Source organism: Lampetra planeri, chromosome 72 (assembly GCF_965212315.1).
Source record: "Lampetra planeri chromosome 72, kcLamPlan1.2.h2, whole genome shotgun sequence".
Classification (NCBI taxonomy): Eukaryota; Metazoa; Chordata; class Hyperoartia; order Petromyzontiformes; family Petromyzontidae; genus Lampetra; species Lampetra planeri.
Genome location: NC_136177.1, coordinates 2,338,910 through 2,408,822, shown reverse-complemented (window position 1 = coordinate 2,408,822; position 69,913 = coordinate 2,338,910). Strand labels below are relative to the sequence as shown.

The window sequence follows — 69,913 nt, the reverse complement described above, 5'->3', positions numbered from 1 at the left end:
GGGTAAGTGGGTGGGAGTGGGTGAGTCGGTGAGTGAGTGGGTGAGTGGGTGGGTGAGTGGGTGAGTGGGTGGGTGAGTAAGTGGGTGGTGAGTTTGAGTGGGTGGGTGGGTGAGTTGGTGGGTGAGGTAGTGGGTGAGTTAGTGGGTGAGTGAGTGGGTGAGTGGGTGAGTCGGTGAGTGAGTGGGTGAGTGGGTGGGTGGGTGAGTGGATGGGTGGGTAAGTGGGTGGGTGAGTGGGTGAGTGGGTGAGTGGCTGGGTGAGTGAGTGGCTGGGTGAGTGAGTGGCTGGGTGAGTGAGTGGCTGGGTTAGTGAGTGGCTGGGTGAGTGGCTGGGTGAGTGAGTGGGTGAGTGGGTGGGTGGTGAGTGGGTGGGTGAGTGGGTGAGTGGGTGGATGAGTTAGTGGGTGAGTTAGTGGGTGAGTGAGTGGTGAGTGGTGAGTGGGTGAGTCGGTGAGTGAGTGGGTGAGTGGGTGGGTGAGTGGATGGGTGGGTAAGTGGGTGGGTGAGTGGGTGAGTGAGTGGGTGAGTGAGTGGGCTGGGTGAGTGAGTGGCTGGGTGAGTGAGTGGCTGGGTGAGTGAGTGGCTGGGTGAGTGAGTGGCTGGGTGAGTGGCTGGGTGAGTGAGTGGGTGGGTGAGTGGCTGGGTGAGTGCAGAAGGCCCATTGCCCCGAAACGTCGCCTGCCGTACACTGAACGCGGCGGTGGCGAGTTCTCCTGCACCACCGGCCATGACCTATCCACTGCTGGATGATGGCCACCCCGACCACTCTGAGGAGCGTGAGGAGGTGGTGGGGACGAGGTGGAGACACGAGACGGACGACTAAACGCGGCGTGAAATGGATCACTTGGCCGACTAGACGCGGCGTGAAACGGGTCACTTTGACGACTACACGCGGCGTGAAACGGGTTACTCGGACGACTAAACGCGGCGTAAAACGGGTCACTTGGACGCACCAGACGAGGTCACTCTGCACGTCATAGGCCCCGCCCCCACCATGATTGCCCCTCCCACCTACCCGCTCCAACCCTTGTCGCCCCTCCCACCTACCCCGCCCCCACCGCATCGACCCTCCCCCTGCTGATCACCTCGTCTGCTCCGTCTCCTGCTGGGAGTCCCCGCGAGCGAGCGAGCGGAGGGCGCTGGGGGCAAGTGGCCACCTCGGGTCGACCCTGATCCCCCTCCCCCCTTCTCCCCCCCCTTCTCCCCTCCCCTGCTCCCCCCCTTGCCCCCCCCCTGCCCCCCTCTTCCTTCCCCTGTTCCCCCTCCTCTCCCCCCCTCGTCCTGCTCCCTCTTCCTCCCCCCTCCCCTCCTCCTCCCCCCTGCTCCCCCCCCTCCTCCTGCCCTCCCCCTCTCTCCTCCGCCCCCTCCCTCTCCTCCCCCCCTCCCCCTGCACCTCCTCCTCCCCCTGCTCCCCCTGCTTCCCCCCCTGCTCCCCCTGCTTCCCCCCCTCCTCCCCCTGCTTCCCCCCTCCTCCCCCTGCTTCCCCCCTCCTCCTGAGTCATCGGCGATGTTTGTGGGTTGGTGAATCCTCAGCACGGGACAATCCGTGCGGTTTAGAATCGAGGGGCGTCTGGAGTTTGTGGAGATAATTGTCGCTGTCATTCGTGTTATAAGTCTGGAGTTTGTGGAGATAATTGTTGCGATGATTCGTGTCTTAAGTCTGGAGTTTGGAGATAAGACACGAATCAGCGCAACAATTAAGTCTGGAGTTTGGAGATAATTGTTGCTGTGATTCGTGTTTCAAGTCTGGAGTTTGTAGATAATTGTTGCGATGATTCGTGTGTTAAGTCTGGAGTTTGTAGATAATTGTCGCTGTGATTCGTGTTGTAAGTCTGGAGTTTGTAGATAATTGTTGCTAAGATTCGTGTTGTAAGTCTGGAGTTTGGAGATAATTGTTGCTGTGATTCGTGGCTTAAGTCTGTAGTTTGGAGATAATTCCTGCGATGATTCGTGTTGTAAGTCTGGAGTTTGGAGATAACCTACACTGTGATTCGTGTTTTAAGTCTGGAGTTTAGAGATAATTGTCGCTGTGATTCGTGTTTTAAGTCTGGAGTTTGTAGATAATTGTTGCGATGATTCGTGTGTTAAGTCTGGAGTTTGTAGATAATTGTTGCTGTGATTCGTGTTGTAAGTCTGGAGTTTGTAGATAATTGTTGCTGTGATTCGTGGTTTATGTCTGGAGTTGAGATAATTGTCGCTGTGATTCGTGTTTTAATTCTGGAGTTTTGAGATAATTGTTGCTATGATTCGTGTTTTAAGTCTGGAGTTTGTAGATACTTGTCGCTGTGATTCGTGTGTAAGTGGAGTTTGTAGATAATTGTTGCTAAGATTCGTGTTGTAAGTCTGGAGTTTGGAGATAATTGTTGCTATGATTCGTGTTGTAAGTCTGGAGTTTGGAGATAATTGTCGCTGTGATTCGTGTTTTAATTCTGGAGTTTGGAGATAATTGTCGCTATGATTCGTATTGTAAGTCTGGAGTTTGGAGATAATTGTTGCGATTATTCGTGTTGTAAGTCTGGAGTTTGTAGATAATTGTTGCTATGATTCGTGTTTTAATTCTGAAGTTTGGAGATAATTGTCGCTATGATTCGTATTGTAAGTCTGGAGTTTGGAGATAATGGTTGCTAAGATTCGTGTTGTAAGTCTGGAGTTTGTAGATAATTGTTGCTGTGATTCGTGTTTTAAGTCTGGAGTTTGGAGATAATTGTCGCTAAGATTCGTGGTTTAAGTCTGGAGTTTGGAGATAATTCCTGCGATGATTCGTGTTTTAAGTCTGGAGTTTGGAGATAATTATCACTGTGATTCGTGTTTTAAGTCTGGAGTTTGGAGATAATTGTCGCTGTGATTCGTGTTTAAGTCTGGAGTTTGTAGATAATTGTTGCGATGATTCGTGTGTTAAGTCTGGAATTTGTAGATAATTGTCGCTGTGATTCGTGTTGTAAGTCTGGAGTTTGTAGATAATTGTTGCTGTGATTCGTGGTTTAAGTCTGGAGTTTTGAGATAATTGTCGCTGTGATTCGTATTGTAAGTCTGGAGTTTGGAGATAATTGTTGCGATTATTCGTGTTGTAAGTCTGGAGTTTGTAGATAATTGTTGCTATGATTCGTGTTTTAATTCTGGAGTTTGGAGATAATTGTCGCTATGATTCGTATTGTAAGTCTGGAGTTTGGAGATAATGGTTGCTAAGATTCGTGTTGTAAGTCTGGAGTTTGTAGATAATTGTTGCTGTGATTAGTGTTAAGTCTGGGGTTTGGAGATAATTGTTGCTATGATTCGTGTCTTAAGTCTGGAGTTTGGAGCCAGTTAGTAAGGTTTGTTACGTAAACAGAATGTGCCAATTCGTTACTCGTACATAACTAGTGTGTAGTGTATAGTGTAGTGTTTAATAGTGTAGTGTATAGTGTAGTGTATGGTGTAGTGTATAGTGTAGTTTATAGTAGTGTATAGTAGTGTATAGTGTAGTGAATAGTGTAATGTATAGTGTAGCGTATAGTGTAATATACTAGTACAGCACACTGGTGTTTTGGAGAGCAAAGCCACAACATTTACAATCTGAGTACGACGTTTCGCCAGTAATTACAACCAGCTTCATCAGGCAGACAGCCGCATTTGTGGAGAAATCCTCCTGTTTCGTCCCTTAAATAGAGGCGTAGATGTGATGGTTGTTGTTGTTGGTTACTTCACTCATTATTACCCAGAGTAGGGGGGCGATGCTGGCGATGCTTTTGCTTTGAGATCTTGGTCAAGTGATTTGCAGGATGATTTGTCAGCATTGGGGATTTGGTATTGCCCAGTGTCAGTTGCAGTGTGTGCGTGAGTTTACCTATGGGAGGAAACCGGGGGAACAGGGGGAGATCATACAAACTCCACTCAGTAGAACAGGGGGAGATCATACAAACTCCACTCAGTAGAACAGGGGGAGATCACACAAACTCCACTCATTCACTCTGTCGAAGAGGGGGAGATCATACAAACTCCACTCACTCACTCTGTAGAACAGGGGGAGATCATACAAACTCCACTCACTCTGTAGAACAGGGGGAGATCACACAAACTCCACTCACTCACTCTGTAGAACAGGGGGAGATCATACAAACTCCACTCACTCTGTAGAACAGGGGGAGATCATACAAACTCCACTCACTCACTCACTCTGTAGAACAGGGGGAGATCATACAAACTCTTCTCTCTCACTCTGCAGAACAGGGGGAAATCATACAAACTCCACTCTCTCACTCTGTAGAACACGGGGAGATCATACAAACTCCACTTACTCACTCTGTAGAACAGGGGGAGATCATACAAACTCCACTCTCTCACTCTGTAGAACACGGGGAGATCATACAAACTCCACTCTCTCACTCTGTAGAACACGGGGAGATCATACAAACTCTACTTACTCTGTAGAACAGGGGGAGATCATACAAACTCCACTCTTTCACTCTGTAGAACACGGGGAGATCATACAAACTCCACTCAGTAGAACAGGGGGAGATCATACAAACTCCAATCTCTCACTCTGTAGAACAGGGGGAGATCATACAAACTCCACTCTCTCACTCTGTAAAACAGGGGGAGATCATACAACCTCCACTCTCTCACTCTGCAGAACAGGCGGAGATCATACAAACTCCACTCTCTCACTCTGTAGAACAGGGGGAGATCATACAAACTCCACTCAGTAGAACAGGGGGAGATCATACAAACTCCACTCTCTCACTCTGTAGAACAGGGGGAGATCATACAACCTCCACTCACTCACTCTGCAGAACAGGCGGAGATCATACAAACTCCACTCTCTCACTCTGTAGAACAGGGGGAGATCATACAAACTCCACTCTGTAGAACAGGGGGAGATCATACAAACTCCACTCAGTAGAACAGGGGGGATCATATAAACTCCACTCAGTAGAACAGGGGGGATCATATAAACTCCAATCTCTCACTCTGTAGAACAGGGGGAGATCATACAAACTCCACTCTCTCACTCTGTAGAACAGGGGGAGATCATACAAACTCCACTCAGTAGAACAGGGGGAGATCATACAAACTCCACTCTCTCATTCTGTAAAACAGGGGGAGATCATACAAACTCCACTCACTCGCTCTGTAGAACATGGGGAGATCACACAACCTCCACTCACTCACTCTGCAGAACAGGGGGAGATCATACACACTCCACTCACTCACTCTGTAGAACAGGGGGAGATCATACAAACTCCACTCTCTCACTCTGTAGAACAGGGGGAGATCATACAAACTCTACTCTCTCACTCAGCAGAACAGGGGGAGATCACACAACCTTCACTCACTCACTCTGCAGAACAGGCGGAGATCATACAAACTCCACTCTATAGAACAGGGGGAGATCATACAAACTCCACTCACTCTGTAGAACAGGGGGAAGATCACACAAACTCCACTCACTTACTCTGTAGAACAGGGGGAGAACATACAAACTCAACTCACTCTCACTCTGGAGTACAAGAGGCGCCATAAATGGTAGGCGCAGGTGCAAGTGGCCTCTTGCGTTTTGGCCTCGCAGGCGAATTTAGAGGGGCAGTGAGGGCAGGGAAGGGAGAGATCCAAAGCTGTAGGCGAGCGGAGCTCCGAATCGATGGGAACCCCCAAGGCTTCGCACGCACCATGGCCACCGCCATCACCGTCACGAAGTGGATCTTGATTGGATCGGCGGTGGATTGTGGGATCAGCTGGCGATGTTCAGCGTGCAGCTCGCCTCAATCGCCCACTCCACTCTGTTCTGTCGCTCCCCCACGCCACGTGTGCCCCTCTGTGAGGGGTCACTCCGTTCCTCGGCCCCTTGCGCTGCCGCCTTGACATCGGAATCCCTTCGTGGGTTTGGCACCGCTGTGTGGCGGGGGATGAGGGGGGGGGTTCGGGCGTTCTTGAAAAGCAAAAAATGTATAAATCGTGACCTCCCGCCCACTCCCTCACTTCTCGTGATGATCACAGGCGTAAGATAAACTTGGCTCCTTCACCACCGCCACCACTGGCGTCTTTGTCGTGTTGAAGAGGAAGGGGAGGTGGAGAAGGAGGCAATCTCCGTTATCATCTCCCTCTATCGTCTCTCTCCATCGTCGCCTGTCCGGCTGCGCGGAGTTCCTGGAGACCGCAGGGGCCGTGAGATGTCGCGCAGAGGGGACGCACGGAGCGGAGACGGAGACACGGCTGGGGGTGAGGACTCCATATACTCAGCACTGCCCATAGACTCAACACTGCCATAGACTCAACACTGCCCATAGACTCAGCACTGTTCATAAACTCAGCACTGCCATAGACTCAGCACTGTCATAGACTCAGCACTGCCATAGACTCAGCACTGCCACCCATGGACTCAGCACTGTCATAGACTCAACACTGCCATCGACTCAGCACTGCACCATAGACTCAGCACTGCCCATAGACTCAGCACTGCCCATAGACTCAGCACTGCCATAGACTCAACACTGCCCATAGACTCAACACTGCCCATAGACTCCACACTACCCATAGACTCAACACTGCCCATAGACTCAACACTGCACCATAGACTCAACAATGTCCATAGACTCAGCACTGCCATAGACTCAACACTGTCCATAGACTCAGCACTGCCATAGACTCAACACTGTCCATAGACTCAGCACTGCCATAGACTCAACACTGTCCATAGACTCAGCACTGCCATAGACTCAGCACTTCCACAGACTCAACACTGCCATAGACTCAGCACTGCCATAGACTCAGCACTGCCATAGACTCAGCACTGCCATAGACTCAGCACTGCCATAGACTCAGCACTGCCATAGACTCAGCACTGCCATAGACTCAACACTGTCCATAGACTCAGCACTGCCATAGACTCAACACTGTCCATAGACTCAGCACTGCCATAGACTCAGCACTTCCACAGACTCAACACTGCCACCCATAGCCTCAGCACTGCCATAGACTCAGCACTGCCATAGACTCAGCACTGGCATAGACTCAGCACTGCCACCCATGGACTCAGCACTGCCATAGACTCAACACTGCCACCCATAGCCTCAGCACTGCCATAGTCTCAGCACTGCCACCCATGGACTCAGCACTGCTATAGACTCAGCACTGCCCATAGACTCGGCACTGTCCATAGACTCGGCACTGCCATAGACTCAGCACTGCCCATAGACTCAGCACTGCCCATAGACCCAACACTGCCCATAGACTCAACACTGCCCATAGACTCAGCACTGTCATAGACTCAACACTGCCATCGACTCAGCACTGCCATAGACTCAACACTGCCCATAGACTCAGCACTGCCCATAGACTCAACACTGCCCATAGACTCAACACTGCCCATAGACTCAGCACTGCCCAGACTCAACACTGCCCATAAACTCAACACTACACCATAGACTCAACACTGCCCATAGACTCAACACTGCCCATGGACTCAGCACTGCCATAGACTCAGCACTGCCACCCATGGACTCAGCACTGCCATAGACTCAGCACTGCCCATAGACTCAACACTGCACCATAGACTCAACACTGCCCATAGACTCAACACTGCGCATAGACTCAGCACTGCCATAGACTCAGCACTGCCACCCATGGACTCAGCACTGCCATAGACTCAACACTGCCCATAGACTCAACACTGCCCATAGACTCAACACTGCACCATAGAATGAACACTGCCCATAGACTCAGCACTGCCCATAGACTCAACACTGCCCATAAACTCAACACTGCACCATAGACTCAACACTGCCCATAGACTCAACACTGCCATCGACTCAGCACAGCAGCAGTCCGAGTTTCTGCTGCGTTTCGCTCGCCACAGGTGAGGTGGAGCAGAAGGAGGAGGCTGCTTCCTCTCTGCCCGTGGAGCCGTTCGTCGTTAAGCGAGAAGAAGACGGCGACGATGAAGATGGTGGCGAGGAGAACCCTTGGAGTGACGCGTGGCTCAAGGTGACGGTGAAGACGGAAGACTCCGATGACCGTGAGTTCCCTCTGCTGAGCTCGAACTCTACCGCCTCCCATTCCTCTTCTAGGCAATGATGATCAACAGCTATTACATCTCGTTGCGATTGCAATGTTACTAAATCTGAAGTAAACGAAGGCTTTTATTTATTTATTTAGACCAGGTCAGGCCCACCCAAGTCTCAGCGCTCCATCGTCAGGAAGTTGCTGCCAGGTTTTATCGTAGTAGGCAGTGATAACTATTTAAACTAATAACAATTCAAATGCACAATTGCGCATTCCATCCTAGGTTCTAGATTTGAAGCTTTTGTGACTGCAAGGATTCATACTCTTTGGTTTTTTTGGTAAAGTCACGTAGGTAAAAAATAATAATAATACAATAATAATAAAATAATGATAAATGAAAATAACTCAATTAAATCACGACGTTTCGGAGGCAACACAAGTCTCCGTTTTCAGGTGGGACTGCCACAGCCAAATTTACTGTATTCAGTATATAAGATCTGGTCCCTTGGATTTCTCTTCACTTGATACAGTAAATTTGGCTGTGACGGTCCCACCTGAAGATGGAGACTTGTGTTGCCTCCGAAACGTCGTGATTTAATTGAGTTATTTTCATTTTTTATTGTTTTATTTTATTATTATTTTTTACCTACGTGACTTTACTGAAAAAACCCAAGAGTATGAATCCTTGCAGTCACGAAAGCTTCAAATCTAGAATTAAGACCCATAGAGACTCATCCTCATCAAGCCCCTGAGTCAAACCATCACCACAGTGATAGTAGCTCAACCTAGCGGCTGATATCATCGCCGTCGTCGTCGTGTTGACATTTCTAGCAGTGGGCTTTACTTGGTAAAATAACAAAAAGTTAACTTCGAATTTTGTGTTCGTGATTTGCTTACACAAGGTAAAGAGCTTTGTAGATTATCGGATTACCCCCCTTCCCTCTCCGCCTGCCGCGGTTCTGAGGAGGGATTCGTTGGACGTAATCGGTCCGTCGCTGTGTTCCCCCACCCACTCCTCAACCCCTTCACTCTTCATTCCACCCCCCCCCACTTAGCGCTGGGAGCCGGCGTTCGGGTGAAGGAGGAGGAGGAGCTCCGAGGACAGGCGCCGGACACGGAGGGACTTGGAGGGGAGCGCCACGGTCTTCGTGTCGTCAAGGTGGACCTCCAGGCCGACGGAGGAGTCCTGGAGGGGCTCGCGGCGGCGGCTGACGGTGGCGGTGACGGTGGCGGTTGCGCCGATGGTGGTGGAGGCGGCGATGTTTCTGGGGCGAGGCGCGGAGGAGGAGATTGCCGGGTCGCGTGGGCGGGAGACTGGAGGACGGCCCCGTCAGGCATGGCGGAGATCGAGGTGGAGGTGGAGGAGGATGATGGTGAAGGTAATTATGGAGGGAACCTCCCTATAGGGCAGCCGTGGTGGCTAGGTGATGTAAACTCCCTCGCCTGGTCTGCAGGAGGTCGTGGGTTCGGTCCCGAGCCTGACTACGCCTGCTGTATATTTGGAGTCTGTGTCTCTTCACACACACACACACACAGCACACACAACGCACACACAATGCACACACAACGCCCACAAAACACACACAAAACGCACACACAACACGCACAACAGACAGTTCTCACGGCCAATCAAAACGTTCTCCCCCAGCAGGAGCAGCGGGGGCGGCGTGCGACGTCCTGAGGGGTCACCCAGTTGTCCTTCGTGTGGCCTCGGGGGAGGAGGCTTCCGACGCCTTTGTCAGCCAGCTTCGGATGAAGGAGCTTCCTGCTAGCGGAGGCTCCCGGCGCCACCTCCTCCTGCGGTCGCACGCAGAGACGCGCGACGGCGGCAACCCCGCCCCGCCGGAAACCTCCCCGCCCGCCAAGACGGCCGGAGAGGCCCTGCCGCACGCCTGCCCCACGTGCGGCAAGGGCTTCGTCCGTGCGGCCCACCTCAGGAACCACGTGATGACCCACACGGGCGAGAGGCCCTACAGGTGTCAGGCGTGCGGCAAGGGCTTCATCCAGTCGGTCCACCTCAAGGTCCACGAGCTGAGCCACACGGGCGAGAAGCCCAGCGCCTGCCGCCTGTGCGGCAAGGGCTTCATCTGCCCGTCCAAGCTCAAGGTGCACATGCGCACGCACACGGGCGAACGCCCCCACCGCTGCGACGTCTGCGGCGGCGGCTTCATGCAGGCGTCGGTGCTGCGGGGCCACATGCGCACGCACACGGGCGAGCGGCCGCACCGCTGCGGCGTGTGCGGCTGTGGCTTCGCGCAGGCGTCGTACCTCAAGGTGCACGCGCGCACGCACACGGGGGAGCGGCCGCATGAGTGCCCCGTGTGCGGCAAGCGCTACGCCGACCCGTCGTACCTCAGGAGCCACGTTGCGATGCACAACGGCGAGGACCCTCACCGGTGCCGCGTGTGCGCAAAGAGCTTCACGCACGCCAAGGTCCTCAAGCGTCACATGGCGACGCACGCCGGTCGCTGACTGGTATCGGTGCGGGCAGCCGCGACCGGAGGGTCGGCTTCCACCGGCGGCTTTGCGCTCTCCGTGTATTGGCGAGGGAGGGGGAATCTACGCGAAGGCGGCCGGTAGGGTTAGGCTCGGATCGGAGGGATTGTTCGTCATTTCGTCGCTCTTTAGAGGGATTCTGATTGTCGTGGTGAAGTCGCCATCCACCCCGACCTCTTACGACCCCCGCACACCCCAAGCCTCTAACGCCCACACCCACCACTGCCCCTACTGCTGCCTGCTCGCTCACCCTCCATTCCACAACAGCCACCAACCACCCAAACCAGCCCTACCCCCCATCCGGGGGGAAGGGGCGGGGCCTAAACAAAGAGGGGGCATGGCCGAAACAGGAAAAGGTGTGGCCTAAACAGGACAAGGCGTGGCCTAAACAAGATAAGGCGTGTCCTAAACGGAAAGGTGTGTCATGAACTGGAAGAGGCGTCGCCTAAACAGGAAGAGGCGGGAACTAAAGAGGAAGCGGCGATGCCTTAAAGAAGTGCACAGAGCTGACCAATGGAGAGTAAACGAGACCTAATCAGGAAACGGCGATGGCCAATAACAGTGAAGTGCCAAGCTTACAGGTGTAGTCGGTCCACCCTGTCCCCTCTCCTCCTGCTCCCCCTCTCCTTGAGAGGGGGACAGGTCGGCTGAATAATCAGCAGCAACAACAACGATGATGATGATACAAATAAAACAAGTTCTGGGACTATGGCTATGGACTCTGCTTTGTGGGCGACTGCAAGACCTGAGCACCGGGGGGGGGGGGGGGGGGTTGCGATCATGGTGAAACTTAATTTCAAAGTGCTTTTCTGAAGAACAGTTGTGTATCTGCATACATGTCGACCGCCTATCAGTGCCTTACCTTATTACAGACCAATTCAGACATCATTGGTCACCCCGTGCACCTTATAATCTCAACGTTCATCCGACAAAGTCCCATGACAAGGGAGAAACACAAACAAATAGACAAAAAACATCATCATTTTTTTTCCCGTATTGAAACGGCTGTATGCCCATATAGACCTAAAAACTCCCTGTACAAGAATACGGGGTAAAATCATATGGGTTTACAGGTATGCAGTAGCAATCAGAAACACCCTCCACGTCACCGCACCGCAGCTCGCTTTCTCAGTAAGGAGTCAGCCCGAATCTCGATTATGATAGCAGCCACTTATCATATCCAAGAACGTTTAACGTACAAATTATTTAACAAACTTTTTAAAAAGAAACATTTTAACATTTGACATCAAGCATCTGCCCAAAGCACCTGTAGTGCCTCTTACCGTCCCGAGTAATACTGCATAAACGAAACAATGCCCTAGTTATTAAATTAGTAATACTGGTAGGAACCTCCTGGTTACACCAGCCCACAGGGGATTATTGTGTCCGTCCGTCGTGCATCCAAAAATGGGAGGGGTGGGGCTGGGTGGAGAGGGGAGGGTGGGGAGGGGCTGGGTGGAGAGGGGAGGGAGGGGCTAGGTGGGGGGTGGGGCTGGGTGGGAAGGGGCTGGTCACCCCGTGGTGCCCTTTTAAAACTCAACGTTTAACCTACTCACGCCGACTTGTGCCCGCCCTAACAGTCGGCCATATTTGCGGAATACACCACGCCGCCTTTGAGCCTGGACATTGACCGAGCAACCCAACGTTCCTACCAGCTCCCTCCGCAGGAATGTGTTTAATACATCGACATTTTATATCAAATTATATTAATGTGTTGTTGGTTCTTTCGGTAAAGTCACGTAGAAGGGAAACAATAAAAAATAAAAATATCAAACAATAAAATTATCACGACGTTTCGACTGCAGCACAAGCAATCATCATCAGGTGCGAAATCCACAGCAAGAAAATAAAAAACGTGGCGGTTTCGGGTCTTAATTGATTTATTTTACGCTTACGGTGACTTTCAGACCGCATCCCATTCTCTTCCTCTCCACCCTCCTCTTTTCTGAACATAGATGGACTCGTCCATCTGAACAACTGCCAAAATCGCTGTCCGTGGTGTTGACGTTAAGAAAAAACCGCCACTTTCAAATGTTCTTGCTGTGGATTTCACACCTGATGATGATTGCTTGTGTTGCATTCGAAACGTCGTGACGATTTTATTGTTTTATTTTTATTATTTTATTGTGTCCCTTCTACGTGACTTTACCGAAAGAACCAAAAATATGAATCCCTGCAGTCATGAAAGCTTTAAATCAAAATGTTATATTAATGTAATTCATAGATATGATTTATATTAATATAATTTGAGAAACAATATTTTACTGACAATAAACGTAGAAAACAGTTATTTCTTACTGACGGAAAATACCTGGCGTTGCCAGAGTAATTGCGGCTATCTTTTGTGAATGTAGAGTGTAAATTGTGATTTAAAGCTTTCACGTAGAAGGGAAAAAATAAAATAATAAAAATATAAAACAATAAAATTCTAACGCCTTTACCGAAAGAACCACACCAAGGGACGGATCAATCCGTTTCAAGGACAATGCATATATTATCATAGTGTGTTTTTGTTTGCATTTTGACTGCAAGTATTGTGGTTAATGCAGACATGAATCCTTGTAAAAAGGTTCCAGTTTTGTTGCCAGAAAAAAAGGGGAAAAACCCTATTATTATATTTTGGTACTGGCAAAGGAGGTCTAATGATGCAGTATTACTTATTTTATTTCTTATTGTATCTTTCTATCTACGTGACTTTACCAAGAGAACCAAGCAATATGAATTCTGTCAGTTAAGAAAGCTTAAGTGAAAACTTAATTACATGTCCAACCTCAGGATATCAAAATATAACTCGAGAATAAAAAGCACGGATCCCTGGATACAACAGGGAGCAAAAGTTAATAAAACCCTTGAAATACCGGAGGTAACATCTAATGGTACATTATAAATCTTGGTTAAACATAAGTCAAATAATAATCACGAGGTATTAGACCGGGGGTAACTCAAAAGAGATACAAGAAAAATAGGGCAATCACACAAGACCAGATAATATGTATTCCATGGAATACACCCACACGAGCGAGCGGCCCCACGGCTGCCCGTAGTACGGCGCCGGCTTCATGCGCCCGTCGGAGCTGAGGCGCCATGTGGGCACCCCCGTGGGCGAGCAGCCACACGCGGTGCGGAAAGTGCGGAAAGTCCTATGCAGACCGCTCGTACCTCAGGATTCACGCGATGATCCACGCGGGCAAGAGGCCGCACGCCTGCCCCATGTGCGGCCGGGGCTTCGTGCACCCAAAGTTCCTGCGCAGCCACAGGAAGAGCCACGAGGGGAAGAAGGGAGCGATGGAGGCCTCCCGAGTGTCGCACGTCTAAAGTAAATAAATGTCAATAATTTCATTTTTGTTGGTAAAATTTAAATATATTATGTTTCGTGTTGCTGGGTAAGCCACTTTGTTGAGCTATAATTTGAACGAAAACTAATAACCTTTTTTCTTATTTTCACCAGTTAAGCCCCCCCCCCCCACACCACTACATTGGCAGTGGAGACGAGTCACCTCGATGATTATTAACGTCATATTAAAGTCTTCCTCCTTACTGCCCCGGCCGTAAAACTGCCACCCTTAGTCTCATCCCTCTTGCTGGCGACCCAAAACCTTCACTCACGTCACTCCCCCTTGTATAGTCGTGCTCTGATATCACTATTCAGCAGATATAGATGCCACTGGTTCTTCATGTTCTGTAGATGTAGATGCTACTGTTTCTTCATGTTCTGCAGACGTAGATGCCACTGGTTCTTCACGTTCTGCAGATGTAGATGCCACTGATTCTTCATGTTCTGTAAATGTAGATGCCACTGATTATTCATGTTCTGCAGATGTAGATGCCACTGGTTCTTCATGTTCTGCAGATGCCATTGATTCTTCATCTTCTGTAGATGTCACTGGTTATTTAAGTTAGGCAGAGGTAGATGCCACTGGTTCTTCATGTCCTGCAGACGTAGATGCGACTGGTTCTTCATGTTCTGCAGATGTAGATGCCACCGATTCTTCATGTTCTGTAAATGTAGATGCCACTGGTTCTTCATGTTCTGCAGATGGAGATGTCACTGGTTCTTCATATTCTGCAGACGTAGATGCCACTGGTTCTTCATGTTCTGCAGACGTAGATGCCACTGGTTCTTCACGTTCTGCAGATGTAGATACCACTGGTTCTTCACGTTCTGCAGATGTAGATGCCACTGATTCTTCATGTTCTGCAGATGTAGATGTCACTGGCTCTTCATGTTCTGCAGACGTAGATGCCACTGGCTCTTCATGTTCTGCAGACGTAGATGCCACTGGTTCTTCATGTCCTGCAGATGGAGATGCCACTGGTTCTTCATGTCCTGCAGACGTAGATGCCACTGGTTCTTCACGTTCTGCAGATGTAGATGCCACTGCTTCTTCATGTTCTGTAGATGTAGATCAGAATCAGAAAGGGGTTTTATTCGCCATGAAAGTTCGCACAGACAAGGTATTTACTTTGGCCGGAAGGTGCATACATTCAACATATAGGAATCTTAAATCTTAAATAAGTGGTTTACAAGTCTAACTATACTAAAGGTACAAGTCTAACTAATATTAAGGAGCTAAACTATGTAAAAATTGAACAAAATAAAATCTAAAATATACAATAGCTATAATATACAATATAAAATTACAATAATGCAAATAGGGTAACATAATGCAAATATGGCAGGGTGTCATTGTGCAGATATTGTGTTAAAGTCAGTTTGAGCCCCTGGCCTTGTTGAAGAAGCCAGCAGCGGATGGGAAGAAACTGTTTTTGTGGCGTGAGGTTTTGGTCCTGATGGACCGCAGCTTTCTGCCGGAGGGGAGTAGCTGGAACAGAGAGTGTCCAGGGTGGGAGGAGTCGGCTTCAATCTTCCTCGCTCGCCTCAGGGTCCTCGAGGTGTACAGGTCCTCGAAGGTAGGCAGATTGCACCTTAGCAGTGCGGATGATACGCTGCAGTCTGCTCTTGTCCTTTGCAGTGGGAGCAGCGTACCAGATGGTGATGGAGGAGGGGAGGATGGACTCAATGATGGTTTTGTAGAAGTGCACCATCATTGTCTTTGGCAGGTCGAATTTCTTCAGCTGCTGTAGGAAGTACATCCTTTGTTGTGCTCTCTTTATGAGGGAGCTGATGTTCAGTTCCCACTTAAGGTCCTGGGAGAGGATAGTGCCCAGGAAGCGGAAGGACTCATCAGTGTTGACTGGGGAGTCGTACAGGGTGATGGGGGTGAGTGGGGCTGTATTCTTCCTGAAGTCCACAACCATCTCCACTGTCTTAAGAGCATTAAGCTCTAAGTTGTTCTGGCTACACCAGGTCACCAGATTGTCAGCTTCCCACCCATTGTCAGACTCATCCCCACCAGAGATGAGCCCAATGATGGTGGTGTCGTCCGCAAACTTCAAGAGTTTGACGGACGGATGACTGGAGGTGCAGCTGTTGGTGTACAGGAAGAAGAGCAGAGGGGAAAGGACGCAACCCTGAGGAGGTCCGGTGCTGATGGACCGGGAATCAGAGACTTGTGTTCCCAGCCTAACGCACTGCTTCCTGTCAGACAGGAAGTCTGTGATCCACCTGCAGGTGGAGTTGGGCACGTTCAGCTGGGAGAGCTTGTCCTGAAGCAGGGCAGGGATGATGGTGTTGAAAGCAGAGCTGATGTCCACAAACAGGATCCTGGAGTAGGTTGCTGGGGAGTCCAGGTGCGGTAGGGTGAAGTGGAGGGCCATGTTAACTGCGTCGTCCACAGACCTGTTGGCTCTGTAGGCAAACTGCAGGGGGTCCAGGAGAGGGTCTGTGATAGCTTTGAGATGTGCCAGCACCAGGCGCTCAAAAGACTTCATTACCACAGAGGTTAGGGCGACGGGTCTGTAATCATTAAATCCTGTTGGCCTTGGATTTTTGGGCACAGGGATGGAGGACTTGAGACAGGCTGGTACATGGCATGTCTCCAGTGAGGTGTTGAAGATGTTGGTGAACACTGGAGACAGCTGGTCAGTGCTTGAGGGTCGCTGGAGTGACGTAAAGGGGGTCGTCGTGGGAGTCCGGGAAAGGCGAAGGCGAGGAGTGGGACCCAGGGTAGGGGAATCTAACACGGGACTAAGAGTGGCGCTGTTCCCGACTGACCAGAGTTGGATCATCCCTCAGCCAGTCAGGGAGAAGAGTCCGGATAGTTAAGGGAGTGTTAGAGATTCCCAGTATCCTTTCCTGTGGGGGGTGGCGGGGAGAATAGTCAGGAGTGTAGGTGGGAGCAATAAGTTAGGCGTAAGCCTCAAAATAAACCTTGGAGTCAGCCCCTCCGAAGATCTGTCTCCGCGTCATACTTTGCACCACAACACTTGTAAGGGCCAGGACTGTGGGCCAGTGGTTGAGACCCTGGGAACCCCCGGCCCAACGTCCTTGTAAGGGCCGGGTCCAAGTGGGCCAGTGGTCGGGACCCGGACCTTGGCTGGGTCTAGTCAGAATAGCCTCCCATAGGACAGCACATTCGTGCAATCAGTGTCATGCGGCGCAAGCTGCGTGGGGCGGTGCGTCACGTGGTGCCGAGCCCACCCGACGCGCTCCGTGAAATAAAAATCGAGGGCGTGGCTATGCACGGCAGACAGACAAATAATCCCTGGTGGGCAGTGTGGAACGGTTGTTCCTACCCATATTAAAAAACAACCTAAATCAGTGCTAGATCCACTACCAACAATGGGATTTGTAACTTAACCTTACCCGTGTAAGGAGGTAAATTTCAGCAAGGGACTTCCATTGGTCTGGGACCAACTTGCCCAAGCATGGGGTGTATTTATGCCATTTGAAAGTCTACACTTTGATTAATGTAATTTAAGTACCTTAAAGATACTATGCACTCCCATAGCTAGTATTGTTGGTTGTTGCAACTTTGACATGCATCCAATGTGCAGAGTGCTTCAGAGCTCACATGTCCCAAGGATGAATACATTTTGATTTAAGGCTACGAGCACTGGAAACAAATTTCCACATTTAAAACTCCAACCGTCAGCTTCAGTACAATATTAAATGCGACTTTTTGCACGGTTGTTGTACCTTACACATTTGCCAGTCTTTGTAATGTCCCAACAATGCCCAATTACTGCCACGGTTGTAAACCGAGGCCATTTTTATAGCAGATTAAAGTGGCATAGGAATGCATTTCTCACATGAAATTGTTCAACTGCTCCATTGTACATGGCAAAGAATGACTGCCAGCAAGAACAACTGGGTAGGTAAAAAAAAAACGAACATTTGCCAATATTAGGTACATCCCACTCGTCCTGGCACACGAATTAGAGACCACCTAATCGTTTCCATACTCACCCTCATGAACTGTGCTATGGTGTAGTTGCACAAAGTGCTCGAAACGCCAAGCAAGACCCCACAAGACCAGAAAGTAATGCACCAGAGTTTTATTATCATGGGTTAAGCAAAGCAACTGAAGATCAGAAGCTCGTTTCCAATCCCTTTGAAGGAGTCGTGTGACGCCTCTTCGAAACAAAGCCACCGTGGCGCTTGCTGCGACAGCCATCACCAGCGCAGCCACTCCCAGACCAAGGACGGGAGCAGCACCTGTAAAACAATTGAGAGAAAGGGCTGGTGGTTAACTGCGGTGCTGTAAAGCTAGGGTTTTTTCCACATGCTGGAGGTTGTGGGGGCATTTGACCTATCCAAGTATTTGGTCAAGGTGTGAAAGGCGTACTGTTCAAATTTGTCACTCACCAAGGTTTGCCATTTCACACTGGTGGATGGCTTTAGTTCAGCACGTCACATGTTATGTTATTAAAAAAGCAATCACAAATATCATGTTAGGTATGTTAAACATATTTACATCTGACGACCAAAGCACATTTAAGGAGGATCATGGCAATATTTGTTGGTCATACCTTTTAGGGCACTGCTGTAATATCAATGTTTTGTACCTTTTCAACTTGTTATTGGGGAAGGGGGTTGTAGTTGGATGTCATAGGCCCTTTCAAAGGAGTAAGAAAGCAGACTTCGAAAAACAAATTGCTTCCTCTGTTGTATGTGTCGGGTTATGAAATTTTGATGAAAATAATAAAAATTAATAATTTTCCGAAAAATGCGCAAATCGCATTAATTATGTTAATGTGTGTATTAATATGCATAAAATATGATAATCGCGGAGATAATCGTAGTAATTTATGCGGATGCTTGCGATTATGTTACTGTGAGCAGTTATGATAATTAGGCTTAGCTTCGTTTATCCATTGTTATATCAATCAGGATAATACGATTATCATCGATTAAACGTTTACCGATTATCTTAATGTGTGTTATGATATTTTAGGTCTCCATTTTCATATCTCATCGCAGGATACAGTTATCAAGAATAAGATAGTTTTGCATGGACTTGGAAAGAAGCACTCGAACAGTTGGTGTTAAGCAATTTTAATTCTAAACAAGCACATGACACTCTTATGCGAAAGCAGGTATACGTTAATAAATTCATGGGCAATATTATGCAATTAACGAAAATGAATGACTAAAAATACTTCATTGGCGAAATTATGCAGTTAACGAAAATGAATGACTAAAACATTTCTTATTCATGTAACTCGACGGCCGCAACTGCTTTGCACGATCAGTTGATATTGAACGCACCACCTCGAAATGGCAACCCTTTCTGAAACGCAATGACAATTTTTCTTATTCGTGTGCGTGCTGTGTGTGCGTTGTCCCCTCGTAATATTAATTGTGTCGTTAGCTTGTGTGGTGTAGGAGGATACAAACAGTGGCCAGAAGTTTTCTCTGGCTTGGGCGTGGCCGCCGCGAGCGCCTGCTGCTCCCTCGCTCAGCGTGTCGCTCGGCTTGTGCGCTCTCTCTCTCTCTACCGCTGGATGACGAGTTGGCACGATGCTGTCCTTGAAGATGCTCGGTCGCTCGGTGGCGCTGGGTGTCGCTCGTTGGCGCACGGTGGCGCACGGTGGCGCAGCTCTGCTGGCGCTGGGTGGCGCGCGGTGGCGCGCGGTGGCGCGCGTTCAGCGATCTCTGCCTTTCCTGCGGGTTGTTTGCTGGTCGTCACTCTGACGAGGAGCGATGCTTCGTTCGTGGCAGGGTGGACGTTGGCGTCTTTGTTGGCTTCACTCGCAGCTCTGCGACTCAGGGTAGCGATTCTTCTCAGTTGGTGCAGACCTCGGCTTGTAGCGGCACGTCGCTAACCCGCGAACCTCGTCATTCTGGATGACGAAAACTTCTTGACGATCTGTGGTGGAGTCGAAGCCCTGGCGACGAGATGGGGCTCAGAGCCCTGGCGATCTGTGGTGGGGCCCGTGGCCCGGATGATCTGAGTTGAATGGATTTTTTTCCGGCTTATATTGAGAAAATCCACTCAGTTTCCCGAGTTGTTCAAAGTCTGTCATAAAACCTTCCTGTGGGTGGGACCATCTGCATCCGTGTGTGTGTGTGTCGTGTCCGTCCGTGTGTTTCGCGTGCGTGTTTGTCCGTGTGTTTATTAGCTTTGAAGACACAGCTGTGTGTCGTTCTGGAAGGGGGGGGTGGGGGCCTCGTGACGGCGCCACCGAAGTTATCCATTAGCCAGACCGATGATTCGCGTCGAGTTATATATATATATATATAAATAAATATTCGAATCCATGTTTTTGTTACTGAATAATATTTGTCGCGAAAACCTACGCGTTAAGCGAGCTTAATTATTCCCTCCCTTGCTCGGGATCATATCTTTTGTCTCACACAGCTTAAGTTGTTTTGGTTTGGAAGTTGAAATGCGACTTATTTCCATTATGCCCCAGTTATGCCGAAACCGTGTTCCCGATGTTTCATCGTGACCCGATCTCTCATGGAAATGTTATTTCCTCGCGTGTGCAATTTTTGCTGTCCGTGTTGTGGGGAGACAAAGACGGTTGTTTCCACGGTGGAAGCACCCGGCGCATGCGCTTATTTATTTATTTCTGAGAGCGTGTTAATTTCCTTTGAGCCATTGCCCCCTTTATGGGTGTCATTTCCTCGCTTTTGTGCCTGCGTGTGGAGGTCCTCTCGGAAAGACAAAGACGGTCGTGTTGCTCGCTTCCCATGGGTGTTGTGTTTGGTTAATTTTGAGAGCCTTATCCGCCCTTGATTCCTCTTCTTCTTTAATTCCGTACTTATTATTTGACTTCGTGATTATTTAATTTGGTATCCCGTCTAGGAATTTTGTTTTGGGGTGACTCAAGTCATAATTATTCTTTGGTGCTTCGGCCCGGCCGCGTAGAAATTATTTAAGGTAAGTAATGTCCGTATTTAATTAACAATTGATGAATCGCGACTGGTGTAGACTGTAGTCTGTTTTCCAATTGGAGTAAGGATGGCTACTGTTTGCTTACTCTTCATGGCTAAGTTGGTAATTGTTTATCTAACATGGTTCAAAACCCGTCTGTGGTTTTTTTTATCGTCAATGTTGTTTCCTTTGTTAAGAATATAATTATATATTCCTCCGTGGTGCCCGGCCCTGCAAGGCTTTTTTTCAAGAGGGTGTCATTCCAATCCCCCGCCTGCCATTCCCCCCTCCCTTGTTCCTCCTGTGTGAAATTCGGGGAGTTTTATGACCTTGATTGCCCCCTTTAGTCTTTTTGAAAGGCGAGGAATGTGCATCTGTGGAGGTGTGGGGGCGTGTTCGTTCCACGTTGCCCCGTGTCTATTAAAAACTATATTATATCTGTTGGCAGAATAATTCATAAAAATAATAATATTAAAAAAAAAAGTAAAAAGGGGGTACATACACAACACCTCCCCAAATTGCAAAAAGTTCCGTATCGAGATTAAGTATTACAGACTGCCAATCCAGGAGAGCTCAACCTTAAAGCGTCATTGCCTCATGGATGTCCTGGTTTTAAATGAAGTTTGCATTAACCGCACGTACTTTTGGTGAACATGCTCCTTTTATATAGGTATCATCTTTGAAACGGATTGGTCTACACCAGACCACCTTCTTTAATGGCCTAGTCCGAGTCAAACCAGAAAACGCCAAAAGGGAAACAGCACAAAGACAATCCATGCATCAGAGCATTTATATCCCTGGGCGAGCAGATACATCATGGTACCTTTTTGCCAGTATCAAAGTATGAGAAATAGCTTTTAACCAAGACTGGAAAAAATGTGCCATGAAAGAATCTGGTAGTTTTACCTTTGGATGCAGATGTAGAAACCCGTGGCTGCTGCCGTTTTGCAGGGCTGCTTGGCTCAGCACCATCTGAGAAGGGCTTGGCAATCACGATGGGGCCCAGCATCACATCTTCCACCGCATACGACGGTCCTGAGTGAGAGGACCACATTTGTAATGTGGCGAAGGCCCAGGCTTAAGCCCATACACACCTGATGATGATTGTGTTGCAATCCAAACGTCATGAGAATTTTAATGTTTATTTTTTATTATTTCCCTTCTACGTGACTTTACCAAAAGAACTAAGAATGAATCCCTGCAGTCACAAAAGCTTTAAATCGAAATTATTTATATTTAGTTTACTTGGCACATTACAGTACTTATTTCAATCGTGATGCCTCCCACTTTTGATTGCCACCTAACACCATTATTTAGGAAAGGCTTACATAGCGAATGTTGCAGTTTGGCTTTTCTGACACTTTCCAAGAACTTCACTCGCTTGATAGTCAAGGGTCTCTTGTATAAGACTAAATGTCCGATTACGACGGATGTACTCACCAGTCACTGCTGCCACATCCCTGCGCCTTCTTCCACTGGGGCACGTGGACTCGCAGCAGCTGCACACCGAGTCCGAGCCATCAGCAGAGACCCACCTGTATTGCACACAAACGTCGTCTGTAGTTACACAGGCAATGTTCACGCGTATCCCATCACATTTGAGGAAAGTGACGATTGAGTACCCGTGTAGGGCAAGCAACGTACAGCGATGTACCATTTGGCCAGCACCACGGTCGACCAGACCGATGGCGACAATACCTCACTCGATGGGAGCAGTGGCCAGGAATACAACTCTGGGCGTAGTTTTGTTTAACTGTATGATGGCACCCGACGCTGGGGGAGCCAAGTGGTAGGGGGCGCTGCTGCCGCCACAAAACCACATCGCGCATTCGCTCAATACCACCTCGTGTGTACAGACACCGCCGTGCGCAAGACTAGAAGGGCGGCGTCTCTCGGTGAACTGGAAAACCGTTGCCGGCGAAATGAGTTGCCCACAAGAGCGCTGCCTGGACGAGGTGGGGGTGCCTGTATTGTGCGCTGCAGCAGTCACGTGACGCGACGTGATCGCTGCTGGGTACGGGGCCGGCATGGGGATAATTAATAATCCTCCATGGAAAAGGGGGCGTTCAGGGAGGGACATTAACTCCCTTGCACGTTTCTTTTTACAATAATAACCCTTTCGAAAAATACGGCTCTTGAAACTACTTAAAATAGTGAGTTGTACAACTTGGACAGCACACGACTATACGTAACACTCACGTGGCAAAATCATCATGACCTTGTTCCTTTCCATTGTAGTAACAACGAACTGTACACTCGCGTTGATAATTTGCATTTATCAGCCTCTACCTTGGCAACTTTCCACTACAATTTCAAGAGTCTACTGCAGGGGTCTACAACCAAAATATCAAGAGCCATGTTTCAACCTGTGGCTTCGAAGCTGCAGGTTGACGATCCCTGGTATGAGGTTCATACTGGCGAGTCGTGCACGTGCAGACTTGTGTGCACAGAAAAGGTAAGGGACTGATGTGCGCCCACCCAGCAACCGGCACGGGCTGTGGTTTTAATTGCTCCCTAAGGTGTAGTTGATGTTGACGTCTCAACTTCTGAACTGCCTCCCCCAGGTCTACTGAAGCAATGCCTGTCCTCCACTCTGGGTTTCTCTGTGGGATGGCGCAGCTCCTCTGACAGTGATTACCGTGTCTTTGTACGGAGTGAGTCCACCAGCTTTCACTTCAATCGTGATGCCATAATTAATCATCTTGATCCATTGCATTTTTGAATATATCAAGCTTCTCAAGGATCCTAGCAACTTGATTCAGGGCTGAGATTCTCTGGCCACTTGTTTTGGTCCCAACTGCTTCGTTTTCGATGCGTTCTGACCTCTGCAGTTTTTCCTATTCGGTGTCGCTTTTTAGGTTTTTTTGGTTCACTCTCCATTGTGAAATGTAATTATTATGAACGATGGAAAATTTAAGAATCTTTGGTTCAAAGCATGATATTGTATTGGGTTCATTTCAACTAGTCTAATACAGCAGACGACAATAATCAACCCTTATTTTTCCATAGGATAAATGCGTGTGTTTTTGACAATTCGTTTTTTACCCTTTTATCTGGCAACAAAACTGACACTTTTTTTTACAAGGAGTCATGTTTGCATTGACCACTAAACCTGCAGTCGGAATGCAAACAAAAACATAACTCTGATAATGTATGCACTGTCCTTGAAATTGATTGGTCCACACCCGAGACGGCTTTCCTTAGAGCCAATTATCATATTTTGCTACTGGCAAACAAGGTTCCAATGGTACATGTGTTTACTAAACAGTTGAATACCTTATCAATGCCTACGCAATAGGCTCTTCCTTTCATTGGAACATTTCATGCAACGTGGTACCTTCTGTTATAAACTGAACCTGGTGACTCCTGTCAGACTCTGGTTCTCTACTTGCATCGTCTGCATTTCCCACCGGAAGTCCTCCGTTGTCGACTTGGGCGCTCTTGTCGCTAAATCTGACATGCAGGTCGTTGTGCATGTTTGGGAGTACCGTAACTCCAGCGTATCGAGTATCCTGTGTCCTGGAGACGTTCCTGGTACTGTGGAGACTTCCTATTCGCGTTGACGCTGACACCATACTTTGTTGTTCTCTTGCAGTCACGCTACCCACATGAACTTGTGGTGCGCAATCCAGATGCATGTTTTTATGACTTTGTGCTTGATGTCTCCAGCGGTGCGGAATGAGGCCGTAGATGTGGAGTCTGTGCAGGGGGCGTGCGGCTTCTCCATCGCGAGGGACGGTGCTGCGCTCCACTTCACCGCTGCTGGTGATGCCTGCCACGTGCGCGTGGAGGTGAAAACGAGGAGACCGTTGACTTGCGTCGATCCTAGTACCCGCTGGGACTGCTGTGGCAGTAGCGAAATTGTTTCGCAATCCATAACCGATCGACCATCACGTGCCACCGATGTTGTCTGGCCAGACTCGAATTGAATTTTGTCTACTCTGGTGTTTTCCCCTCCACGTTTGCTTGGCTCGTAAATTTATTTTTTAAAGTCTCTTCCAATATATATATATATTTTTTTAGCTCATGCCGTCCAATCTGGAATTTGTTTTTATTGCTTTTTCTGTTTATTCCTACAAAATGTAATTATTTGGATCATCCCTCGGTGGTATCGACTTTGTTTCTAGTTTATACAGCAGCTCTCGACTGCTATCCCTGTACAATCGATGCAGTGCTCATTCCATCTGTCTTGTTATCAAGATCTTACCATCCTTGTTTTTTTATCAGTTTACCTTTGTTTGTGCTCTTGTTCACTCTATGCCATGTTGCTACATTACTCTTCCATCCATTCCTAAGTATCCTTTCTTGCCCATGTCCTTGCCTCGCCTTGCATTGCTTGTTTCTTTATTCTCAGTCTCCTCAGTCTTATCTCTAGCATAATCGTTCTTCCTGTGCTTAACGGTAAAGGATTTGCCATCTAGACGTGCATGTCACCAAAGTGGTCACCTTAATAGAGGCAATGTGTGAACGGTTAACTGTTTCCATCACACAAAAAAACACTGCAAAACAAGCTTTCTGTTGTATTTCACGCCTGCCAATGGATGCAGCTTTCGCAGTACTATTCAATGCAAAGATGGGAATCGGAGCAGTTTGCTTGGTGTAGAATAAGCAGCACTATGTATTGCTACAGAAAGTCTCTATTCAAGCTGGCTTGTAAAGCACCAACGTAGATGTAAGAAAAATATTGCACATGCATTATCTACAACAAGAAAATTTAACTTTTGGCAGACCTAACCAACATACGAGCTTTGTGCCAGAAAGATGTGCACTACTTGAGGTTACTTGCACAAGACATGAAAGTGGAAACTAATAATAAATGTGTAGTTGACACAATAGGCTATCTGCCCAGGGATCATGATGCCCGTGTAAAGGGTAAGAATTTGTGAGTACGGTTGTTTTGTGGGAAGTGTTGTGGCAAGGTCAATATGGAAAATGTATTACACGTAGAACGCAGCATCCATTTGTACAATAACAAGGGTTAACCTGGGAAAGTGATTTCGGACCCAGGAATGCAACCCCCACGTGTGGGATCTGCCTGTCATCATTGTGGTGGCGTGTTTCCTATTGACAGTTTTACTTATCATTAACCTGACCTCACCCAAGCCTTTAGAATGCACGAAATCTGATTGTATTTGAGCCTTCCTGGAGCACTGGCCCCCGAATCCGATTTTGAGGGCTGCTGATTTCACCAGGACGGCAGGAGGAAGATCCAGGTGGAGCTGCAGGAGATGCGGCAGGGGCTGAATGGGCTCGTCTGGGCTTTCACCATCGACTGCCCTGAGAACCTTAGATCTGCGAGGGCTGGAGGTTAGTGCCATTGACTTGACTGCTAATCAGACCCACAGACTGCACTACCTCTGACTTGGTGCTCTAGAATGGGTCTGCTGGGTCAACGGCTGCCTTTTTGTATCGACCCAGATCTTCTCTCCTGGTGCTTTTGCATTTCATGCAAATGCGTTTCATGCCCTTGGCTTTTACTGGACAAACTTGCAGCTGGACTCCTTTTCCGATGCACTCCCCCCCCCCCCGCCCCCCAATGGCTGATTGCAATAATTGCACCATTTTAAACGCGTTTTCCTAATGCACTGCTGGTTGGTGCGGCCCTGGGTCTTGAGGGTTAATTTGACCATGCTTCACCACGCTGCTCCTTGTTGACAAAGGTTGAGTAGCACTGACCTGCAATACAACACTGTGCTGCACTACCATAGCCTTTTACAGCCAGTGAGCACTGTTTGCCCATCTTTGCTTGTACACTCAACCCTGCTCCGCTTCTGAGATTGGGTGTATTGCCCGGGTGATTTTGTCATGTGCCAAGCAACATTCATTCACATACTTGACACGTGGCTCAAACGATGACTTGTATTTAAGTACGTGTCGTTTTGTACGATGACCTGTTGTGCTCCTGTTTTTTAGAGATCGCCACGTGCTCTGGTCAGAGCAGGAACTTCCCATGCAACTCTGTGCAGAGTGTCCCGAGCGCGGACGTCTGTGCACAGGGTGGCTGCTGCTTCGACCCCACTCAACGCCGCTGCTTCTACAGTGAAGCTGGTACGTAGCTGACTCAAAACAGAGATTCCATAATTTACTACCTAAACTAGGCTCTTACTGCGAGGTTCAATGTTGGCACAGTAGTATCCTGCTGTGCTGGTTCTCTGAACTTGTTGCATCACCACGGGCTACATGGGGCATCTTTCGTGATTCACCGAACTCTCCATTACCCTCCCACCATGCTCCACCCAGTGTGCACCACAGATGGGCGCTTTGTGGTGCCTGTGTCTCGGAACCTAACGTCTCCACCGCTGGACCTGAGCACCGTGCATCTGACTGGCAGTAGCAGTGCGCAGTGCAGCCCCGTGCTGGTGTCTGCAGACCTTGCAGTCTTTGACATACCCATGGCAGCGTGTGGTGCCACTGTACAGGTAATGGGCTCCTGGACTCTGCTTTGCCCTGCCCCCATCCTGATGGTTGCTGTTTGGCCTTGTTGAAGTGCTGCATCGGACCCTTCACGATGTACAACTACCTGAGTACAATCATGCACGAGTTGATAAAGAACAGCGTGGTCACTGATTGCGTGTCAAAGCAGAATTTAGGAGGATCCTAATATATAATTTTGAGCAATTTGGACTCTTTGACAGTACCAGTTATTAGTCTTCTGCTTGATCACGCAATGGAAGTATCGTTGTGTAAACTACTTTTTGTTGTGACCAGTGGAGTGGACAGGAGCTCGTGTACGAGTTAATGTTGGTCTCCGAGCGGGAGCTCTGCGTCGATGGAAACGTCGCCATCACCAAGTCGTCCACGTACAAGTAAGCACTGCCACCACCCCTCTGCACGTGCTGTGCTCATGAGGGTCAAGCACGAGATTGCAGAGGAGACCCACCCCAATCGATGGCCACTGTCACTGAAACATGAACTATTTGCAGCATTTCCCTGCAGAACCATGACCAATCTGCTTCCATATTCAACGATTTAATTTTCAAATTGGGACATTCAACGCACAAGGGCAACTTCTTCGTCACAGGATCTTTTTAACATCGCCTGAAGTAGGAGGAATATGGTTTATGGCTAATGTAAACACGGTATTAACCAAAGTTGTCCCTTGACTGGTACGACTGCAAAGCACCGTGTCTGCTGTGTGTGGCTCCTGCAATCTCTTGCTGCCGTGAGGGCGTTGTGCATGACCTTTTGATGAGTGGTGTTTGTTTACCAGGATGGTTCTTCAATGCCGCTTCCTTGGAAGTGGAGACCTGCAGCTTGGAGTGCAGGTGAGCACTCTCCCACCGCCACCTCCAGCCACAGCCACTGGGCCCCTCTCCCTGCTGCTCCAGGTCTTCACTGGTGAGGACTGCCCTCCCACACCCTGTGCAGCTGAGCGGACAAATGGCACTTCAGGGGAACACGGGTTGTGATGTTGCTCTGCCCAGGGAAGGCTTGAGTCGGTATTCTCCGTATTAGCTCTGCCTCGAAGCGAGCTGTAAGTCGTGCTTATTTTATCCTTTGCGGAGCTAGCAGCTCACCCTGGTTCTATTTCCCCTGATGCAGGCTGCATGCGCTTTTTGAATGCATCTGCAACATTAATCGGCATGGCTGCTGGACTTGAACTGCAAACGGATGACGTGCTAGGCTGTGCTGCCAGTATTGTAAACCTGCCAACAGTTCATAATTAGCCATAAGGGAACTAGAACGACTTGCACATTCTCCATAGTACGACGTGTAACTTCAAATGCTAATTTCTGCTGAGGTTATGATCTAGCAGCTATTAGCTTAAAACCATGTTGGTGTGGGCCGACATTGAACGGGATGACTGGCCCCTATCAATCAAAACGGTATCCTTGAGGGCATTGTTTACAGGGCAATTGGACTGGCTTTCTTAGCCTCATTTGTCAGGTAATAATTGCTTGAACGAATTGTTATCAATAGCTTCATTGGTTACCAATTGGCTAAATAGGACTAGAACTTGGCCAACTGTTAGCACCCGATTCCCATCCCTCCGTGTGAAAACGTGCCCCTTACAACATCTACAGACAATTAGAGATGCCGTTGTATAACACCGTATGTAGGTTAGGGTCACAGCCATTTCATTCTGAAAATGCAAATGAAATATAAACCACGGTTTATGCCAGGAACATGTTGAGATGTGCACTAGTTAAATTCAAAAGTAATGCGCACGTTTTGGGATTTGTGCTTTGCCTTATCCAATGTGCTCTAAACATGTCCTTTACACCACTAATCCACATTCCTTGTGAACCATGTCTGCACACTGCCAGACAACTCCTACACCACGCCGTACCAGCCCTGGCAGTACCCGCTGGTGACGCTTCTGGGAACGCCGCTCTACGTGCAGGCGTCACTGCTGCACCGCTCTGACCCCACGCTGGTGCTCTTCCTGAAGGACTGCTGGGCCACGCCCACGGCAGATGCCACCGACCCCACGCAGTGGAAGCTTGTGGTGGATGGGTGAGGCTGGGTGGGGTAGTGCTCTCTCACTGCCACAGCAGGGCCTGCAGAGGCAACCTGGTTTGAGGCATTGGTTGTCTCTTTTTCTTCTCCTACGTAAGCAGAGTTGTGCTAATTACGTCCCCATGCAATGACAACGATTTGTGGAATATCAAGTACTGGCATCTAAGCAAGATTGCAGTGCCATCCCCAAATGTCGATAGCCACCGCTCCTTGGGTTGTTCTGGATGTTAACACAGCCACCCTCTGCCTCCCAGAGCTGGTGGTTTGTACAAGGCCCGACTACATGCAATGATGGTTGCATTGCACGGATGCACTGCATATTGGCATTTGGGCTGCCTTGCTAGTCGTGAGCATGTCTTGACTAAAGCTGACCTTCATCCTTGCGTGCAGATTTAAATAAAGATGCGTGCATTGAATCTGCTTTGAATTGAGGGTAAACGGCACTTTTTCCTGTGCAGCTGCCCCGTGCAGTCTCCTTGTTGCAGTGTGTTCTTCCCTGGTGTTGCTGACCTGCCACTGCCTTCTCACTACAAGCGTCTGGCACTCCAGGCCTTCGCCTTCATGAACTCTGACCGCAGCACCAACCGTGACCTCGTGAGTGCCCGATTCTTTCCATCCATTTAAAACCAGGTCACCATGGAGGGATGACGTTTACGGTGTACAACTGGGGAGGGCAAAAGGACTACCTAAAAACATGGGGCAACTTTACTTACCGGAGCGATGCATTCTGTCTGCCACAGGTTTACCTGCACTGCTCTATCGTGGTGTGCGACAGCTCCAGCCCCAACTTCCTCACCGAGTGCAATCGGCATTGTGGACAGACCAGGCGCTACCGTGAGCACCACCGCGACCTATTGAATATCTTGTGCTTGTTTACCCAGAAAAGCCTCGCAGAGTAACGATTTGTCAGAGGACGAAGGGGCTTTAATGTTGCTATGTTATCGTTTATATTTAGAGTGCATTTGCTGTGACCTTTGCAGACTGGTTTGACAACCCGTGGCATGCCATAATTACCTACTCGTTTGATTTTCTGGGGAACTTGACCTGCAGCATATGATGTCCTTTCGTATGGGCAGTGGTCATCGACCGATTTCTGTTGTTCCAGAGCGCAACGCCATCTCTGACGCTTCCAGCGTGGTAGAAAAGCACGTGGTGTCGCTGCAGGGCCCCGTGCTCTTTGAAGAAGCACCTGTTAACGACGCTGCTCTGCTGTTGCTGGAGACTCCCTCCTCATCGTGGGCCTCGGCTGGGACTCTGTCCTTTCTCCTCGTCATTGCCACAGCCGTCATTGCTCTCCTGTCTGCAGCCATTGCCGTCAGGAGGCGCAGGAGCCGGGCTGTGGCGCTTGACGGGAGTGGCTATTGATGACTACTTGTGATTGCTGGCACTTGCATGTCTTGCTGACCATTGTCAAAAATAAAATTCTGAAATCCGCTACTGCTGTTTTGACCTTTTTACGAGGATTGTGTGCACTATGTAGGAAGTATTAGTGCTGCATTTTTCCATCACACTAACAAACTATTTCAAAGGAACATCAAGAATGCGTGGGGCAAGGGGGGAGAAACGGAATGCTGCCAACTTTAACTAGCTTTAAGTAAAGGTTGGGTTGGCCTTGGTTGTAGCATTACAAAGCGTCTGTCTACATTGCCAAAAGTGCTCTTCCCCTGGAAAAGACAACCACAATACGAATGGAGGCTTGACTAGACATTCTTTGTGGTCTTCAGATCCCTGGGGTTTGAAGCAGTGACGCATCCGTCTATCTGCATTGGGGTGAATGCTGGATAAACTCTGCCTCCACTCGGTTCCTCAACATTTAATTTCTTGGGTATGACCACCACACATGCTGATAGCCCCGGAGTCTCCTGTCTACAACTACCTGAACTCTGGGACCTGTGTTAAACCATCTGCCTGGAAAACTCGGCTGTTAGGAAGACAGTTTGCCTCAAACACGGCCTGGAAATCCTTGACCTCCTCCCTTCTACCTTGGCGTTTCTCAACTTCCTCGAACTGTATGAAGGACGGACAACCTGTAAAGACCATTTCTCCTGGACTTGCTCAATCCTGCATAATAGCTGACATGATGACGCATGGGGCGATTTGAATGTTCCTTTTAAGTCATACCTGTTAAAGTAAAAAAACACACGAAACATCTACGTGACCTATTGCCTGAAATGTCATGGTATAAAGTTACTTTGTCCTGAACTGAACAGGGCCCTGCGGGGTGGGCTGGTAGGAACGAACAACCAAAGAATATAAACATGCTGTATTATTACTTGTTTAGCCAGGAAAGCCTCGCTGAGTCTAAAGGTTTTTGTAGGGTCCTGCCAAGTGTTTGCAGTAGGGGGCGATGTTGCTACACCTAATCGGACGATACGAAGGGAGAGTTTGAGGCCTAGTTCTAGGCTTTAGGCCTAGCTGTAGGCTTTAGGCTGCTGTGAGTTAATTTTTAATTTAATAGTTTCAATTATTTATGTAAACGCTTTAAATTTAAATGTTTCTATTTAAAAACATCAGGGAATGTAACATTGTTAAACATTAACTCCCTTTCACACACGCGGGGGTACGATACGAAGGGAGAGTTTGAGGCCTAGTTCTAGGCTTTAGACCTAGCTGTAGGCTTTAGGCCGCTGTGAGTTAATTTTTAATTTAAATGTTTTAATTAAAAGCTATCTCAGGGAATTATGAGGGAATGTTACTCTTGTTTAGCCAGGAAAGCCTCACTGAGTCTAAAGGTTTTTGTAGGGTCCTGCCAAGTGTTTGCAGTATGGGGCGATGTTGCTACACCTAATCGGACATCGGACAGACGGACGATATAATCTATTGTAGGCTGGTTCACTTCGTTCCTACCAGTATAACATTTGTAATAATAAGTTCCTTCGTAGTGGGCAGGTAGGAACTTGGTTGGATAGCACATTCGTGCGATCCGTGTCACGCGGCGCAAGCTACGTGGGGCGGCGTGTCACGTGGTGCTGAGCCCGACCGAAGCGCTTTATGAAATACAAATCGAGGGCGTGGCTATGCAAGACCAAGACAATCCCTGATGGGCAGTGTGGAACTGTTCCTACCTGTATTAATGTCTATAGCACCCATATACGCGCACTCCCTCTGCCTAAACGTCATCGTCTGCCTTATAACACTTTAAACAAACTTGTTTACATTTCAACAACGTACACAAAGCCAACAAACTCAGTCCCAGAATGAACATTCGCTATGTGTTTGTATACTTGGTCCAATATAAAGTAAATCAAACTACAATGTACGCTGATCTTAATGATAACTGAGCCACAACACGCATCTGCACTTGCGTGGTTGCCTCGAGCAATACAAACGGTTGCTTAGTGTTGACGGGAGGTTCTCTGGCGCTAAAGACTTGGTGGCCATTTTGTTAACGAGAAAAAATGCTATGAAAAAACAAAGAGTGGCAGCATTGTGGCGTGCAAAACAAAAGGAGGAGCTGCGGCTCTCAACAGCAACCAATCAATGAAGGCAGTTTGGCAGCACAGGCTCAGTAAACTGCAGAGCAGCCTGCATCAAGACAAGCCAGAGACTGCACCGTTACTGTTGCAACAGCACACGCTGATGATAATCCTGGACAGCGTGCATGGAGACAAGCCAGACTGCACAATTACGTCTGCAGTACGGGCTAAGAAAACACTTTTTAGCTCGTTTGGAAGGCTTTTTGGTGCTTTGTGCCTCACCTGTCGCCCCCACTGATGTCCTTTCCCCCCCCCTCCCTCCCCTTTGAAATGTGCAGTCACTACTATAGTCGAAAAATACTAGATTTTAAGTTTTCGTGACTGCAGGGATCCATACTCTTTGGTTATTTTGGTAAAGTCACGTAGGTATAAAAATACAAATCAATTAAATCAGGACGTTTCGATCGCAACACATGCAAATCATCAGGTGGGAAAACCACAGCACCATATTTACCGGGCAATAGTCTATTTTGCTGAGTTAATTGCATCCCTAGCGTTTGGCATTGCTACTGCATGGGAGTTGTTGCCTTTATTGGTACTGTTGCTGCTTTGTAGTAGCGTCCTCTGTTGTATATGTTGTATTATGAAATTTTGATAAAAATAATAAAAATTTATAATTTTCCGAAAAATGCGCAAATTGCATAAATTATGTTAATGTGTGTATTATATATGCATAAATTATGATAATCACGGAGATAATCGTAGTAATGTATGCGAATGCTTGCGATTATGTTAATGTGTGCAGTTATGATAATTAAGCTTAGTTTCGTTTATCCAGAGTTGTATCAATCAGGATAACAAGATTATCATTGATTAAACCTTTACTGATTATCTTAGTGTGTGTTATGTTATGTTAGGTCTCCAGTTTCATATCTCATCACAGGATACAGTTCTTAGGAATAAGACAGTTTTGCATGGACTTGGAAAGAAGCACTCGAACAGTTGGTGTTAAGCAATTTTAATTCTAAACAAACATGTGACATTCTAGCATGCAAATCAAACATGCGTCAATAAATTCATGAGCAAGATTATGTAATTAACGAAAATAAATGACTCAAACATTTCTTATTCATGTAACTCGACAGCAGCAACTGCTTTGCACGATCAGTTGATATTGAACGCACCACCTTGAAATGGCAACCCTTTTTGAAACACAAAGATAACTTTTGAAAGTCGTATTCGTGTGCGTGTTGTGTGTGTGTTGTCCCCTTTTAAAATTAATTAAATGTATCTTAGAGCCGGGAGTTGTGTCGTTAGCTTGTGGGGTGTGGGAAATACAACCAGCTCTTTAGAGGTTCCTCTCGCTTGCGCGTGGCCGCCGCGAGCCCGTGCTGCCTTCCTCTCTCCACTGCTCGATTGAGTTTGCGCGAAGCTCGCCGTCGTGTTGCGCGATGATTCCGTCGTCGCTGCTGGACGTCTTGTGGTTCTCACTGGGTGTTGGTCGGTGTGGGTATCAAACACACGGTGCATTCGATGGCGCTGTCCTCTTCCTCACAGCCGTTCGATCAGGCTTTCTCCACTGCTTCGTGCTCTCTGCTTTGCTCGCTTAGTCGACGCTTGGCGATCTCCACCCTTCCTGCAAGTTGTTTGCTGGTCGTCACTCTGACGATGAGCGATGCTTCGTTCGTTGCAGGGTGGACGTTGGGTGTCTTTGTTGGCTCGAGAGTGATAGCTGGAATCTCCGTCAGCTTCACTCGCAGCTCGGCGACTCAGGGTAGCGATTCTTCTTAGGTGGTGCAGACCTCAGCTTGTCGAGCACGTCGCTACCCCGTGCACATCGTCCTTCTGGACGACGAAAGAGCTTCTTCGTTGGCGGCGACGAGAGGAGATGGGTCCGGAGCGCTGGTGAGAGGTGGGGGCCGCAGCCCTGGAGATCTCTGGTGGGGGCCGTAGCCCGGAGACGAGATGGTGGGGCCGGAGCCCTGAAGATCTCTGGTGGGGGCCGTAGCCCGGAGACGAGATGGTGGGGCCGGAGCCCTGAAGATCTGAGTTGAATGGATTTTTCTTCGGCTTATATCGGGAAAATCCACTCAGTTTACCCGAGTTGTTCAAAGGCCGTGTCATATATCTTCCTGTGGGGGTGAACACATCTGCGTCCGTGTGTGTCGTGTGTCGTGTGCGTCCGTATGTGTCGTGTGTGTGTTTATTAGTTTTAAAGACACAGCTGTGTGATCATTCTGGAAGGAGGGGTGGGGCTTCTTCGCGAATTGATGGCACACATGATTTATCCATTAACCAGACCGACGATTCGCGTTCGCACCGAGGCCACACAATACACGTTTTGATTATGAATAATTTGTCGCGAAATCTACGCGTTAAGCGAGCTTAATGATCCCCTCCCTCGCTCTGGGCGTTATGTCCTTGTCTCACACAGCTTAAGTTGTTTTTGGTTTGGAAGTTAAAATGACTCATTTGTCTGCTTTGTATCATGGTGATTTGATTGTAAGCGACCCAAGGTATGCCGTAACCGTGTTCACGGCATTTTATCGTGGCCCGATCTCCCCATGGGAAATGTTATTTGCTCGCGTGTGCAAATCTTGCTGTCCGTGCTGCGGGGAGACAAAGACGGCTGTGCTCCATCGTCGGAGCACCCTGCGCGTGTGTTTAACTCAAAAACGTGAACACCCTCTCCTCTCTCCGCGTCTCTTGCGAGAGAAAAACAAACAGGAAAAACAGATGTCCTCGGAATGTCAGGCACAAACTCCCCCCTTGTGACCTTTTGGCTCCCTCCTTGCTTGCCCTGCGTGGGTCATCCCGAGGCCAGACCCCGCTGGAAGACAAAGGTGGTCGAGGAGATTCATGCAATACCTTATGTGGTCCTGTGTGTTACATTTATTCTTGATATTTCTTATGAGTTCCCTCGGTCTTAGTATCGTGGTTATTATTCGTCTATGTTTAATGAATATTCGTAATGATCCCCGTCACATCATTATTTTGAGGGCTTTGCCAAGTTTATTTCTCCAGAGATTGGTGTTTTATTCTGAGTTATATTTTAATGTCCTGAGGTTAAGTGTAACTAAGTTTCCACTTAAGCTTTCTGGAATTCGTACTTATTAGTTTTTAGGAAGGTCATGTAGATAGAAAACATATAATTCTAAATAATATGTATGCGGTGAATACGAGTAATATAAGGGAATTACTAATAAAAAGCCCCTATTGTTTGTTGGTTAATTCTTTTTGCTAAGTTTCTACTTTTCGGTAAGGAAAACGTTAAGAAAAACGCGAGTTGCAACCGTTATTATCCGTTTACTCTGCACCTTATCTGTGCATCTCCAGATGTCTTGGGAGGTTAGTCCATCGATCTTTTGTCCATCTGGATGTCTATGACCTCTCTGTGACCGAATTCTTACCGTTTTAATGGCCCTCCAAGTTTCATAGATCCCTGGTGTGCTTGTGAGGAGGAGTGGGTTGTTTTCATTATTGAATTAAAAAAATATATATAGATATAAAAAAAAACATTTTTTTTCTTAATTATTCTTAATATTAATAACGGAAAACAGGGCATAGATACACCCACCCCCCTCCCGTGTATCACGAGCACTCTCAGCATCCCACTCCCAGCTTTGCCCACTTCCCCGCATCCTCGCTTCACGTCTCCCTCTCTTAGCGTTCACGCAACGCTCCCCTCTCTCTACCCCCCTCCCCCTACCCCCTCTCTTACCTTTTTAACCTCTTACCACGATATCTCTCTCCCACTTCAGCAAAACATTTTCTTGCTGTGGTTTTAACACCTGATGATGATTGCTTGTGTAAGCGATCGAAATGTCGTGATTTAATTTATTTATTTGTATTTTTATACCTACTTGACTTTACCGAAAGAACCAAAGAGTATCGAAAAATAATAATATAGTTACTAGACCTCTCTCTTGGCTGTCTATCGAAAAAAGATGATGACGATTGCTCCTCTTGTTGGTGGGCTAGAACTTTTGGCGTTAGTGCCACTTCATGTGGCTGTGGATGCCAATGCGACAGCCGCACACTCTGCTGCAGATCGGACACGTGTGTTGGGTCTCGGATGGCGTTATCCCAGCTGTGCGTTGGTGTCTGGGGGTGTCTTTGGGTGCATCTCTCGCATCTCTACTGTGAGATGGCGTCTTCCAGGTGCTGAACCCCTCTGGCACAAGTGGACCACCAGGTGGACCTGTCCAGCGCCAGGGGTTCCAGGCTGAAGGGATTGATGTTACAGTGCTTCAGCAGGTCCTTGCTGTGGTCCTCGAAGCACTTTTTCTGTCCTCTCGTGCAGCGTTTGGCTGTGCTGAATTGGCGTTAGAAAACTCGACGGGGGAGCAGGCGATCAGGCATGCGGACCATATGGCCAAGCCAGTGGAGGTGTTCATGTGGCCATGCTCACCTCAATGCAGGACGACGTGGTGTTGGTGAGGATCTCAATATGTAGAACTTTGTCCTCTCAGGTTATCCCTAGGATGCGCTGGAGGCATCTGATGTGGAAGGCTTCCAGGATGTTAATTTGCCACCTGTATGAGGTCCAATTGTCTGAGCCATGAAGCGGGGTGGAATCAAAAACGGCATTGCAAACTCCCACCTTGGTGTGGGTCTTGAGCTTACAGTTTTTGAAGACCCTGGCCTGGAGGCATCCAAAGGAAGTGGAGGCTCTGTTGGCGTGAGTGTCAATTTTATCGTTAAGGGTGCACGTAGGGGAGAGGGCAGAACCAAGATAGGTGAAATGGGGTAACCATTTTAAGGTGAATACCACCGATATTGAAGATAGGGAGTGAAGTGCATGTGGATGAGAGTTGGGCAATTATTTCTGTCTTCTAAGTATTAATTTGGAGGCCGACAGAGTGCTAGGAGGAGACCCGGTTGAGGGCGTGTTGCATAAATTCTGGGGTATGAACCATGAGTGCACAGTCGTCTGCATATTGCAGTTCAAAGGACTGTAGGGGTCTGGTTTTTGTGTGTTGCCGCAAGCCTCTTTGTCACCCTTCTTTTTGTAGATAACTACAATATTCGCGTCCTTCCATTCCTGTGGGATGGTTTTGGACAGCGAGATGGACTTGATGAGAAGTTGCAAGCAGTGAAGGAGGAGGTATCCCCCTTGCTTCAGCATCTCAGCTTGGAGGCCGTTGGGTCCAGCACTTTCATTGTTTTTCAGGCTTTTGACTGCCTGATCGACCTCAGAAAATGGTGGTGGAGTGTCGAATTCATTAATGGGCGGGACATCAGACAGTGTCTCGAGGATGAGCGGGTCTGTGGGGTTCATGTGTATTCATATTCTTAGGTTTTTTCGGTAAAGTCACGTAGGTAAAAAAGTTTAAAATTAATAAAAAGTAAAATAAAATAAAAATCACGACGTTTCGGAGGCAACACAAGCTTCCGTCTTCAGGTGGAACCGTCACAGCACGATTGCTATATCAAGTAAGATAAATTCCTAGAGACCCGTCCTTGTATATATACTGGTTGAAGGTGGGAGGAGCCAAGGCAGGCACCTGGATCGGAGTTTTGTATTATTATTGTGAGGTTGGTGCGGCTGAAGCCGCTGCTAGGAATGAGCCTTTGTTGTGTAGACTGGTTGAACTGGGAAATTCCACAGTTGTTAAGGTGCGGATGCTGTAAAGGTGCGGCTGCTGTAAATGGGACTGAACCTTTGTTACGTAGATGAAACAGCCCTTTGCTATGTTGATGGGATTAATTCTAGATTTGCCAAATATGTGTGGTGAAACTTAAAGCAGGAAACCAGTGTGTGAAAAAAAAGAAACTGTACGGTAACTGAAGAATAGTGCCTGTCAAATAAGATGGTCCAAATATGTGTAGTTAAATCTTTTTTGCATGGTTAATAACATATTTCCAATGATTACTCAGTTTATACCCATCATCACGGTTGAAATTATGTCTGTGTTTGTATATTTGGATGGCTTCGTGTACAAACCTTTGATGGTAGCCAGGAGGTTTGCAGAGTACCTTGGTCTCGGAAAAGACAATTTCATGAGAGCCCACAGCGTTGTAGCAATGATCGGCAACGGCGGAAGAATCAGTTTTGCCATGTTTCAGATCTGACTTGTGCTCGCAGACACGATCAAAGATATGACGTTTCGTTTCTCCAATGTAACAATCACCACAGCTGCAACTCAGTTTGTAGACTCCAGGGTATTGTAAGTTAAGAATGACATCTTTCACAGGTGGAATTAGATCACGGATTATATGTACTGTACTGAATCGGACTTGGATCTTATGTTTGTTTAGAATTTTGGAGATCTTTTTGGTCACGCCTGCTATGTATGGCAACGTGATAGTTTTGATCGGAGTTTCAAGTGGCTGTTTCTGTATGGTGGGATAAACAGCTTGGCGGATGGTGCGGTCAGAGTATCCGTTCATCCTGAGGGCCCCATGTACATGTCTTAATTCACTGGCCAGGTGGTGTTGGTCAGAAATGCCATGAGTTCTGTGGTATAGCGTTTTGATGAGAGAATTCTTTTGAGATGGTTGGTGGTGGGAAACAGGTTTCAAGTAGGAATCTGTGTGGGTGGCTTTCCTGTAGACAGAATGTCCCAAGGATCCATCAGGTCTCCTCTCAAACAGAATATCTAAGAATGATAGTTTGCCATCTTTCTCCACTTGCATGGTGAATCTGATGGATGGGTGTCTGGAATTGATGTGGTCCAAGAAGTGGTTCTATGCTGGGAGGCCATGTGGCCAAATGACGAAAGTGTCATCCACATACTTCTTCCACAGGGAAGGACGCAAGGGTGGATGTCTGGATGGCGTCTGATTCAAACTTTTCCATGAACATATTGGCTATCACTGGTGACAAGGGGGAGCCCATAGGGATATCCTCATTCTGTTAGTTTTGATGTGGTATCTCTGTTTACCAAAGTCCCAGTACCTGCCACCCTAACAATAATTGAAGACCTGGTCCAACATGGATTGAATTCGGATGTACCTGCGCTGGTTAGGCATTGCCTCACCAACACTTATTTAACCTGGAATGGCACCTTCTACAAACAGAATGAGGATACCCCTATGGGTTCCCCTTTGTCACCAGTGATAGCCTTTATTATTATGGTAAGTGCGGCTTATCATTACCATAATAAAGGCTCAGTCCTTTGTTATGTAGACTAGCAAAGTCTCAAGCCGCACCTTACCATAATAATTAAAAGGGAGCCTGTCCTGGCCCACCCCCCCCCCCTCAACCAGTATATATACGGGGTAGTATCTCTTGGAATCTCTCATTTACTTGATACAGCAAGCGTGCTGTGACGGTTCCACCTGAAGACGGAAGCTTGTGTTGCCTCCGAAACGTCGTGACTTTTATTCTATTTTACTATTTTTAATTGTAACTTTTTTACCTACGTGACTTTACCGAAAAAACCTTAGACTATGAATACTTGCAGTCACGAAAGCTTCAAATCTAGGTGTAAGGATAGTATAATACGCCCATCAGCCACATGTTTTGATCTTAGGGGTCTTCTTTGACCACCCCCCTTCCACTCTTCCTTCTCCCCCCTCGGTCTCCCACATTCGGTTTGCTATATGTCCCCTCCCCCGTCATCGCCTCCATTTAAAATGTCCATCTGCCCCACTGCCAACCCCCCCCCCCCCCCCCCCGACGTGGTATCCTCACGTGGTTCATGTGTAGGGGTGTTGCGGGAGGGCGAACAAACACACAAGGGGTGGTTACGCCCGCACGCGGAAGGATGCCTACATCCACGTCCGCATCGGTTAGCCCTGGGGGGCTGTAACGGCGCTGTGATCCCACACCGCCCCACCCCTCAGGGGTGTTGCTATATAAGGCGGTGAGCCGGTGGGCTCGGGGTTCAGTATTCAGCTTAACCAGTGAAGAGTGAAGATCGGCTAGATAGGCCCTGGGACTCCCCTGGATCGCTGTCCTTCTAAGGACTGACCAGGGCAAGCCAGTGGCGTGGCCCCGAGAGCCCAGAGCAGATGCTCTTGTAAGAGCCGGTTTGGTGGCTAAGGGTGCCGTGATCCTAGCTTGGCCAGAGCTGGATCAGGTAGCCTCACCTAGCTCTCGAGTGGAGGACCTGGGAGTAGGTTAGCCGGGCTAGTGTTAGTGGGGTCTCCCTGTTAGACGGGTGACAGGGCCGCTACCCCTTCAAGTGTTGTATACATTGGCATGTGCTGAGTATAAAGTTATAATTTATAAGTGTGCCTTCGACTACGTCGTCTACGTCTCATTGAACTCACTACAACTGGCGTCAGAAGTGGTCTTCTAAAGATGGATACAAGACGGACGGCTCATACCAGGGGACCTGGGGAGGATGACACCTCGGCTGACTCAGAGCCTGACCTCGCCGAGGGCGAGTCCGTGCAACCGGGGCCAAGTCCACCACCACCGCAGCAGCCGGACGGATGGGGGCAGTCGGCTGACGGGCTGCGGGTGGCTCACTCCCGCCTGGCGGAGCTACTCTACGCGGCAGCTGCCACGCTGGAGGAAATCACTCGCCTGGGGTTGGAGGAGCAGCACGGGGCGACGACGGGTGACACGCAGCGCCAGTTCCCGCCATTTCAACGGGGCTGTAGGTTGAATTTGCCGCCATCAGTACAGTGGGTGCTGAGGGCGGGGCCCGGGCACGTCATGTGGCCGATGGTCACCGACCAGTAACTGCCACGTCATCAACAGCGGCCGACGGCGGCAAACGCCAATCAGTGGACAGCGCGTCACCAGCAGTGCGGACGCTGATGGCGTCCGCCATTCCCGCCGATACTGTACAGAATGGCGGGAACGGCGGTTGGCGATCTTCGGCTGCGGAGTCCTCGTTCCAGCAGCGGTTGCCGGTCCTCAAAGAGTTTGTGGCGGAAGAGAGCGACTGGGGAGCGTTCCAAAGACGGTTCCTCGCCCACCAAGAAATGTCGTGATGGACGGACGACGAGGAGCTATGCGCGCTCCCAGCGATGCTGGACAGCGACGCTCTCGCCACCCTCACTACGGCGCCGAGATCTTCGCCCGCCACGCTGCAGGCGACGCTTCGACTCCTGTCTGCAGTCTACGGACCACCCTCTGACTGCAGACAGCTATTTTGCGATCGTCAGCGGGGCGCCAAGGAATCGCCCCTGGCGTACCGCACGGCTCTCCTGGCCTTGGCAAAGACGGCTTTCCCGCGGATGGACGAGGAAGGGGTGGACGCTATGGTGGCAGAGAAGATATTGCTGCTGGCGGACGATTTGAACATCATCGTTTTGGTGCAAGACGACAAGGAGATGTGTTCCCTGTGGGCCGCACGGCACATCCACGCTAACTTGCTGTCACAACGTCGTAAGGCTAGCAAGGCGGCAGCCAGGCATACCGTGGCTGCAACCACCCTCTTACCGGAAGAAGTCTGCGCTGTGGGTCGCCCGACGGAGTGGAGATCTGGGGACTGACCGGCTCGGGACAGGCCGAGCCACCAGGATCAGCCCAAGCCGACTGGGGTACTCACACGGTGCTACAACTGTGGCCCCCGGGGCCATGTGGCTTCTGGATGCCGGGCTCCTCGGCAACGCGGTGCAACACCTCAGCTGGACGACGCTCCTCTTCCCAAGGCTCTGCAGCGAACTCCGGCAAGTCGTGGCACCCACATGTTTGGCCTACGCACACACCTGTGACACACTCACGCGCTGCAACAAACGGGTTTCGGAAATCGGCTGTCGTTACGTCAAACTGTGCCACGATGGGGAGGGTGTTCCAACCGGGCCAGTGGTCTGAGTTGGCCCACCGCGTTGTTGCCGCATCGGCGGGGTCGTCGGTCGTTGTGAGACATATTGATGGGGTGGAGGAACGGGTCTTGGTTGATACGGGAGCATCGGCGACAATTGTGTCCGATTTAATTTACAACATTCTTCCCGTTCAAAGCCGCCCTCTGCTCCCCGTTGATGTTCCGTATTATGCTGCCAACGCGGGCTCGTTGGGCATTATTGGACAGATACGCGCGCAAATTTGTATTGGGGACATCAAATTGTCAGGGCCGGTGTTGGTCTCCTCCTCTCTGGCAGTTCCGTGCCTGTTGGGGATGGACTTTTTGGCCAAAATGCCAATTCGAATATTGATCGACCAAGGTTGCATCGAACTCCCTTCGGGCCGACGTATGATGTTCCTGTTCTCCCCCACTACTGTCCGTACGGCATTTGCGACGGTACATGTGCTCGTTACGCGAATGGTACGCGTACCACCGGGAGCTCAGATGCTCGTGCCTCTTCGGTTGCGTCGACCCTTCGCTGAGGGGATTGCGGATCGGGGTGTTTTGTTGGGACCGTGTAGGGCCGGGGTAAATGGACCCGAATTGATAGCGGCCCAGACCATTGTTAAAGGGAACGGGGACCCCTTCATCGCGGTCCTCAATGTTGGGTTGCGAACGGCTGTTGTTTCTCAAGGGACCGTGCTTGTGTACGCAACGCCGGTACCTTGTGAGGAACCGCTCATTGGCCATGTGAGCACTGCTCCTCCGTCGCAACCGCATTTGGACTGTGATGAGGGGTGGCTGGATGCGCTTTGTGCGGGATCATCGGACCTGTCTGACTCACAGCGTGAAAAACTACGAACCCTTCTGCGCGATTTTTCCGATGTTTTTAGTCAACACAAATATGATATTGGCTGTACTAAACTGCTGCGACACCATATTGACATGGGTGACAGCGCGCCAATCCGCCAAAATCCTTTTCGGTTGAGTCCCGCCGAAAAGGATCATGTCAAATCGGCTGTAGATGACATGCTAGCTGCGGACATTATATCCCCTTCTACCAGCTCTTGGGTTGCACCCATCGTGTTAGTTAAAAAACATGATGGTTCTTTGCGCTTCTGTGTCGATTTTCGTCGGCTAAACAAGATCTCGGTGGCCGATGCATAGCCGCTCCATCGGATGGATAAATCGCTTGACGCCCTGGCAGGGGCGCGATTCTTCTCCACGTTGGATTTACTGTCAGGGTTCTGGCAGCTCCCTCTAGATGATGATTATAAACCAAAAACGGCTTTCCGAACGCCGCACGGCCTATTCTAATTTAACCATTTGCCGATGGGGCTCCACTCAGCGCCGGCAACTTTCCAGCGCTTAATGGAATTGGTTCTTGCTGGCTTGCAATGGGATACTTGTCTGATTTACCTAGACGATATCATCGTCTTTAGTAAAACATTCGACGAACACCTCCAGAGGTTGCGAGCTGTTTTTCTCAAGATGCGTGCTGCTAATTTGAAATTCAAGCCGCAAAAATGTCATTTGCTCCGCGAATCGGTGCGGTATTTGGGCCACATTGTCGGACGGTCAGGTATTTCCACAGATCCCGCCAAAACTCAATGTGTCAGCTCCTGGCCGACTCCCACCTCGGTGGGGGAGGTCAGGAGTTTCATTGGATTCGCGTCGTATTACTGGCGGTTTGTCACAGATTTTGCGATGATCGCAAAGCCCTTACATGCCTTGACATCAAAGGGGGTCAAGTTTCATTGGGGCCAGGAGGAGGCTGCTTTTCGCTCCCTCCGGCACGCCCTAGTGGGGTCCCCGCCATTAAGTTATCCCGACTTTTCGAAACCCTTCTTGCTCGATACGGACGCAAGCAACACGGGCATTGGTGGCGTGCTTTCCCAGGTTGTTGGGGGCGTAGAGCATGTTGTGGAATATGGCAGTCGAGTTTTGTCTCCGGCAGAGCAAAGGTACTGTGTCACCCGTCGGGAACTATTGGCAATCGTTTACTTCATTCAGCAATATCGCCCATATCTGTACGGACGCCATTTTACCGTCCGCACAGATCATGCGGCGTTACAGTACGCCTTGCGGGTTCAACAGCCATCGGGACAATTGTCCCGATGGTTGGAGATTCTCCAAGATTTCGATTTCGAGACTACATATCGTAAGGGCGTTCGCCACACGAACGCAGACGCTCTGTCGCGTTTGCCGCCCACTTCCGATTGCGCTTGCCTCCTGGGTTCGGGGCGTTGCAGACCTCCGAATGAAATCTCTAATTCGGTCCTTGCGGCCACCGCTGATGCGCCTTCAATTGTGGGTCCTATTGAGCAAGAAGGGAGGGATTCCTTGCTGGGATTGTCTGTTGCGGAGTGGGGGCGCCTCCAAATGGAGGACACCTCCCTCATCGCGTTGCGCCGTCGCATCGGGGGATCTGTTCGGGGCACGGCGAATGTCGACTCATGGGGGTTGTTCCAGGGTCTCCTGATGCATTGGGATGGGAGATCCTGCCGCCACCGGCTGGTGGTGCCTTCCACACTGAGGGGTAGGGTGGTGTGGGCTGCTCACGAGCGACTCCTGCACCTGGGGACTCAAAAAACCCTTGCCATGCTCCAGCTGGATTTTTCTTGGCCGGGCATGGCAAGGGACGTAGATGATCTCTTAGGGTCCTGTACTCAGTGCGCGCAACGGAAGCCACCAGCAAGGGGGTCCAACCCACCGCTGCAGTCTATTAAGGTTACCCGGGTTAACGAACTCGTCACGCTTGATATTTTGGGTCCATTCCCCGCTACACCTAGGGGACATAAATACCTATTGGTTGGTATGGAATATTTTACGCGATGGCCTATGGCCTGGCCCCTCGCCAACCAGTCGGCAGCAGCCATCGCGGAGGCCTTTGTCCAGGGCTACGTCCTCGACAAGGGTAGTCCGGAGCGGCTGCTGACCGACCAAGGCAAATATTTCTCTGGTAAACTTCTCCACGAGGTGTGCGAGCTGCTGGGTACGAAAAAATTTCGTTCCTCCCCATATCACCCGCAAACTGACGGGATGGTGGAGCGTCTGCATCGGACTATCACGTCCATGCTGTCTCACCAGGTGTCTGAATTCCAGACCGACTGGGACCTTCATATCCCGGGGGTTTTGGCAGCCTACAGGATGGCTCCTCATGCGGCGACCGGATTTTTGCCCTTCTTCTTAATGTACGGTCGTGTGGCTGAACCGCCTGTCGCGACTCAGCTACGGGTCTCCGCGCCGCATGCTAAATCCAAATTGGCCGTGCATGTCAAGTTCAACATCTCTAAATTGACAGAGGCGCGGGAGGCGGCCATCCAAAATTCAGACCTCCGCCAGAAGGCGAATGAAAGGCTCAAGCTGGGCCGGGACCATGTGCTCCAGTGGAAACCGCGCGACAAAGCATGGTTGCACTGTCCCCAAGTTCCGCTGGCAACCTCGTCGAAGCTGTTGTGGCCATGGAGGGGGCCCGTGGAAGTGGTGCAGGTCTTGCGGCCACAATGTGTCCATATACAGTGGGGGAAGCGTTGGTGGTTCGTGCACCCCTCGCGGTTGAAACCGTTCGTTGCGCCCCATATTCCTACTCCACACACACATGGCCGAACATGTGAGGGGTCCACCGGCTTCCGGAGTCCGACTTCGCTGCATGCGCCTGATTTGCCACTGACTCTTCTGCTTCCAGGTGCACCGGGACTGACGCACTCGCGACTGCCAACCCCTCCCGGGGGGGGTCAGGGGTCGCTCGTCCGCGAAGCCGGACGCTCTCACACCCGAACTATTGACACCCACCGCTGGGCCAGCCGGGGTTGGCCCTTGTGACGGTCCCGCTGCAAGAACGCGCGCCAAAACGTGCAGGCTGTTGTGAGGTCGGCCTCTTGTGCAGCCCTTGCTGGGGTCGCGGGGGGGGGGGGGGGAAATCCGTTCGGGGTGGGGAAACTTGTAATTGTACATATGTTGGTTTCTTACGGAATGGGGTATTTATTGGGGGTACATCGTTTTTTTTCTCGGCATTGTTGTTGTTACTGTCGTTAGTGTTGTTGTTGCTCTTGTTATTGTTGTTATTAATGCGAGGCACACACGGGTTTGGGGGAATTAATCTTTATTGTTGAATTTTGTTGCAGCCGGGACGGCTGCGGGCTGTACGGGGGGGGGGGGGGGGGGGTGATGTAGGGGTGTTGCGGGAGGGCGAACACACACACAAGGGGTGGTTACACCCGCACGCGGAAGGATGCCTACATTCACGTCCGCATCGGTTAGCCCTGGGGGGCTGTAACGGCGCTGTGATCCCTCACGGCCCCACCCCTCGGGGGGGTGTTGCTATATAAGGCGGTGAGCCAGTGGGCTCGGGGTTCAGTATTCAGCTTAACCAGTGAAGAGTGAAGACCGGCTAGAAAGGCCCTGGGACTCCCCTGGATCGCTGTCCTTCCAAGGACCGACCAGGGCAAGCCAGTGGCGTGGCCCCGAGAGCCCAGAGCCGATGCTCTTGTAAGACGCGGTCTGGTGGCTAAGGGTGCCGTGATCCTAGCTTGGCCAGAGCTGGATCAGTTTGCCTCCCCTAGCTCTCGAGTGGAGGACCTGGGAGTAGGCTAACCGGGCTAGTGTTAGTGGGGTCTCCCTGTTAGACGGGTGAAGGGGCCACTACCCCTTCAAGTGTTGTATACATTGGCCTGTGCTGAGTATAAAGTTATACTAAATAAGTGTGCCTCCGACTACGTCGTCTACGTCTAATTGAACTCACAACACATGGTCCAGTTGCGTTAAAACTGTTCTCCAGGACACGATACGGTTACGGCGAGCTGTGCTCCATCAGGCCCTCGTTTGGTAAAAAAAAAAGCCAGGCAATTACTTTTTTCGAGTCACTTGATGCAAGAGAAATTAGGTCACATTCAGCCACAATACTCATTGGTAAATCTGCAAATTACGAATTAACCCCATTCTAATCAAGAAACCTAACCATTGTTTAACCCTTACTGCAGCCTTGCACCCCTGTGGTTCTCAATCGTTCAAAACACGTATAATGTTAATAATTAAACAAAGTAGTTGTACTTACACGCCTGTGAATAATTAGTTGGAAAATTTACTTCCTAAAAAACTGGCATGTCTCACACCCAGAAAGGGGAATCTTGCAAACCCAGAGGGCGAGCGCACCTCAGGTTAACAATCACTGCATCTAACAATTCAAAGAGCATGTAACAAAGCCTTTGCAGCACCGTGTTGGAACCTTGATGTTGTAAATTAGACACCACATTCCTGCGGAGGGAGCTGGTAGGAACGTTGGGTTGCTCGGTCAATGGCCAGGGTCAACAGCAGCGTGGCGTATTCCACAAATATGGCCGACTGAGGGCGGGCACAAGCCGGCGCGAGTAGGTTAAACGTTGAGTTTTATAAGGGTACCACAGGGTGACCAGCCCCTCTCCACCCAGATACTTTGTATAGTGCAATTTAGGTACCTTGGAGATACTATGCACTCCCATAGTTGGTTGGTGTAACTTTGACATGCATCCAATGGACAGAGCTTCAGAGCTCACAGCTCACGTCCCTAGGATGAATAAATATTTTGATTTAAGGCTGTGGGCACTCTGGAAACAATTTCCACATGTAAAACTCCAACCAGCTTAAATACAATATTAAATGATCCTATTGTTTTGCACGGTTGTTGCACTTTACCCGTCTTTGTAATGTACCAACAATGGCCAATTACTGCCCCAGTTAAAAACTTCTGGGGCCATTTTTCATGGCAGATTAAAGAGGCATAGGAATGCATTTGTCAGCTGAAATTGTTCAACTGCTCCATTGTACATGACAAAGAATGACTGCCAGTTAGGACAAATTGGGAATGTTTAAAACACATTTGCCTATATTAGGTACATCCCACTAGTCCTGCAACGTATGAATTGGAGACCACCTAATCGTTTCCATACTCGCCCTCATTAACTGGGCGATGGTGGTTACACAGTGCTCACAACACCAAGCAAAGACCCCACAAGACCAGAAAAGTAATGCGCCAGAATTTTATTTTCATCGGTTAAGCAAAGCAACAAAAGATCAGAAACGCGTTTCCAATCACTTTGAAGGAGTCGTGCGACGCCTCTTCGAAACAAACATAGCCACCGTGGCACTTGCTGCGACAGCCATCACCAGCGCAGCCACTCCCAGACCAAGGACGGGAGCAGCACCTGTAGAACAACAATTGAGAGAAAGGGCTTGTGGGTAATCGCGGAGCCGTATAGCTAGGGTTTCCACATGCGGAGGTTGTGAGAGCATTTGATCTATCCAAGTATTTGGTCAAGGTGTGCTGTTCAAATATCACTCACCAAGGCTTGCAATATAACACTGGTGGATGAGTTTAATTTAGCATGTCACACATAATATATTTTTAAAAACGATCACAAATATCATTAGGTCTGTTAAACAGTTTGCCATCTTAAAACATATTTTCATCGACGACCAAAGGACATTTAAGGAGGAGCATAGCAATACATCTTCGGCATACCTTTAGGGCATTGCTGTAATATCCGTGTTTTGTACCTTTTCAACTAGTTATTGGGGGAAGGGGGTTGTAGTTGGATGTCATAGGCCCTTTCATAAGGGAAGAAGATGGAGTTAGAAAAACAAATTGCTTCCGCCCCAAATTGCAGAAAGTTCCGTATAGAGATCAAGTATTACAGACGGCCAATCCAAGGTCAACCTGAGAGCGTCATTGCCTCATGGAGGTCCTGGTTAAGCCTTAATTGAATCAGATGGTATGCAAACAGGTTTTAGTCTTTCAGGCAATAAAACAGGTGTTCATATAATTCATACCAAATTGATATCTTTTACAAGGAATCAAGTCTGCATTAACGACACGTACTTTTGGTGAACATGCTCCTTTTATATAGGTATCGTTTTTGAAATGGATTGGTCTACACCAGAGACAACCTTGTTTATGGCCTAGTCCGAGACAAACCAGAAAGCGCCAAAAAGGCAAACAGTACAAAGACAATCCATGTGAAGTATTGGAAATGACGGCAGGAAACTCCTTGACGGGTAACACACTTTTTATTAAATCTTGACTTGTCACGATACAACGTGTGGTCTCTATTCTTCTGACTGCACACTTCACTTAGCTCGTGTAGACTCTCTGCCTCTGGCTACACTCTTCACTTAGCTCGTGTAGACTCTATGCCTCTGGCTACACACACACACATCACTCGTCTCGTGCAGACCCTATGCCTCTGGCTACACACTCTGCATGCTCACACTGCATGCTCACCCTACACTCCGCCTCTGGGTTACAAAGTCCCGGTCCCTACAGGACAGCGGGACTGGGTACCGCAGGGCCCTATCTCTTCCTCTCCGTCTTCAGTTTTCGCTGGTTACACTCCCCTTACGCCTGTGTGCATCACCTTATATAGTCCCTCCTCACGGGAGACGGAGCGGATGCGGACCTCGACGTGAGCATCGCTCCTTAGTGAACCAATCACGACGCGCTATCTCTACGATCCGTTTTCCCCCAGCGCGTGTTTCCACTCCCCAACCAATCACGCCGCGCTGCCACCCGATCACTCCCTCTCCAGCGCGTCACCGGCACACAGCCAATCAGCACCACATAACCCACGACCCCGCGCCGACCCCTGATCCTTCACCGTCAGCGCGCGTCACCACACACACAGCCAATCACTACCCGCTGGCACCCGATCGCTACCCCAGCGCGTATCACCACTACACATGTATCAGAGCATTTATATCCCTGGGCGAGCAGATACATCATGGGACCTTTTTGCCAGTATCGAAGTATGAGTAATAGCTTTTAACCCCGAGACTGGAAAAAATGTACCATGAAATAATCTGGCAGGATTACCTTTGGATGCAGATGTAGAAACCCGTGGCTGCTGCCGTTTTGCAGGGCTGCTTGGCTCAGCACCATCTGAGAAGGGCTTGGCAATCACGATGGGGCCCAGCATCACATCTTCCACCGCATACGACGGTCCTGAGTGAGAGTACCACATTTGCAATGTGGCGAATGCCCAGGCTTAAGCCCATACACACCTGATGACGATTCCTTGTGTTGCAATCGAAACGTCATGCGAATTAGTGTTATTTGTATTGTTTCCCTTCTACGCGACTTTACTGAAATAACCAAGAATATGAATCCCTGCAGTCACAAGCTTTAAAACGCAAATATTTCTGTTAAGTTTACTTGGCACATTACAGTACATTTCAATCGTGATGCCTCCCACTTTTGATTGCCACCTAACACCATTATTTAGGAAAGGCTTACATAGTGAATGTCGCAGTTTGGCTTTGGACACTTTCCAAGAACTTTACTCCCTTGATAGTCCAGGGTCTCCTGTATAAGACTAAATGTCCGATTACGACGGATGTACTCACCAGTCACTGCTGCCACATCCCTGCGCCTTCTTCCACTGGGGCACGTGGACTCGCAGCAGCTGCATACCGAGTCGGAGCCATCAGCAGAGACCCACCTGCATTGCACAAACATATACGAAGGCGCGGCTCAGTTGATGCTCCTGAATTTAGCCACGAGTGAGATTTGAACTCTGGCTACCAGGCTCATACGAATTACGGACGTCGTATGCAGGCTTCTACACTTGTTGCTAAACGCAAGACCAGTGCAGGAGGCTATGACCAATAACCACCCGAATACATCTAAACAAGAGCAGACCCGTGGGACTGCACAGGAAATGTTGTAATACCAGTTGCAGCGAGAAACCGATGTCAGGTCTCGGGGGATCTTGGTCAAGCACACATGCATGCAAGGCATGGATTGAGCTATTGGATGGAAGACACTGAAAAACTAATTGCTGAGCAATACAAGGAAGCAGACCAACCTGTATGCAGCCGAGGGGCTGTAGGTGCAAGCTTTATTGACAGCCGTTGGAAATGTAGCAACATCTGCAACCATCAGCTGGCAGAAGACGAAAACCTGGACCGAGAAGAGGAAGATGGGTTCTTACTCAGCCACACTGCCTACCACCTGGCTAAAGATGGTTTCTGTCGAGGCCTGCATGACAGTAGATCACCTGATCGCCATTGTTGGTCAACGTCGTAAGGAAGCGGAAGGAATCTATTAAGAAGCGAAGGACGTTGTCACTTTGCCGGAGCAGGAAGCCAGAAGTAAGGTGAGCATCATACGAGACTTTGCCATCCACAAGACACCTGCACAGACACCGTAGACGTATGACACGTGGCTTTAAATAGGGCAGACCAGCAGAAGTGTAATACTGCACCGAGCCCACCTCTTAAGGGGCTCCTCCCACCCGCAAACCAAAGCAGTCACCAATAACGCACATTGACCACATCTCTCATCAGTGGTGTACCGACAGACACCACGTGATAAAAAGCATTAACTATATACATCAGAGCAAGATTCAGCGGCATTTCAACGTCAGGATGTTATATACTCAAGCAGTGGAATGGCACCTTCACAAGGAGCATACACATTCATCAGGTGAGATTAGGAGAGGGAAATCTCACCCAGAGTTAGAAATTATTTGGTAGCTGAGTGGAGAGTTCCTGTCCGGAACCGGGGTTGCAAAGCAGCTGACCACGAAGATCCTGAGTGGAACGTGGTTCAGTGTCTGCACGCTTGCCTCGACATGCAGAGTCTGGCCCAGCTGGTATACGGTGGAAGGTCGCGCCACACTCCAGTCGTCTTCATAAAAAAGAAACCAATTAGACAACTTCAAAAAACACAATTGCCAAGGCCGAGTGCAGACTAAAAGCATAGCCAGGAAAGTGCGTGCTCACGCCACTGCTTGTGGAAGAATCCCAGATAAATCATGGGACCTCCTTCACCAGTACCAAAATATGAGAATTGGTTTATCTTTTTTCTGGCAAAAGGTGTTAAGATGTTTAAACACCAAACCGAAACCTTTTGCAAGGAATCTTGTGCATTAAGCACAATATTGGTGGTCGGAATGCAAAAAAAAACTCGAAAGAAAGCCGTCTGGTGTGGACCAGTTTCAAGGACAATGCATATATTATCAGAGTATTTGTTTGCATTCTGACCAAGGATTGTGGTTAATGCAGACATGATTCCTTGTAAAAAAGGTTTCAGTTTGGTGTTTTAACATCTTAACACATGTTGCCAAACAGGGGAAAACCTAGTCTTAAAACTCGGATATAGTTTAGGGACCTCGGGCATATATCTGGCCTATTTTTCAATACCAAGCAAACATATTGAAGGGTTTATAGAAGGGCGGTTTCTTCATTTTGGCGATGCACCAAAGTGTGAAAGGGACTTTTTCAATCACATTAACAATCTCATTCAACCACAGAGTTATGCTCGCCGTTACTGAGCCTCTGGATATAGTCCAATCAGTGTCATGTCACGTTCTGTGGAGTACCGCCTCTTTTTGGGCGATTTCACTCTGGCTGAGAATCGCCCAGAGTGTTCCCATAGACTTACATTCAAAGATGTGTTTTTTTCGAACGGCAGGCGCTGCAATGCATTCTCTATGGCTTCCGGGAGGGCTCGCACTAACGTCATCATACGCAAGCACGTTTCAGTCAACAATATTATTTGTCGCCACCTAGTGGAATCTTTAATTTACTGGTAAAAAACCCTTATCAAACTCCATTTGAGCTTGAATTTTGGTAAAATGTTAATTAACGTAATAACACACACACAAATCATTGCTGTCGGACGGAAGCCTTGTATGTCCAAAACTGTTACTTTTCAGGAAACGAAAGAAAACCAGTTTTTTCCCCAAAATAATTTCCAAGCTCTTTTAATGCTTTTCATTGGTTAAATATTTGTAAAACACATTGACATATGTAAAGGGTAATTTTTGAAAAAATATGGAGATATAAAATATGGATTCTGCCCGATACATTGTTGCTGTCGGGATGGAAACCTTGTATCTCAATATTTATATTATAATAAATAATTTATTTTATAACTAAAATAAATGTATTTATTTTGTCAGGTCTGCGACACAATCTTGGTCCACACCAAAGAAAGGTTCTCCTTTACCGACCACCTTGTAAGTGCCACGCTGCTACAAGGAACAATGTTTCAACAGCATGGCCATACATTCCCTGTGGAGGCTCTGAACATCACTGTCAGAGCATACCCTATGTTAAATAAGGCAACGCTGAAGACTGAACTGTCTGTCATTTATGAGAATCCAGAATTCAAGGGCTGCTGTGGTGCACGAGCGCTATACCAGGTTTTGCTGAAGTACAACCTCCAGGATACTTTTTCAGAGAATGTTGCTCTGTTGAACATCCGCATTACCACTCCCATGACAACTGCTGAAGCTGAGAGGCGTTTCTCAACCTTAATGAGAATCAAGACATTCCTGAGAAATGTAATGGGACAGGAACGTCTGAATGCACTGGCTATGCTTTCCATGGAGAGGGAACTAGTCAGGAACATGCCTGCTTTCAATGAGAGTGTAATTGATCACTTTGCTACTTTGAAAGAGAGAAGAGCAAAATTTCAGTATAAGTAAGCAGTGTATTAAGCGAGTAATGTGATCTAAGCAGTGTAATAATAGTGAGTATAGAAACAAACAAGGATATGTATTGTAAGAGTCACTATATTTTTCATTAATATTAAAGTAGTGAAGTTGCCTTTATATGCTTAAGCTGTTAATTTATCCATTGCATGGGTGGACCTTATCCTTTTCAATCATCCAAACATTTGCCCCCCCCCCCCCCCGAGAGATTTTGCAGGAGCCGCCACTGGTTTATAGTCTAAACTGCCATCCTGGTAGTAGCCATGTGCATAATAGGCAATCAACGTCCTCACACCACCACTGACCGGTCATGAGCCTCAGCGTGAAGCTCAGCTGCTGCTGCATAACCTTGGCGCTGCTGAAGGGAATCCATGTGGGTTTGATGGCATTGCTGGACACGTTCCCCTTCCTGCAGTGAGGAGGAGATCAGGCACACATTCTCGACAAACGAGCAGAGGTGGGCGATGCTCAACAGCACTAATTGTGACCAGATTCTTATTGCAATGCTGTTAACATCATCTTACAAGGAGTAGACAAGCGAAGATATACATAACCATATTTTCAGAGTATATTTAACATCGCAACGTGCAAGACTTATATCCGACGAGGACCAAATAAGAGACTTGGTGCAATGAATGCTATGCAATGGAGAATAATTAAGGACCCCGGGGTCCACAGTATGCAAGGCATGCACCACTTCAGGCGTGGACACTTGCAAGGCAGGATGTTTGAGGCAGGCCACGCCATACAGGAGCTTGATGTGAACCCATCCGTATAGTTGGCACCAAAAACCCCCACGACAGACAGCACAGGGAGACCTTTCATCGGTGGATTAACTCGCTGTTATTTTGGCTTTATTGCAATTCAGGCCTCGCAAAGCTAAATCACACGAAACGGCACGTTATTTTTAAAGACAGTGGTAGAATTGCAAGCAGTTTAGCTGGACTTCAAAATTAAGAAAATGTCAACAAGAGACTGCTGGTGAACTCGCCTGGGATAGCGGCAAACGACCGGCACGGCGACGTAGTTTGTGCGGATAATGCCCGTGTTGGACGTGGGGCGGTAGTAGAGGTAGTTCTCGTAAGAAAGCAGCTCTGCACTCATCTAAGGAGAGGGGAAGACGTGGGTTTTTTTTACCCATTGCAATACTAGTGGAAGTAAAAAAAACATGCTCAAACACCTTGGTGGAAGACCCAATGCAGCAGTTCCATGGTTTAAATAATTCACCTAGCGCATGTCCACCATAAAAACCACACCCACACAAACCATGGCAGATGCAGATTCCCAATCTATTATGTAAGAATAAAAACGCTCTAATGCACGACTGGTCATCCAGAACAAACCTTAGCATAATAATGCAATAACCGATCTACAAATACCAAGGGGACTTCAAAGTGATACACCCCACTGTTAATGAAGAAGTTTGGCTCGACTAGAATGCTGAATTTTAGTTCTGCATCTAAACTCGGTGAAAAAAGAAAGCAGTTGGATTGCGCAGATTATGTTACAGCAGCATTAGTAGCCAGTTACCTGGAGGCTGCTGCCACAGCTTTCTAGTGCGTAGAGGAACGTCACCGTCCCAGCAAGGGCGTCGCTCCCAGTGACGGGGCAGGCTGGCACTCCCAGGGACAGGTCACTCGCCTGGGCCAGGTGACCCGTGCCGAACAGGTCCCTGCTCACGGTCAGCGTGAGCGTCGCCTCGTCACACACCACACTCACCGTGGTGGCCACTGCAACTGGCGGTTACGCACGGGACGAGACGCGAGAGTTACCCAAAGTGACACAGGTGGTCAGTGAAGCCATGCAAAGTCTGAGGCGCGAGTCACAATCATGCACACGGAGCTACTAATACTAGGGTTCGAATTCCCCAGTAGCACCTCAATAAATTTATACACGCGTTACGACAGGTTAAGAATGAGTTTTGGCAATCCACTACTGGATCAAGTCTCGCACATTGCGGTCGTCAGTTTGACCATACAGATCAGAACGGGCCGATTTAGGGCAAAGCCCAGGTCTACACACTTGTCGCCGATGTTAACATTACCGGGACGCAAATTAGTGTTCAGGTATATAGAACAATGAATTAACCACCACGCCACACTACCAAACCCATGGTCAGTGCGGGTATATTATGGCGTTCACATCAGTCAACACGGTAGTTGCATTGAACAACAAAACTACAAGCTCATAAAGGCATCTTTCGACCAAACTGCACTCACCAGAGGCAAGACATAACAACCCCAAGACCGCAAACAAAGCCCTCGTGGTCTCCATCGCAAGGACAACAAAAACCGAGACTTAGCACGGCACCAGCAGAACCAACGCAGCTACTGTCCCGACTCGAGGCTTTTATCTGCGCCCGGCCTCATTCAGTTTCAGTAATGAGCCAATTAAATCCTCCTGCGTACGTGCCGCGTGATTGCGGTGCTGCTCCAATCCATGCACGTATGCCGAGATCAAGCAAACTCTACTGATGAGACAATCAGTGAGTGGCTCTGCTCTGATACAATCTCGCTGATGAGACAATGCGTGGGTGGATCTGATCCAATCTGGATCGGGATCGCTGAGGGCTCTCCATATAAAAGGGGGCCGTGGCCTAAAGGAGGCGACGCAGCCGATTTGTTTTACGATGGCGACCATGCGAGTTCTTCTACTGCTCCTGACCAGGTGAGGAGGTGGAGGAGCGTGCTGAGTGGTTTTCAGGGATGTTACTCAACATCTCTGGATAATGAAGTCATTTGTACGTTTGTAAGAGCGAGCGTATCCATATCGCTCTGGGTAACTGAACTGCATGGAGAAATGCATTGAGATAAAAATGTGGAAGTGCGGTCCTGAAATGTCTCGCTTACACCATTTGTGGGTGGTAAGGGTTCCAAAGGTGGCATTGCGTGGCGCTGTTCACACGAACTCCATCGTGCACCGTGCTGGCCTTGAATAGGTGCTCCCTAAAATCGCTACTGGCCACTTAATATTATTTTATTTTTGGGGGGCGGGGGGGCGCGGCGGGTGTGTTTGCCTCTCCTCTTTCCCTGCGTCCTCTGGTCTTGGCGATCACGTGTCTCGTGCTCCCAACAGCTTCCTCTGCCTGGGCTCCGTCCTCGCGAGGCTTCGCCAGTCGCTGGGACCGCGGACGCTGGGGGAGCCGAGTGGTAGGGGGCGCTACTGCCGCCACAAAACCACATCGCGCATTCGCTCAATACCACCTCGTGTGTACAGACACCGCCGTGCGCAAGACTAGAAGGGCGGCGTCTCTCGGTGAACTGGAAAACCGTTACCGGCGACATGAGTTGCCCACAAGAGCGCTGCCTGGACGAAGTGGGGGTGCCTGTAATGTGCGCTGCAGCAGTCACGTGACGCGACATGATCGCTGCTGGGTACGGGGCCGGCATGGGGATAATTAATAATCCTCCAGCGCATGGAAAAGGGGGCGTTCAGGGAGGGACATTAACTCCCTTGCACGTTTCTTTTTACAATAATAACCCTTTCGAAAAATACGGCTTTTGACTGATTGGTACGGCTCTTGAAACTGTACTTAAAATAGTGAGTTGTACAACTTGGACAGCACATGACTATACGTAACACTCACGTGGCAAAATCATCATGGCCTTGTTCCTTTCCATTGTAGTAACAACGAACTGTACACTCGCGTTGATAATTTGCATTTATCAGGCTCTACCTTGGCAACTTTCCACTACAATTTCAAGAATCTAATGCAGGGGTCTACAACCAAAATATCATGTTTCAACCTGTGGCTTCGAAGCTGCAGGTTGACGATCCCTGGTATGAGGTTCATACTGTCGAGTCGTGCACGTGCCTTTTTTAATTTGCGCCAAATTAGAACACTGCAACACCTTACAGACTTGTGTGCACAGAAAAGGTAAGTGACTGATGTGCGCCCACCCAGCAACCGGCACGGGCTGTGTTTTTAATTGCTCCCTAAGGTGTAGTTGATGTTGACGTCTCAACTTCTGAACTGCCTCCCCCAGGTCTACTGAAGCAATGCCTGTCCTCCACTCTGGGTTTCTCTGTGGGATGGCGCAGCTCCTCTGACAGTGATTACCGTGTCTTTGTACGGAGTGAGTCCACGAGCTTTCACTTCAATCGTGATGACATAATTAACCATATTGATCCATTGCATGATTGAATATATCAAGCTTCTCAAGGATCCTAGCAACTTGATTCAGGGCTGAGATTCTCTGGCCACTTGTTTTGGTCCCAACTGCTTCGTTTTCGATGCGTTCTGACCTCTGCAGTTTTTCCTATTCAGTGTCGCTTTTTAGGTTTTTTGGTTCACTCTCCATTGTGAAATGTAATTATTATGAACGATGGGAAATTTAAGAATCTTTGGTTCAAAGCATGATATTGTATTGGGTTCATTTCAACTAGTCTAATACAGCAGACGACAATAATCAACCCTTATTTTTCCATAGGATAAATGCGTGTGTTTTTGACAATTCGTTTTTTACCCTTTTATCTGGCACCAAAACTGACACTTTTTTTTTACAAGGAGTTATGTTTGCATTGACCATTTAACCTGCAGTCGGAATGCAAACAAAAACATAACTCTGATAATGTATGCACTGTCCTTGAAATTGATTGGTCCAAACCCGAGACGGCTTTCCTTAGACCCAATTATCATATTTTGCTACTGGCAAACAAGGTTCCAATGGTACATGTGTTTACTAAACAGTTGAATACCTTATCAATGCCTACGCAATAGGCCCTTCCTTTCATTGGAACATTTCATGCAAGGTGGTACCTTCTGTTATAAACTGAACCTGGTGACGCCTGTCAGACTCTGGTTCTCTACTTGCAACGTACGTAATTTCCCACCGGAAGTCCTCCGTTGTCGACTTGGGCGCTCTTGTCGCTAAATCTGACACGCAGGTCGTTGTGCATGTTTGGGAGTACCGTAACTCCAGCAGAGTATTGAGTATCCTGTGTCCTGGAGACGTTCCTGGTACTGTGGAGACTTCCTATTCGCGTTGACGCTGACACCATACTTTGTTGTTCTCTTGCAGTCACGCTACCCACATGAACTTGTGGTGCGCAATCCAGATGCATATTTTTCTAACTTTGTTCTTTGTCTCCAGCGGTGCGGAATGAGGCCGTGGATGTGGAGTCTGTGCAGGAGGAGTGCGGCTTCTCCATCGCGAGGGACGGTGCTGCGCTCCACTTCACTGCTGCTGGTGATGCCTGCCACGTGCGCGTGGAGGTGAACACGAGGAGACCGTTGACTTGCGTCGATCCTAGTACCCGCTGGGACTGCTGTGGCAGTAGCGAAATTGATGTTTTGCAATCCATAACCAATCGACCATCACGTGCCACCGATGTTGTCTGGCCAGAATCGAATTGAATTTTGTCTACTCTGGTATTTTCCCCTCCACGTTTGCTTGGCTTGTACATTTATTTTTTAAAGTCTCTTCCAATATTTTTTTTTTAGCTCATGCCGTCCAACCTGGAATTAGTTTTTATTGCTTTTTTCTATTTATTCCTACAAAATGTAATTAATTTGATCATCCCTCGCTGGTATCGACTTTGTTTCTAGTTTATACAGCAGCTCTCTCGACTGGTATCCCTGTACAATCGATGCAGTGCTCATTCCATATGTCTTGTTATCAAGATCTTGCCATCCTTGTTTTTTCATCAGTTTACCTTTTTGTTTGCGCTTTGCATTTGTGCTCTTGTTCACTCTATGCCATGTTGCTACATTACTCTTCCAGCCATTCCTAAGTATCCTTTCTTGCCCATGTCCTTGCCTCGCCTTGCATTGCTTGTTTCTTTATTCTCAGTCTCCTCAGTCTTATCTCTAGCATAATCGTTCTTCCTGTGCTTGACGGTAAAGGATTTGCCATCTAGACGTGCATGTCACCCAAGTGGTCACCTTAATAGAGGCAATGTGTGAACAGTTAACTGTTTCCCTCACACAAAAACACTGCAAAACAAGCGTTCAGTTAATGTATTTCACGCCTGCCAATGGATGCAGCTTTCGCAGTACTATTCAATGCAAAGATGGAAATCGGAGCAGTTTGCTTGGTTTAGAATAAGCAGCACTATGTATTGCTGCAGAGTCTCTATCCAAGCTGGCTTGTAAGGCACTAACGTAGATGTAAGAAAAATATTGCACATGTATTATCTACAACAAGAAAATTTAACTTTTGGCAGACCTAACCAACATACGAGCTTTGTGCCAGAAAGATGTGCACTACTTGAGGTTACTTGCACAAGACATGAAAGTGGAAACCAATATAAATGTGTAGTTGACACAATGGACTATCTGCCCAGGGATCGTGATGCCCGTGTAAAGGGTGAGAATTTGTGAGTACGGTTGTTTTGTGGGAAGAGTAATGGAAGTTTTGTGGCAAGGTCAATATGGAAAATGTATTACACGTAGAGCGCAGCGCAGCATCCATTTGTACAATAACAAGGGTTAACCTGGGAAAGTGATTTCGGACAAAGGAATGCAACCCCCACGTGCGGGGTCTGCCTGTCATAATTTGGGTGGCAGGTGGTGGCGTGTTTCCTATTGACAGTTTTACTTGTCATTAACCTGACCTCACCCAAACCTTAAGAATGCACGAAATCTGATTTGTATTTGAGCCTTCCTGGAGCACTGTCCCCCGAGTCCGATTTTGAGGCCTGCTGATTTCCCCAGGACGGCAGGAGGAAGATCCAGGTGGAGCTGCAGGAGATGCGGCAGGGGCTGAATGGGCTCGTCTGGGCTTTCACCATCGACTGCCCTGAGAACCTTAGATCTGCGAGGGCTGGAGGTTAGTGCCATTGACTTGACTGCTAATCGGACCCACAGACTGCACTACCTCTGACTTGGTGCTCTAGAATGGGTCTGCTGGGTCAACGGCTGCCTTTTTGTATCGACCCAGATCATCTCTCCTGGTGCTTTTGCATTTCATGCAAATGCGTTTCATGCCCTTGGCTTTTACTGGACAAACTTGCAGCTTGACTCCTTTTCCGATGCACTTCCCCCCCCAATGGCTGATTGCAATAATTGCACCATTATAAACGCGTTTTCCTAATGCACTGCTGGTTGGTGCGGCCCTGGGTCTTGAGGGTTAATTTGACCATGCTTTACAACGCCGCTCCTTGTTGGCAAAGGTTGAGTAGCACTGACCTGCAATGCAACAAATTGTGCTGCACTGCCATAGCCTTTTACAGCCAGTGAGCACTGTTTGCCCATCTTTGCTTGTACACTCAACCCTGCTCCGCTTCTGAGATTGGGTGTGTTGCCCGGGTGATTTTGTCATGTGCCAACATTCATTCACATACTTGACACGTGGCTCAAACGATGACTTGTATTTAAGTACGTGTCGTTTTGTACGATGACCTGTTGTGCACCTGTTTTTTAGAGATCGCCACGTGCTCTGGTCAGAGCAGGAACTTCCCATGCAACTCTGTGCAGAGTGTCCCGAGCGCGGACGTCTGTGCACAGGGTGGCTGCTGCTTCGACCCCACTCAACGCCGCTGCTTCTACAGTGAAGCTGGTACGTAGCTGACTCAAAACAGAGATTCCATAATTTACTACCTAAACTAGGCTCTTACTGCGAGGTTCAATGTTTGCACAGCAGCATCCTGCTGTGCTGGTTCTCTGAACTTGTTGCATCACCACGGGCTACATAGGGCATCTTTCGTGATTCACCGAACTCTCCATTACCCTCCCACCATGCTCCACCCAGTGTGCACCACAGATGGGCGCTTTGTGGTGCCTGTGTCTCGGAACCTAACGTCTCCACCGCTGGACCTGAGCACCGTGCATCTGACTGGCAGTAGCAGTGCGCAGTGCAGCCCCGTGCTGGTGTCTGCAGACCTTGCAGTCTTTGACATACCCATGGCAGCGTGTGGTGCCACTGTACAGGTAATGGGCTCCTGGACTCTGCTTTGCCCTGCCGCCATCCTGATGGTTGTTGTTTGGCCTTGTTGAAGTGCTACATCGGACCCTTCACGATGTACAACTACCCGAGTACAATCATGCACAAGTTGATAAAGAACAGCTTGGTCACTGATTGCGTGTCAAAGCAGAATTTAGGAGGATCCTAATATCTAATTTGGACTCTTTGACAGTACCAGTTATTAGTCTTCTGCTTGATCACGCAATGGAAGTATCGTTGTGTAAACTACTTTTTGTTGTGACCAGTGGAGTGGACAGGAGCTCGTGTACGAGTTAATGTTGGTCTCCGAGCGAGAGCTCTGCGTCGATGGAAACGTCGCCATCACCAAGTCGTCCACGTACAAGTAAGCACTGCCACCACCCCTCTGCACGTGCTGTGCTCATGAGGGTCAAGCACGAGATTGCAGAGGAGACCCACCCCAATCGATGGCCACTGTCACCGAAACAGGAAATATTTGCACCATTTCCCTGCAGAACCATGACCAATCTGCTTCCATATTCAACGATTTAATTTTCTAATTGGGACATTCAACGCACAAGGGCAACTTCTTAGTCACAGGATCTTTTTAACATCGCCTGAAGTAGGAGGAATATGGTTTATGGCTAATGTATACACGGTATTAACCAAAGTTGTCCCTTGACTGGTACGACTGCAAAGCACCCTGTCTGCTGTGTGTGGCTCCTGCAATCTCTTGCTGCCGTGAGGACGTTGTGCATGACCTTTTGATGGGTGGTGTTTGTTTACCAGGATGGTTCTTCAATGCCGCTTCCTTGGAAGTGGAGACCTGCAGCTTGGAGTGCAGGTGAGCACTCTGCCACCGCCACCTCCAGCCACAGCCACTGGGCCCCTCTCCCTGCTGCTCCAGGTCTTCACTGGTGAGTACTGCCCTCCCACACCCTGTGCAGCTGAGCGGACAAATGGCACTTCAAGGGAACACGGGTTGTGATGTTGCTCTGCCCAGGGAAGGCTTGAGTCGGTATTCTCTGTATTAGCTCTGCCTCGAAGCCAGCTGTAAGTCGTGCTTATTTTATCCTTTGCGGAGCTAGCAGCTCAGCCCTGATTTAATTTCGCCTTATGCAGGCTGCATGCGCTTTTTGAATGCATCTGCAATATTAATCGGCATGGCTGCTGGACTTGAACTGCAAACGGATGACGTGCTAGGCTGTGCTACCAGTATTGTAAACCTGCCAACTGTTCATAATTGGCCATAAGGGAACTAGAACGACGTGTAACTTCAAATGCTAATTTCTGCTGAGGTTTTGATCTAGCAGTTATTAGCTTAAAACCATGTTGGTGTGGGGCCGACATTGAACGGAATGACAATGGCCCCTATCAATCAAAACGGTATCCTTGAGGGCATTGCTTACAGGGCAATTGGACTGGCTTTCCTAGCCTCATTTGTCAGGTCACAATTGCTTGAACGAATTGTTATCAATAGCTTCATTGGTTACCAATTGGCTAAAAATAGGACTAGAACTTGGCCAACTGTTAGCACCCGATTCCCATCCCTCCGTGTGAAAACGTGCCCCTTACAACATCTACAGACATTTAGAGATGCCGTTGTATAACACCGTATGTAGGTGAGGGTCACAGCATTATATTCTGAAAATACAAATGAAATATAAACCACGGTTTATGCCAGGAACATGTTGAGATGTGCAATAGTTCAATTCAAAAGTAATGCGCACGTTTTGGGATTTGTGCTTTGCCTTATCCAATGTGCTCTAAACATGTCCTTTACACCACTAATCCACATTCCTTGTGAACCATGTCTGCACACTGCCAGACAACTCCTACACCACGCCGTACCAGCCCTGGCAGTACCCGCTGGTGACGCTTCTGGGAACGCCGCTCTACGTGCAGGCGTCACTGCTGCACCGCTCTGACCCCACGCTGGTGCTCTTCCTGAAGGACTGCTGGGCCACGCCCACGGCAGATGCCACCGACCCCACGCAGTGGAAGCTTGTGGTGGATGGGTGAGGCTGGGTGGGGTAGTGCTTTCTCACTGCCACAGCAGGGCCTGCAGAGGCAACCTGGTTTGAGGCATTGGTTGTCTCTTTTTCTTCTCCCACGTAAGCAGAGTTGTGCTAATTACGTCCCCATGCAATGACAACGGTTCGTGGAATGGTGACTATCAAGTACTGGCGTCTAAGCAAGATTGCAGTGCCATCCCCAAATGTCGATAGCCACCGCTCCTTGGTTTCTGGATGTTAACACAGCCACCCTCTGCCTCCCAGAGCTGGTGGTTTGTACAAGGCCCGACTACATGCAATGATGGTTGCATTGCACAGATGCACTGCATATTGGCATTTGGGCTGCCTTGCTAGTCGTGAGCATGTCTTGACTAAAGCTGACCTTCATCCTTGCGTGCAGATTTCAATAAAGATGCGTGCATTCAATCTGCTTTGAATTGAGGGTAAAACGGCACCTTTTCCTGTGCAGCTGCCCCGTGCAGTCTCCTTGTTGCAGTGTGTCCTTCCCTGGTGTGGCGGACCTGCCACTGCCTTCTCACTACAAGCGTCTGGCACTCCAGGCCTTCGCCTTCATGAACTCTGACCGCAGCACCACCCGTGACCTCGTGAGTGCCCGATTCTTTCCATCCATTAAAAACCAGGTCACCATGGAGGGATGACGTTTACGGTGTACAACTGGGGAAGGCAAAAGGACTACCTAAAAACATGGGGAAACTTTACTTACCGGAACGATGCATTCTGTCTGCCACAGGTTTACCTGCACTGCTCTATTGTGGTGTGCGACAGTGCCAGCCCCAACTTCCTCACCGAGTGCAATCGGCAGTGTGGACAGACCAGGCGCTACCGTGAGCACCACCGCGACCTATTGAATATCTTGTGCTTGTTTACCCAGAAAAGCCTCGCAGAGGACGAAGGGGCTTTAATGTTGCTATGTTATCGTTTATATTTAGAGTGCATTTGCTGTGACCTTTGCAGACTGGTTTGACAATCCGTGGCATGCCATAATTACCTACTCATTTGATTTACTGGGGAACTTGACCTGCAGCATATGATGTCCTTTCGTATGGGCCAGTGGTCATCGACCGATTTCTGTTGTTCCAGAGCGCAACGCCATCTCTGACGCTTCCAGCGTGGTAGGAAAGCACGTGGTGTCGCTGCAGGGCCCCGTGCTCTTTGAAGAAGCGCCTGTTAACGACGCTGCTCTGCTGTGGCTGGAGGCGCCCTCCTCATCGTGGGCCTCGGCTGGGACTCTGTCCTTTCTCCTCGTCATTGCCACAGCCGTCATTGCTCTCCTGTCTGCTGCCATTGCCATCAGGAGGCGCAGGAGCCGGGCTGTGGCGCTTGACGGGAGTGGCTATTGATGACTACTTGTGATTGCTGGCACTTGCATGTCTTGCTGACCATTGTCAAAAATAAAATTCTGAAATCCGCTACTGCTGTTTTGACCTTTTTACGAGGATTGTGTGCACTATGTAGGAAGTATTAGTGCTGCATTTGGCCACGTTTCTTCCCCAAGGCAAGTCCCTCGATAGCAGCAACGTGTACCAAGGTTTAGGCCATTGGCTTCAAACAAGAGCACCTTGCCATGCTTAAAGAATCTGATTCCAGATTGTATTTAATTAATCTTTTACCCCTAAAACATGCAAACGTGTACATGTTCCAGGAACATTTCCATCACACAATAGCAAACTATTTCAAAGGTACATCCATGATGAGGGGCAAGGGAGAGAAACGGAATACTGAACGTTAACTAGCTTAAAGGTTGGGTTGTGGCATTACAAAGCATATGTCCACATCGTCAAAAGTGCTCTTCCCCTGGAAAAGAGACACACACCCCACAACGCTATGGAGGCTTGACTAGACATTCTTTGTGGCCTTGTGCACGAGTGGCTTGGTGCTTCAGACCCCTGGGTTATGATGCAGTGACGACGCGTCTGTCTCTAGCTGCATTGGGGTGATTCCTGGAAAAACTCTGCCTCGACTCGGTTCCTCAGTGGTTCACTCCTTGGACATGGCCAACTGCCTGAACTCTGGGAACTGGGTGAAACCATGTGCCTGGAAAACTCGGCTGTTAGGAAGACCGTTTGCATCAAACACGGCCTGGAAATCATTGACCCCCCCCCCCTCCCTGAACATGGCCTCCATTCTACCTGGAAAGTAAGCCTGAATGGCGCTTGTCCTGAACGCTCTCGCACTGAAGGACGGACCGCCTGTAAAAACCATTTCTCCTGGATTTGCTCCATCCTGCATAACTGATATATGACGCATGAACCAGTGCTCTATTTTTTGGGGGTGATTTGAATGTTCCTTTTAAGTCTTACCTGTTAAAATTAGAAAATACACGAACCACTTGCCTTATAGCCTGAAACGTAGTTTAAAATTACTTTGTCCTGAACTGATAACATTTGTAATATTTATGTCTGGCACCCATATAAGCACTCCCTCTTTGCATATGAACGTCATTTTGTCTGACTTCCTTATAATGCTTTAAACACTTGGGTTAACATTTCAACAAGGTACACAAAGCCAACAAACTAAGCCCCCGAAAGAACACTCGCTATTTGTTTGTATCCTTGGTCCAATATAAAGTTGTTAAATGAAACCAAAATGTACGCTGATCTTAATGATAACTGAGCCACAACGCGCATCTGCACATGCGTGGTTGCCTCGAGCAATGCAAACCGGTTGCTTAGTGTTGACGGGAGGTTATGTGGCGCTAAAGACTTGGTGGCCATTTTGTTTATGAGAAAAAATGCCAATAAAAACAACCTCCCAAATAAACATAGTGTGGCAGCATTGTGGCGTGCAAAACAAACGGAGGAACTGCGGCTCTCAACAGCAACCAAACGATGAAGGCAGTTTGGCAGCACGGGCTGAGTAAACTGCAGAGCAGCCTGAATCAAGACAAGCCGGAGACTGCACCGTTACTGTTGCAAAAGCACAGGCTGATGATAATCCTGGACAGCGTGCATGGGGAAACGAGCCAGACTACACAATAAATTTTGCAGCACGGGCTAAGAAAACACGTTTTAGCTCATTTGGAAGGCATTTTGGTGCTTTGCGCCTTGCCTGTTGCCCCCATTAATGTCTTCTTCCCCCCCCCCCCCTTTGAAATGTGCATTTACTATTGTAGTGAGTTCCAGGGAGACTGACGAGGGAGTCGAGGCACACTCTTTTATTCAACTCAAGGGCAGTAACAATACTTGAAGGGGTAACGGCCCCTTCACCCGTACTAGATGGGAAAACACCCCTAGCACTATTTCCCCTGTCCTATTCCCAGTCCTCCTCTAATAGTGCTATGGGAGGCTATCTGATCCGGCCCTGGTAAAGCACGGATCCCGGCACCCAGCTAACCCGGCCTTGCTCTTACAAGAGCAGATGTCCAGAAGCTCTTGGGGCCGCGCCACTGGCTTGCCCTGCTCGGCCCTGACAAGGGCAGCGAGACAGGGGAGTCCCAGGGCCTATTCTGCCAGTCTTCAGACTTCACTGGTAAGCTTCTTCCACACTGGCCCCGAGCTCTCTGGCTCCCCATCTTTAATAGGAATCCCCTCCGAGGGGTGGAGTTATGGGGGATCACAGCGCCCCCATGGCCCACTAGGGTTAACGGATGTGGACGTGGATGTAGACACCCGTGTGTGGGTGCAGACACCCTTGTGTTTTCTGACCGCCCTTCTCCCCGTAATAACCCCTACACTACTATAGTCGGTAAATGCTACTATAATTACTAGATCTGTGTAAGATGGCGGCGTGTGAGTGAGCGGCGTGTGAGTGAGCTTGTGAGTGTGAGCTGTGCGTGAGAATGAGTGAGAATGAGCTGCGTGTGCTGTGTGTGTGAGTGAGCTGTGTGTGTGTTTAAATTGAGATTGAGAAATTGAGATTTAAATTTAAATTGAGATTGGCGGGTGCAGGGGTGTTACAGAGCGGGCGCTGTGTGGCTGGCGAGAGTAGAGAAGAGTGCTGCTTGTTAGTGTGGTAGTTAGTGTAGTAGTTAGTGTGTGTTAGTGTATTCGTTAGTGTGGTAGTTAGTGTGGTAGTTAGTGTGGTGTTAGTGTGGTAGTTAGTGTGGTGGTGTTGTGGTTGGTGTGGTAGTTAGTGTGGGAGTTAGTGTGGGAGTTAATGTAGTAGTGTGGTGGTTGGTGTGGTAGTGCGGTGATTGTCAGTGTGGTTGTTGTGGTTAGTGTGGTAGTTAGTGTTGTGGTTATTGTTGTAGTTAATGTGGTAGTTAATGTCGTAGTTAATGTGGTAGTTAATGTCATAGTTAGTTAGTGTGGTAGTCAGCCTGGCTACCACCCCCCCAGCCCAGGCCTACTTTGAGGCCTACGTCGAGGCCTACGTCGGGGCCTACGTCGAGGCCTAGGCCTACTTCGAGCCCTACGTCGGGGCCTACTTCGAGGCCTACGTCGAGGCCTACTTCGAGGCCTACGTCGAGGCCTAGGCCTACTTCGAGGCCTACGTCGGGGCCTACGTCGAGGCCTACATCGAGGTCTACGTCGATGCCTAGGCCTACTTCGAGGCCTACGTCGGGGCCTACATCGAGGCCTACGCGCAGAAAACCACAGCGATGTTCATTCGCTGGGCCGCCATTTTGGGCGCGCGCGGGAAGCCGTGGGGACGCGGGTTGAGCATACGGCCGCCATTTTGTACGTACACGGGTGGCCTCGGAGATGTGGGGGTTGCACGTGTGAACTATTTCTGGGCAAGAACAGGCACTTTTTTTGTGCCACGTCGATTTCACATATTTTCACAAAAAATGTAGATACTGGGGCAACCTTGAAGTGAGACTTCTTTGCCAGGTACATGGGTCAACCTGGAAGCATGACTTCCTTGACCCGGGATGTTGTACCTTTGGGTGCAGCATACTGGCTCGACCTTGAAGCGTGACTTCCTTGAGCCAGCACATGGGTTGACCCTGAAGTACGACTTCTCGACCTGGGACGTAGGGAGACGTCCGGAATGTTAAGTGGTGTGTGTAGGTGGGTGTAAGACTTTCGATCTTTGCCCTATTGCTACCTGTGGGGTGGAATGGTAGCAGAGCGGTGAGACCCTGCCATCCATGGGGTGGTTGTGTGATTTTGGTTTGATTACGGTGTTGGTTGTGCATCCAACGCATCGAAATCTATGTATTTTTGTTTTTTCTTTCTTCTGGCGGGCGGAATACGATCATCTCCATTTCCCTGGACCCGGTTGGCTGTCGTGTCCGACGAGCTGAGGCGCAGGCTTGTGGTGCTGTCCCTCAGGAGGTGGTTTCTTCTCGTCACAGGAATCCTGCACCTGCCGCCCTTGGAGTCGCCGATTGTGCTGACCGGATGTGGACTTAAAGGGGGGAGTGGAGCGCCCGTACATCACTCCTGCTCATCCTGTTGCCCAACTCCTGGGGAGGGGCCGTGCCCTCTTTGGGCCTTTTTCAAGTTCCCCCAGGACCTCCAGGGAGAGCGTGCTTGCCTCCTCTGAGGGCTTGGCCACGCGAATTCGTCGAAGACTGGCCGCGTTGCTTGCCACTCACACCTTGTTGGTTGCTTACACCATTGTCGAACAGTCACATTCACATGTCGGTGCGTGCGTACAATTTCGCATGGATGGGCTGTGCTGAGGGATAAGCAGGTTGACCAGTTCTTCTCGGTGTACATGTGTTGTTGTTGGTTCCCCTCGTTCCGTACGTTCTTCCCTCCCCCCCCATCTCGGTGTGTGTACATATGTTCTCGCTGTAGTTATTATCGGTTGCTGGTTATTTATTGACGTTGTTATTGGAAGTGTAGTAAGTTGCAGGAGGCTCGGGCGACGTAGTTGGAGGCACACTTATTTATTAATACCAACTTATGTACGGCGACGGGAATACACAGCACTTGAAGGGGTATCGGCCCCTTCACCCATCTAACAGGGAGACCCAATGGCTAACCCCGCTAACCTACGCCCGGGTCCTCCACTATGGAGCTAGGGGAGGCTACCTATCCCAGCCCTGGTCAAGCTGGGATCTCGGCACCCTGAGTCTCCAGACCCGCTCTTATAAGAACGTCAGTCTGGGCTCTCGGGGCCATGCCACCGGCTTGCCCTGGTCGGTCCTGACAAGGACAGCGAGCCAGGGGAGCTCTGTGGCCTATTCTAGCTGGTCTTCACTCTTCGCTGGTTTAAGCTAACACTCGACCTCGAGCCCTCCGGCTCACCAGCTTTTATAGCAATCGGCCCCCGGGGGGGGGGGGGGGCGTGGGGGATGCAGGTGCGGATGTCGGTGTGAGCACCTCCTCTGTGTACGGCCCTAACCACGCCCCTTGAGTTTGTTACCCATCCGTGGCCATACATCTTTACA

General features: G+C 49.0%; 4 protein-coding genes, 1 long non-coding RNA gene and 1 pseudogene across 7 annotated transcripts in view; 3 read left to right on the top strand and 3 right to left on the bottom strand.

Moving 5' to 3' along the window:
- The window catches only part of LOC144737603 (uncharacterized), a 36,289-nt gene extending 35,345 nt beyond the window's left edge, over window positions 1–944 (bottom strand). The window contains exon 1 of one of the 2 annotated variants that reach the window (XM_078620366.1): window positions 688–944. The gene's annotated coding sequence lies outside the window, so the exon portion shown is untranslated. The remainder of the gene's footprint in view (window positions 1–687) is intronic. The other variant, XM_078620367.1, reaches the window with a different exon arrangement.
- A 528-nt stretch (window positions 945–1,472) lies between these two features.
- LOC144737615 (uncharacterized) lies at window positions 1,473–11,179 on the top strand. Its single transcript, XM_078620378.1, has 5 exons — window positions 1,473–1,517; window positions 5,974–6,195; window positions 7,832–7,990; window positions 9,033–9,356; window positions 9,626–11,179. The coding sequence occupies exons 2-5, from the start codon at window positions 6,147–6,149 to the stop codon at window positions 10,447–10,449; spliced, it is 1,356 nt and encodes a 451-aa protein (XP_078476504.1). The 5' UTR covers window positions 1,473–1,517; window positions 5,974–6,146; the 3' UTR covers window positions 10,450–11,179.
- Window positions 11,180–17,856: 6,677 nt separating this feature from the next.
- LOC144737590 (uncharacterized) lies at window positions 17,857–18,484 on the bottom strand. The gene is made up of 2 exons (XR_013589039.1): window positions 18,182–18,484; window positions 17,857–18,031 (listed from the first exon to the last, which is right to left on the bottom strand). It is a non-coding gene; the product is annotated as an uncharacterized LOC144737590 (long non-coding RNA).
- A 4,757-nt stretch (window positions 18,485–23,241) lies between these two features.
- On the top strand, window positions 23,242–30,590 carry LOC144737589 (zona pellucida sperm-binding protein 4-like). Its single transcript, XM_078620348.1, has 11 exons — window positions 23,242–23,350; window positions 24,366–24,487; window positions 25,889–26,003; window positions 26,610–26,744; window positions 26,937–27,115; window positions 27,405–27,502; window positions 27,907–28,034; window positions 28,964–29,153; window positions 29,615–29,750; window positions 29,897–29,990; window positions 30,262–30,590. Exons 3-11 carry the CDS (start codon window positions 25,925–25,927, stop codon window positions 30,519–30,521), a joined length of 1,299 nt encoding a protein of 432 aa, XP_078476474.1. The 5' UTR covers window positions 23,242–23,350; window positions 24,366–24,487; window positions 25,889–25,924; the 3' UTR covers window positions 30,522–30,590.
- Window positions 30,591–48,312: 17,722 nt separating this feature from the next.
- LOC144737632 (zona pellucida sperm-binding protein 3-like) lies at window positions 48,313–56,109 on the bottom strand (annotated as a pseudogene). Its single transcript, XR_013589041.1, has 10 exons — window positions 55,952–56,109; window positions 55,263–55,468; window positions 54,720–54,836; window positions 54,038–54,137; window positions 51,745–51,922; window positions 51,291–51,426; window positions 51,099–51,193; window positions 50,638–50,732; window positions 50,108–50,236; window positions 48,313–48,443 (listed from the first exon to the last, which is right to left on the bottom strand). The product of XR_013589041.1 is annotated as a zona pellucida sperm-binding protein 3-like (transcript).
- Window positions 56,110–56,271: 162 nt separating this feature from the next.
- Window positions 56,272–65,039, top strand: LOC144737613 (zona pellucida sperm-binding protein 4-like). Its single transcript, XM_078620377.1, has 13 exons — window positions 56,272–56,399; window positions 56,808–56,881; window positions 57,719–57,808; window positions 58,826–58,947; window positions 60,388–60,502; window positions 61,097–61,231; window positions 61,424–61,602; window positions 61,882–61,979; window positions 62,384–62,511; window positions 63,423–63,612; window positions 64,079–64,214; window positions 64,361–64,454; window positions 64,711–65,039. Exons 1-13 carry the CDS (start codon window positions 56,362–56,364, stop codon window positions 64,968–64,970), a joined length of 1,659 nt encoding a protein of 552 aa, XP_078476503.1. The 5' UTR covers window positions 56,272–56,361; the 3' UTR covers window positions 64,971–65,039.
- Window positions 65,040–69,913: the final 4,874 nt, after the last annotated feature.

Bases quoted from the DNA above. Each gene is read 5' to 3' on its own strand.
- LOC144737615 (XM_078620378.1), top strand. From the start codon at position 6,147: ATGTCGCGCAGAGGGGACGCACGGAGCGGAGACGGAGACACGGCTGGG. The intron at 6,196-7,831 runs GTGAGGACTCCA...CGCTCGCCACAG, and splicing joins AGACGGAGACACGGCTGGGG to GTGAGGTGGAGCAGAAGGAG. The intron at 7,991-9,032 runs GTGAGTTCCCTC...CCCCCCACTTAG, and splicing joins GACGGAAGACTCCGATGACC to CGCTGGGAGCCGGCGTTCGG.
- LOC144737589 (XM_078620348.1), top strand. From the start codon at position 25,925: ATGCGGCAGGGGCTGAATGGGCTCGTCTGGGCTTTCACCATCGACTGC. The intron at 27,116-27,404 runs GTAATGGGCTCC...TGTTGTGACCAG, and splicing joins CGTGTGGTGCCACTGTACAG to TGGAGTGGACAGGAGCTCGT. The intron at 28,035-28,963 runs GTGAGGACTGCC...GCACACTGCCAG, and splicing joins GCTGCTCCAGGTCTTCACTG to ACAACTCCTACACCACGCCG.
- LOC144737613 (XM_078620377.1), top strand. From the start codon at position 56,362: ATGGCGACCATGCGAGTTCTTCTACTGCTCCTGACCAG. The intron at 57,809-58,825 runs GTGAGTCCACGA...CTTTGTCTCCAG, and splicing joins TTACCGTGTCTTTGTACGGA to CGGTGCGGAATGAGGCCGTG. The intron at 58,948-60,387 runs GTGAACACGAGG...TGATTTCCCCAG, and splicing joins CCTGCCACGTGCGCGTGGAG to GACGGCAGGAGGAAGATCCA.